At 44.1% G+C, this 69,145-nt stretch overlaps 3 protein-coding genes across 3 annotated transcripts in view; 2 read left to right on the forward strand and 1 right to left on the reverse strand.

Moving 5' to 3' along the window:
- The window catches only part of LOC118373520 (uncharacterized), a 57,294-nt gene extending 56,097 nt beyond the window's left edge, over positions 1-1,197 (reverse strand). Inside the window, exon 1 of the mRNA XM_035759670.1 lies at positions 1,077-1,197. Coding sequence (XP_035615563.1) covers positions 1,077-1,131 — 55 coding nt within the window. The 5' untranslated portion in view covers positions 1,132-1,197. The remainder of the gene's footprint in view (positions 1-1,076) is intronic.
- A 14,984-nt stretch (positions 1,198-16,181) lies between these two features.
- Positions 16,182-21,870, forward strand: LOC118373522 (uncharacterized). Its single transcript, XM_035759672.2, has 5 exons — positions 16,182-17,338; positions 17,569-17,626; positions 17,926-17,985; positions 18,140-18,403; positions 20,161-21,870. The coding sequence occupies exons 1-5, from the start codon at positions 16,817-16,819 to the stop codon at positions 20,715-20,717; spliced, it is 1,461 nt and encodes a 486-aa protein (XP_035615565.1). The 5' UTR covers positions 16,182-16,816; the 3' UTR covers positions 20,718-21,870.
- Positions 21,871-27,895: 6,025 nt separating this feature from the next.
- Positions 27,896-60,625, forward strand: LOC118373521 (chordin-like). The gene is made up of 22 exons (XM_052467883.1): positions 27,896-28,026; positions 28,191-28,418; positions 29,831-29,934; positions 30,419-30,545; positions 33,565-33,711; positions 34,291-34,408; positions 34,698-34,785; positions 38,133-38,274; positions 38,602-38,739; positions 39,969-40,051; positions 43,588-43,735; positions 47,174-47,280; positions 47,427-47,706; positions 53,697-53,938; positions 54,176-54,289; positions 56,731-56,922; positions 57,162-57,255; positions 57,563-57,619; positions 58,169-58,272; positions 58,432-58,689; positions 59,152-59,245; positions 59,379-60,625. Exons 2-22 carry the CDS (start codon positions 28,259-28,261, stop codon positions 59,441-59,443), a joined length of 2,862 nt encoding a protein of 953 aa, XP_052323843.1. The 5' UTR covers positions 27,896-28,026; positions 28,191-28,258; the 3' UTR covers positions 59,444-60,625.
- Positions 60,626-69,145: the final 8,520 nt, after the last annotated feature.

A 69,145-nucleotide genomic window follows, 5' to 3' on the forward strand; every position in this document is an offset into this window, starting at 1 on the left:
CAGAGAAACCTGGGCGTGGTTTGCACTCCAGTTTAGCGGGAAAGGAGAGTATAGCTCCAAGTCCTATGTTAGTCTACTGAAATTGTTTGCTAATCATTTATTGTTTTTTTGATCACCTGGCTAATGCGGCATCCCCCAGAGCAGGCTCAACTTGCCCGGCTGCCATGCCATAAATTGTCCATCACTTACTTAACAATGCGGATTAACCAGAAAGATCAGTTGTATGTTTACTGGAATTCTTTACAGTTATGTTGTTTTCAGTAATAAAAAAATCACCTGGGGCAACTTTAGAGCAAGCTCAACTTTCCAAATACCCAGTTTACTTGCCCCAGGCAATAGGACAACTCTTAAAGTCCCTGAAACAACCAGTAGTTTTACCTGCTTACCATCAGAAGGGAAAAAATCCCCACTCTGTAACCTGTGGTGCCATCTCTGCTCATGTCTCTTATTAAGCCATTTTGAGAAAACCAAATAAAAGAATAGCGAATTAATTAATCATCTACATTAATGTATACTATAATACATATACTATCGTCGCTGTCTGATGAAAACCTCGTATTTCCAAAACAGAAACTTTGTAGGATTCCCCCCCCCCTCCCATATTTTCCCAATAACAAACATGTCACTATTTTGAATAAATGTTCTTGGTCCTAGAGTCATGAAATGTTCAGAGTACATTGAGTTGAGTTACTTCAAATACATGTACAAAAAAAATGAATTGCAACAACGGAGTTCATCAGACAGCGACTATATAAATAAACCTTCACAAAAAATGTGTGATCACAATATGAGACATATTAGGATAATCCAAATAAAACGAAAAATAACAACAAATAAAAGTTCCCACTCCTTTTCTTATCGAATGTGATTCGATTGTCGATCAATGAACTATTATGAAGTCGTCAATAGTTGGTTATCCATGCTAGGTATTGTTTTATGATAAACTTCTCATAGCTCAATAAACTCAATAATATATCGCAATACATGACTACTTCTTTAGACGGCTTAAGGCTATAAAAAAAAGTATTGGAAATAGAAATGATCAGTCAGAAATCAAAATCTTCATCTGGACTTACCGCCGGAGATCCCGAGGATACCCACGGAGAAATGCAGCGACTCCAGCTCAGCCATCACCCGAGGATCTGATGCACGCGCCACGGAGCGCTGAGGTTATAAATACATTTCCGGTTTTCTTACGTCACTCGACCTGTTACAAGACACTGCTGGAGGATAGTCGGGAAAGTTACCTCATAAACAACAACACCGGGACAACAAGAGATCCTTTTTGTCAGAACTATTCAGGAAGTTCTGCCTCGTGAAATGAGTTATATTTTCCAATGCCGTACACTCATGGATATGCACATCGGTGAACGCCTATCTTGACATAAATTAAATAAACCGACATTTCAAAGCTAGACACATCCTTCTTATCTATGAAAATTATGAACATCTGAAGCTGCAGAAATTTACTCTAGACACCTTTTTTTAATATTGTCTTTTGAAGGGGCAATCTGCGATTGCTACATCCATTTTTAGACGTTTAAATTAATGATATATAGCCATTGATTCTTCAGGAATATAGGCTAATTTATACATGTTTTATACGTTTTAATTCAGCTGTAACCCCATCAAAACCAAAAATATATGCTTGTTTTTCTCTATTGTTTGTAAACAACCTGTTTTAAGAGTTCATTCCAAAACTCTATTTATACATTTTCAGAAATGTTGGTAAATTATCTTTTATTGTTTGAAGAAATTATTAAAGAGATTGGTGTGTTTTTAACATGATCTAATCATGGCATGGGGTTGTTCAATGACAGGCATATATTGTATTTGTTTAAAATATATCACTTGATGGTTTCATTTCAGAGAGACAAATAATCATGTTTTTTTTTTGCAAAAGGCGTCACTGCAGTCCCTGGTTCATATCCAGGCTGTATCACAACCGTCCGTGACCGTGAGTCCCATAGGGTGGCACACAATTTGCTCAGCATCGCCCGGGTTAGGGGAGGATTTGGCCGGGGGGGGGCTTTACTTGGCTCATTGCACTCCAGTGACTCCTTGTGGTGGGTCGGGCACCTGCAGGCTGACTTCAGTTGTCAATTGTTTCCTCCGACACATTGGAGCAGCTGGCTTCCGGGTTAAGTGGGCGAGTGTTAAGAAGCATTGTTAGGTGGTTCATGTTTCGGAGGACGCATGACTTGATCTTCACCTCCATAGCCCATTGGGGAGTTGCAGCAATGAGACAAGATAGAAATTAGTGGGTAAAAAAAAATATTCAATACATCTTCATGTAAAACATTTACATTCTACATTTGAGTCATTTTGCAGATGCAGAGCGATCTTAAGATAGCTAGGTGAGAAAACCACATATCACAGGACATCACAGGACATTAACATTCCATTCCATCTAAACCATGGATATTTAGCATTTTGCAAAAATGTTTACAAAACAAATCATACACATCTAAAATCTATGAATAATAAAGCAATATTTTAGCTAAACGATTGATGTTCTTCAGATCACTGTACCCACCTTCCGACCAAGACTCAGACTTTCCAAAAAGCAGGAAAGGCCAGCAATACAGGCGGCTTGATGGCTCCCTGTTAAGGTACCAGACCGAGGTAAAATTGGTTCTATATTCACACATGCGGACATTCAACAGACATTCATCAGACATTCGCCAAAAGCCATATAAAAATCAATAACTAATTAATAGTTTGTCACGGTATCATCAAACTAGGTAAGATTTATTCTATAAATGTCTAGCATACTTTTACAACGTTTTTTAGTACAAATTCCAGTTTTGACTTGATAGAAATACATAACATCTATAAAATACAATTTAAAGTGGTATAAGTCAATAACTAAATCACAGTTTGTCACAGAAACATAAACCTAAGTATGATTTATTCTATAAATGTCTTGCATACTTTTACAACCTTTGTTTTGAGGACAAATTCCAGTTTTGATTTTATAGAAATACACTTCAACAAGGCTGTCCCTATGCACTTTGATCTCTTTCTCTCTTAAACTGCTAGCACAAAGCCTACGTGAGAATTTGTTTCACAAAAGATCATGAAAAAAATATAAACTGGCCAAAATCACCATAATTCAGCAGGGAGGTGTGCAACTACCACACATTATGCCCATTATACCAGTGTAGAAACTACATCACCTACATAGGTATTACCAAATCCCTCTCAATTCACATTCCTTGCAGAAAGATCTATTTGCAAACCTTTTAAAACGTACAGAAAGACAGTGGTCTTAGAAAGGTGTTTATACTTTAAAATACATATATTATGTGAATGGATGTGGATGAAAGAATTCTGGCAGTGTTTTAATGTCCTAGTTTCATATGTACAGTGGGGCAAAAAAAGTATTTAGTCAGCCACCAATTGTGCAAGTTCTTCTACTTAAAAAGATGAGAGAGGCCTGTAATTTTCATCATAGGTACACAAAAAAAATCCACAAAATCACATTGTAGGATTTTTAATGAATTTATTTGCAAATTATGGTGGAAAATAAGTATTTGGTCACCTACAAACAAGCAAGACTCCTGGCTCTCATAGACCTGTAACTTCTTCTTTAAGAGGCTCCTCTGTCCTCCACTCGTTACCTGTATTAATGGCACCCGTTTGAACTTGTTATCAGTATAAAAGACACCTGTCCACAACCTCAAACAGTCACACTCCAAACTCCACTATGGCCAAGACCAAAGAGCTGTCAAATGACACCAGGCACCAGGCTGGGAAGACTGAATCTGCAATAGGTAAGCAGCTTGGTTTGAAAATATATATATCCAAGGACCTTGGGGATCAGACTTACCATTATACCCATTGATCAAATGTATAACAGACAGACACTGCTCAAAAGGAGTTGTTTGTGATATCTACACTTAGTTGCCACTTTATTAGGTTCACCATCTCATTCACAAAAATAAACTGCTCCTACATACACCAAGTCCAGTGGGCTTGGCTTGTAGAAACTAAAGAATGCTGAGAAGTATTCAGGTATTCTGTCACTGTTTGTTTGAAATTTAGAATGTGCAAAATGACAGCACAGTCTGTGATGGTAACTCAGAAAAGTTCCAAAACTGTTTTTTTAATCATTCCAACACTCAGCTTGTACTGACTGTAATAAACTCAAACTATACTTAAATAAGACTTAAACTAGACTTAAATACTTAAATACAGTCCATCTCCTTTCCCAGTTTCATCAACCTTTTTGAATTCACGCTGTTCCAGATGCAAGGGGGGTTGTACCTAATAAAGTGACCACTGAATCTATAGACTTTCCAGAAAGTGTTCTGGGAATACCTGGGGTATTAAACTTTTGGCTGTAAGTGTTGAACAGTTGAATCCATTACTTCAGGAATAAAGCATGAAAAAGGAAATACTGATACTGGAAAATACATTTTGGGAGGTTTAATGTACTTTGATGTAGGTTTGATGTACCTACTGTAGTTATTGTAATTCATGTTACATATATTTCTAAATCCCACATGGTGATCTTATCCTTGCTGTTTTTATGTCTTAGCCATTAGGAGGAGATGTTATTTTTATTCTGCATTAGGCTAACAGGAAATACAGAAAAAAGGAGGGAAATTCAGACAGTAGCTTACAGTAGCTTACAGTAGCTTACAGTAGCTTACAACAAGGTTGACTCTGTGTTTTCGAGGTAAACTTTTGGCTCCAATGGGTCGTGTACAGCAGAAAGACGAGCTTTTGGAAACCCTTTGCTACAGGGTGTGGGAAGGGGGTAAAGCACAGTGAGAGAACAATGTAGTATGCAACTGTGAGGGACAGATCTTATCTTTGAAGCACAACCTTTAGAACTATGGGTTCCAGAAAGAGTCTTTAAATGTGTCAACAATGCATAAAAATGTGGTCCTCTTTTTTTTCTTCCAGTCTTCAATGCGAAGCAAGACTGCTCAATATGTGCTTTGCATCCTCCAGAGAAAAATGATCATCATCTGACCAACTGGGTTTGTCTTTGTGTAATATAACAGTAGACTATGAAAACTCATGTAGTTTCATCCTTCAAGACATTTAGAAGTATGAAACTTTGTCTTGAAACATTTTTATCAGGGTTATTCTTGTGTTATTGCCAGGGTTGCACATTTTGGAGAATATTTAGAGTCGGAAATTTTCCATGGGAATAAACGGGAATATATGGGAATTAACGAGAATATATGGGAATTAATGTCAATATATGCAAATTAATATTAATACCATTTAAAGTAGATGTTTTTTGCATTGGAAATATTTGCCATATCAAATGGAGACAGAAACATAAACCTTTTACTGTATCATAATTAGACAAATTGCTAATTATTAAATCCTTCCAATAGAAAATAATTTAACTTTGATTAAATGAGTTGACTCTTCACATGGGATGATTTTACCGAACAACAAAAGAAAGGGAACATTGAATGATTCCCAATGATCCACCGCATCTTCCAAAAACGTTTTCAACATACATCTGTAAAATGATAGTCTAGCAACTAAAGCTTTGGTTGTCTTCCTCTCAGGCTTCCATGTCTTCTCCCTGGATCTCCTCAATGTCCACCTCTTGAACATCAGACTCTGAGGCCTCATCTTCACTGTCACTTCCAACCTTGTTGAGGAAGGCTCAACATCAGGCTCAATATCAGGCTCAAAAAGCCTCAACTTTGCCTGTATGGCCAATAATTTTTCAACCCTAGTATTGGTCCGCTTGTTGTGTTCTTTGTTGTGTGTGTTCCCAAACAAGGACCAGTCGCGCTCTGAGGCGGCTGACGTTGGTGGGATTTGGAGGATAATGGAGGTAATAGGGGAAAGAGCCTCAGATCCACAAAGTCCCTTCCACCGGGTGGCTGATGAGATATGTTGGAACGACTGCCATATTGCATCTCCATCCCAAAGCCCTTGCTTGGAAGTGTACTTTGCCAGACTGCCAAGAACCTTGCCCTCATCCAGGCCAGGGTGGCGAGACACTGTTGTGATGACACAATAGGCCTTGTTGATCTCCGCACCAGACAGGATCCTCTTGCCAGTATACTTGTATGCTGCAGTGTGTATGGGCTTCAGGCAGAAGTCTTCACGCTTTTTGATGTATTTCAGAACTGCAGTTTCCTCTGCTTGGCGCAACAGTGAAGTGGGCAGGACAGTACGGATTTCTTCTCTTACATCTGCAAGCAATTATCTCTGGCCCTGTGCCGTCGCTGGGTCGCGGCTGTGAAAGATTCAGCAGGCTCTTAACACTTCATATATGGCTTAATGACTATTACCACTCGATTGGCATAACTTTTCCTGATCATTTCATCACCTTTTGGAAACAAAAAATGCTCTACAGAGATGGACTCCACTCAAACCATCTAGACCAAGCCCCAATCAGGTAATAACTCCCATCCTTTCTAAGCGTTATCGTCAAACTGTTATCAATACTGCCAGAGGTGTTGTCAGTTGTAATCATGTATCCATTAGTTTGAACTCCATTATTAGATCTGCTATTGTTAGCTCAAAAGAGAAGCCAACCGAAGCCCAAAAGAGAAGCCCACCGTGGTCTGTTTTATTTCAATTTGTATTCCATAAACTTGAATACCCCTTCAGTTTTCAAATCATGTAGAGGGCCCATGTAAGTCAGTTTATAACATTCCATCATTGGTTAAAGTGGTGGCAGGTAGCCTCGTGGTTAGAGCGTTGGGCCAGTATCTGAAAGGTTGCTGGATCGAATCCCTGAGCTGACAAGGTAAAAAAAATGTTGTTCTGCCCCTGAACAAGGCAGTTAACCCACTGTTCCCTGGTAGGCCATCATTATAAGTAAGAATTTGTTCCGAACTGACTTGCCTAGTTAAATTTAAATTATTCTAACCTTGAAAAGTAATTCCAATTTCTACCCTTTCCTATATTACTAATAGGGATAGAACAAATGGTGCAGTTCTATGCAATCGTATAGCCATACATACCTCACACACATGGTTATGGGCGTAAGAAAAAGACACCTGCATCATGTCAGATATAGAGTTGAAATGTATTCAATTTATAATATGCATCCCAATATTACATGTTCTATACATCACCATTTGACATAGAAACACCGCATTTTCTGCGGGTTTAAAAAAAAGAACGCTGATTTATTACGGAATTGTGAAAAATATGAATAACATTCCACTCATGAAGCCACTAGGTCATTTGACTGCAGGAAAGGTCTAAACATTGTAAAATACTTTGGTTGCTGCATCTGAATATTAGTAGCTTACTTCCTAAACTGGATTACTGTGCCTTGCAAAAGTATTCACCTCCTTGGCTTTTTTCCTATTTTGTTGCACCTGTAATTTAAATAGATTTTTATTTGATTTTCATGTAATGGACATACACAAAATAGCCCAAATTGGTGAAGTGACATTTTTAAAAATGCTCAAAAATTTAAAAAACGGAAAAGTGGTGCGTGCATATATATTCACCCCCATTGCTATGAAGCACGTACATAGGATCTGGTGCAACCAATTACCTTCAGAAGTGACATAATTAGTTAAATTAAACCAAGTCCACCTGTGTGCAATCTAAGTGTCATCTGTCACATGATCTCAGTATGTATACACCTGTTCTGAAAGGCCCCAGAGTCTGCAAAACCACTAAGCAAGGGGCACCACCAAGCGGCGCCATGAAGACCAAGGAGCTCTCCAAACAGGTCAGGGACAAAGTTGTGGAGAAGTACAGATCAGGGTTGGGTTATAAAAAAATATTATAAACTTTGAACATCCCACAGAGCACCATTAAATCCATTATTAAAAAATGGAAAGAATATGGCACCACAATAAACCTGGCAAGGAGGGCATTAATCAGAGAGGCAACAAAGAGACCAAAGATAACCCTGAAGGAGCTGCAAAGCTCCACAGCAGAGATTGGAGTATCTGTCTATTGGACCACTTTAAGCCGTACACTCCACAGAGCTGGGCTTTATGGAAGAGTGGCCAGAAAAAAAGCCTTTGCTTAAAGAAAAAAATAAGCAAACATGTTTGGTGTTCGCAAAAGGCATGTGGGAGACTCCCCAAACATATGGAAGAAGGTACTCTGATTAAAATTGTGCTTTTTGGCCATCAAGGAAAACACTATGTCTGGCACAAACCCAACACCTCTCATCACACCGAGAACACCATTCCCACAGTGAAGTATGGTGATGGCAGCATCATGCTGTGGGGATGTTTTTCATCGGCAGGGACTGTGGAAACTGGTCAGAATTTAAGGGATGATGGATGCCGCTAAATACAGGGAAATTATTGAGGGAAACCTGTTTCAGTCTTCCAGAGATCTGAGACTGGGACGGAGATTCACCTTCCAGCAGGACAATGACCCTAAGCATACTGCTAAAGCAACACTCGAGTGGTTTAAGGGGAAACATTTAAATGTCTTGGAATGACCTAATCAAAGCCCAGACCTCAATCCAATTGAGAATCTGTGGTATGACTTAAAGATTGCTGTACACCAGCGCAACTCACTGTATATATAAACTCAGCAAAAAAGGAAATGTCCTCTCACTGTCAACTGCTTTTATTTTCGTGTGTAAATATTTGTATGAACATAACAAGATTCAACAACTGAGACATGAACTGAACAAGTTCCACAGACATGTGACTAACAGAAATTGAATAATGTGTCCCTGAACAAAGGGGGGGTCAAAATCAAAAGTAACAGTCCATATCTGCTGTGGCCACCAGCTGCATTAAGTACTGCAGTGCATCTCCTCCTCGTGGACTGCACCAGATTTGCAAGTTCTGAGATGTTACCCCATTCTTCCACCAAGGCACCTGCAAGTTCCCAGATATTTCTGGGGGGAATGGCCCTAGTGCTCATCCTCCGATCCAACAGGTCCCAGACGTGCTCAATGGGATTGAGATCCGGGCTCTTTGCTGGCCATGGCAGAACATTGACATTCCTGACTTGCAGGAATTCACACACAGAACAAGCAGTATGGCTGGTGGCATTGTTATGTTGCAGGGTCATGTCAGGATGAGCCTGCAGGAAGGGCACCACATGAGGAAGGAGGATTTCTTCCCTGTAATGCACAGCGTTGAGATTGCCTGCTATGACAACAAGCTCAGGCCGATGATGCTGTGACACACCGCCCCAGACCATGACGGACCCTCCACCTCCAAAACGATCCCGCTCCAAAGTACAGGCGTAGCGATCATTCCTTCGACGATAAACGCAAATCAGACCATCACCCCTGGTGAGACAAAACCGTGACCCGTCAGTGAACACTGGTCCAACGACGATGGGTTTGTGCCCATAGGCGTCGTTGTTGCCAGTGATGTCTGGTGAGGACCTGCCTTACAACAGGCCTACAAGCACTCAGTCCAGCCTCTCTCAACCTATTGCAGACAGTCTGAGCACTGATGGAGGGATTGTGTGTTCCTGGAGTAACTCAGGCAGTTGTTGTTGCCATCCTGTACTTGTTACACGTGGTCTACCACTGCGAGTACGATCAGCTGTCCATCCTGTCTCCCTGTAGCGCTGTTTTAGACGTCTCACAGTACGGACAATGCAATGTATTGCCCTGGCCACACCTGCAGTCCTCATGCCTCCTTGCAGCATGCCTAACCACGTTCACGCAAATGAGATGGGACCCTGGGCATCTTTCTTTTGGTGTTTTTCAGAGTGAGTAGAAAGGCTTCTTTTGTGTCCTATGTTTTCATAACTGTGACCTTAATTGCCTACCGTCTATAAGCTGGTAGTCTCTTAATGACCGTTCCACAGGTGCATGTTCATTATTTGTTCATGGTTCATTGAACAAGCATCTGAAACAGTGTTTAAACCCTTTACAATGAAGATCTGTGAAGCTATTTGGATTTTTACGAATTATCTTTGAAAGACAGTGTCCTGAAAAAGGGGTTTATGTTTTTGCTGACTTTATATATATAATATATATATATATTGTATTTATATATATAATATAATATTGTGTATATTTATGCTCTATCATACTGGGCACATTTGAAAAGAGACCTAGGTCTCAATATGTCTTCCCTGTTAAAGTAAAGGTTAAATCAAATCTGCAACCCATGAGTTGTTGCATCTTTAGATCTCCCCTCTTTCTAAATTTCAAACAGATATTTCCATCTCTGTCCATGAAACCATTCAGGTGTGGTGCACATTTTAGAATGGTGTTTTCCCACAAATTGGAACATTTGCAAGTAGGCCTACTGCCGTGTGCACAGTGCTGCAGTGAAAATGTGAAGAAATAATAGTTTAAACTAAACCTTCTTATCACTTCCATCAGCCTTAGTTGATACAGAGTATACCTCCACTACACTACTTTGATACGCATCGTAAGGATTAAGAAGTTTATATATGCAATTCCCACCAAAAAAGTGGGTATATACCCCCCACTACACCACTGATTACCGCCAGCTACTGTACTGGAGTGCCCCCACCTCCTGACTGTGTAGCGGAGTCTTAGCTTAAAAATGTACCAATAGAGGTATAAAGAGGGGTTCCTGCAGATGCAAGAATGCCCAATGCAGCAACGCCCCGAATTGCTGGCCGCAATTGCACTCTTCTCAAACCTACTGATTTGAAGGTACTGTGTGGATTGTATTTTCAACCAGCAACTATCAGGAAATAATACTGATTATGTTTTTTCACACTTTTACAGCGTTAGTTTCATCATCTGTTGTACATTATGACACAAAACACAAGAAAAACGATTACTGCACTGGGCCTTTAATGGAATGCACTTTATCAATGATTTCATTTTGTTATAAAACTTCATAATATAGACCATATCGTGCACATTTAAAATTTTAAACAAATACAGAAATATGAGCAAATATTGTTCCAAAATAAAATATCAGTGTTTTGTTGACATGGGCACTTTAATATCAATCATATACATCATATTCACACCATGTCATGCTGTATATCACCAGAAGAGGGCTCTGTAACTCCATCAATAAATCCAGGTGGCAGCAAAACACTGCCATGTTGTACAGACAGCTTCCACCAGAGAGTGCTAGTGCAGTCTTCTGGTCACCCTTCAGTTCAGCATTGATAAAAGATAGTAGAAATCCCAGGTTATCCTCTCTGGTCCACATAGCTGTCTCTGAGGTCCATTGAGAGCCACTCTAGCTTCCCCCGGAGCACCCTGCCATACAGCTGCGGCACTTGGGTCAGACTCTGGCTCTGCTGGCTGGGACAGCCTGGGTCTGGATCTGAGTCTGTCAAGTCATCCTGTGGACCAACAGACACACAGTCAAGTATTTGTGAGGGGAGAATAGGAGAGAGGACGAGGGAGAGGGCTGGCAAGAATTAATGTGTGTGTGTGTGTGTGCGTGCGTGCGTGCTCCATCTCACCGTGATGTCCAGGTTGGTGACTATGTGCAGGTAGTTTGTGATTCCATGCTCTAGTCTCTCCAGCAAAGATAACTGACAGCTGAGTTTGGTCTGTGTCCTCATTCTCCCCACACTGTCCAAAATACCCCCAGAGCCCCTCTCACCTCAGCACGCTTCTGCTGTAGCTAGGGACGCACACGCACGCATACACACACACAAAGACTGAGACAAACGTGCAATCAATTTAGAACTTTGAATTTATCAATTAGATTTTGGGATTTCTGATCCCAGGATGCCTTTAGAATTCTGACACAGGGTAGCTGAAGGGAGGAGTGGAGTTGGTCTGTACCACTACAGGGAATCTGGATGGATCAAAGAAATGGTAAAGATACACTGAACCAAAATATAAATGCAACATGTTTCATAAGCTGAAATAAAAGATCCCATAAAAGTTCCATACACACAAAAAGCTGATTTCTCTCCAATTTTGTGCATGCTGACCGCAAGAATGTCCACCAGAGCTATTACCAGATAATTTAATGTTAATTTCTCTACCATAAGCCACCTCCAACATCGTTTGGCAGTACGTCCAACCGGCCTCACAACCGCAAATCATGTGTATGGCATGTGGGCGAGCGGTTTGCTGATGTCAACATTGTGAACAGGGTAGCCCCATGGTGACAGTGGGGTTATGGTATGGGCAGGCATATGCTACGACAACGAACACAGTTGCATTTTATTGATGGCAATTTGAATGCACAAAAATACTGTGACGAGATCCTGAGGCCAATTGTGAGGCCTATATTTTTAAGTCACAGTATCTGTGACCAACAGATTTACATTACATTTACATGCATATCTGTATTCCCAGTCAAGTGAAATCTATAGATTAGGGCCTAATGAATTGAATTCAATTGACTGATTTTCCCATATGAACCACATCTCTGTAAAATCTTTGAAATTGTTGCATGTTGCATTTATATTTGTGTTCAGTATATATAAAACAGATAAGATATACAGAATGTGTAAGTCTGTCTCTCACCATGGCAACTTCCAGGTCCTTCATGTTGTTCATGTTTCTCCAGTCGTGTGTGTCTCACTCAAAGTTGATTGATCTCGTCTGGATGTTGGGTACCTTAGAAGAAACCACAAGCAACAGCAGGAGTAGAAGTCCTAAAGGAGTGAAAAGCAGAGATTATTTAGGTTTAGGATTACAATGGTGAATGTGTCCCAGACTAAAACCAAGATGGCCTCTGTTTCTCCACCAGTTCAGTGGCTCTAAAAGAGGTAGATTTGACCACATTCACAAAATATGTTTCCGCCTAATGTCTCTTACACAGGGTGGTTCTTTGGGACTTTTTTGCAACTCTTTTAACACAGGAGCCAAGCCAAGTGTTATCTTCTTGAGAAAAGGCATCGTTTTATTACTGTCCATAGATTACCCAACACTCTTCTGGTGAACTGAGCTGCTTTAACAAGTTCTGCTCAATAACAAAAAGAATGCCAAGTTCCATTCTCTGAATTCCCTGTGGTCCAACAAAAGACCATAACAGATATCTTATCTTCCATATATAAAATCAAAGTTCAAAATTCTATTGGGCAAGTCTAAACATGATATTTCTACGTATGATCTTAAAAGGATAGGTCCAATAGAATATTTACTATTAAACTGATGTGTATATTTCTCCTTAAAAATGTTTATTGTTTTGCACAAACGAAAGATCATCAGTCAGATGCCTAAAAGATGTATTGGGGTACATTTTAAAAGACACACAATATAGATACAAAAGTATGTGGGCGCCCCTTCAAATTAGTAGATTCGGCTATTTCAGCCACACTCGTTTCTGACAGGTTTATAAAATCAAGCACGCAGCCATGCGATCTCCATAGACAAACATTGTCAGTAGATAGGCCTTACTGAATAGCTCAATGGCTTTCTACATGGCACAGTCATAGGATGCTACCTTTCCCACAAATCTGTTTGTCAAATTTCTGCCTCGCTAGAGCTGCCCTGGTCAACTGTAAGTGCTGTTATTGTTAAGTGGAAATGTCCAGGAGCTACCTGTTCAGCTGTTAAGTGATAGGCCATCCAAGCCCACAGAACTGAACCAATGAGTGCTGAAGCGAGTAAGGCGTAAAATCGTCTGTCTTCGGTTGCAACACTGACTACCGAGTTCCAAACTGCCTCTGAAAGCAACGTCAACACAAGAACTGTTCATCAGGAGCTTTATTAAATGGGTTTCCATGGCCGAACAGCCGCACACAAGCCTAAGATCACCATTCGCAATGCCAAGCGTCAGCTGGAGAGGTGTAAAGCTTTCCGCCATTGGACTCTGGAGCAGAGGAAACATTCCCTGGAGTGATGAATCACGCTTCACCATCTGGCAGTCCTTAGGATGAATCTGGGTATGGCGGATGCCAGGAGAACGCTATCTGCCCGAATGCATAGTGCCAACTGTAAAGATTGGTGGAGGAAGAATAATGGTCTGGGGCTGTTGTTCATGGTTCGGGCTAGGCCCCTTAGTTCCAGTGAATGGAAATCTTAACGCTAACTCCATATTAATGCCCATGATTTTGGAATGAGATGTTTGACCAGCAAGTGTCCACATACTTTTGCTAATGTAGTGTATTCCAATAACATCTTAAAGAAATGCATGTCAATGAATAATGCACACAATTCCCCTTTGTGTGTCACATGTTATGTTAGTGTGTCACATTTTCAGTAAAGCATACATATTTTCACCATGCATATACTTATTCTACTAATATATCATCACTTGAGGGGTCAAATAAACCACACTGATAACAAGAACATAAATGATTCACATTGCATGTGTATTAGTATCTTATGATGATAGGCCTATTGCAAAGCGCAGTTGGATACCCACTGCTTAAATCCATAACTCGCTCCTGTGCGCATGACACCCCTCAATAGCAGCCTTTTCTTCCATGGTGCTCGTCCCCATGTTCCATTTAATCCAGGAGGGGAATCATAGGCGTTTGCGACACTGTCTACAGTGGGAACATAAGAGAAACAATTGTCCCCCTGAGAACTCTCCCAGAAGTGGTATGAAACGGGATACATTGGGTATCCAACTGTATTCAAGATCCTTAATGGCCTGGCTCCCCCTCCACTCAATATTTTTGTTAAACAGAAAACCCAGACATATGGCAGCAGATCCACAAGGTCTGCCATGAGAGGTGACTGTATAGTTCCCCTAAGGAAAAGCACCTTTAGTAAATCTGCATTCTCTGTGAGAGCTTCCCATATCTGGAATACACTGCCATCAGACACACATAACTGCACCACATATCACACTTTCACAAAATGCTTGAAGACATGGCTAAAGGTCAATCAGATTTGTGAACATGGTCCCTAGCTGTGTGTTGCCGCTTTCCATGTTGTCTGTTGTCTGTAGCTTGTGAGGTGTGGAAACACTTTGTTGCTTTTATGAATTTTGTCTTGCTGCTTTTTGTTCTATGTTGCTCTGTCTGTATGCTGTGTCTTGCTTGTCCTATGTTGCTATGTTGCTATGTCTATGGTGCTATTGTCTATATTGTAATTGTTTTTAATAACCTGCCCAGGGACTGCGGTTGAAAATTAGCCGGCTGGCTAAAACCGGCACTTTTACTGAAACGTTGATTAATGTGCACTGTCCCTGTAAAAATAAAATAAAATAAACTAAACATGCACAGGAAAACAAATCTGAATAGAACAAGACAAACCGGTTGTCTTTTAGCTCAAAGAAGATAAAATAATATGAGTATCGTTTGATAATCTCTTATTTTCTACATTGTCATTATGCCTGTGAGTAGGCCTAGGCAAACTCAATTTCCTTTCATGGGTTAATAGATCATCTAATCCCTAGGATATTAATAATGTATCTGGATGTATAGAGGCTATTGCCTAATCTACCACACTGGATTTTGCTTGCTAAGAAATGGCCTTTGGACATGCATACTCCGTGCAGGTTTGGTCAGCACTGAGCACTCTCATGTCGTTTACATTATCCACTCCAACTCCTGCCACACACACTGTGAATTATGCTGATATCAAGATTGGATTAAAAGCCATGCTTGGTGTTTAGAGTGAAAGACACTAGAAATAGTTCAGTGGAGAGATAAGTCCCCTACCTCTCTGCCCAGCTGCAGTAGTCCTCCTATAATATACAGTATATATAATAATATATACCATTTTGCAAACACTTTTATCCAAATAGGGGCATATATTTTTACTTACAGGTGGTCCCGGAAATCAAATCCACTATGCTGGTGTTGCAAGCGCCATGCTATACCAACTGAGCTCCCTCTTTATCCTCCTGCTTCCCCTCTTTTCTCCTCCTACTTCCTACCCCTCCTCCGTCCTGCACCCTTTCGCCCCAGAAGCCCACTTTTAGCTGACCACAACCTGGCCCTGGTGTTGTAGAGTGGTCCGGGGAACAATGGCCCCACCAACCCATATGGAGACAGACAGAAAGTGTAACCACAGTGATAGAGCTGGGGCAGATCTTTAAATTCACATCATGTAGCGAAAACCCTTTCAGATAATCCACGTAGTACAGGAGGAGACACGGAGAGAGGGAAACAGAAAGGAAAAGGTTTGCATGACAAATTAGTGTCTACGAGTGTCTGCGTGTGACCATTACATTAATCACTAGTGTGTGTGTGTGTGTGTGTGTGTGTGTGTGTGTGTGTGTGTGTGTGTGTGTGTGTGTGTGTGTGTGTGTGTGTGTGTGTGTGTGTGTGTGTGTGTGTGTGTGTGTGTGTGTGTCTTCATTCAGTGGGCCGGCTTTACTGACGTCTTTATGGAAGGCCATCACCATGGCAACGGCAAGCAATGAGTGTCTAATAAAAGGCTGCTCTCTTCTCTGGCTGTTGCTCTCTCTCTCTCTTTCTCCTATTTGCCTTCCTCTTTCTCTGTTTCATTTATTTTATTTTCCTCTGTCTGTCTTGCCAACCTACGTAGCACAGCAGGCTCAACATCAGCATAGGGAGATAGATGGAACAGCAAAAGTGAGGCAGAAGAAAAGGACAGAAATATGTCTAGCTCTAACATCTCACTCCGTGTGAATGCAGCCTACTGTGTCATCCATCATCCATCTGTGTGGGGGACATCTTTGATCTGTCAAAGAAGAGGATCTTTGATTTACCAGAGTTGGATATCTTTGTGACCTGTTGAGGAAAAATCTCTTTTGAAATCTACTAGAAAAGGATATCTTTGTACAGTGGGGGATCTCTCCTCATTGTGTATTTCTAAGGAGGATAGGAGAGCATGTGTCCTTTGTGTTGGCCAAGGAAGGGCTCTCGGAATACTGTAATGGTTAAAGACTTGATTCAGGGATGGCCCCCTTACTACTGAATTGTCGACAGTACATGTCGACTGTAGAGACAGGTTCACTATGCTGACCTTTGCTTTGGTGAAGGCAAAATAAATTTGACAAATGTGATATGATATTGAGCTATAAATGCATTCAACTCAACTTTTCATCTGCCAATAATGCGTAGGACACCACCCCGTCTTGACGGAACACAACAAAAGATTGACAATCCGCAGGGTGAGGAAGAAGAGGAGGGAAAAGAGGCAGAACAAGAAGAGGAAGAGAAGGGAGAAGAGGAGGGTCATCATGATTTGGCTAAATCTTCTCTATGCCCGTCCTGTAGGCGTGGTTTTGACGTTGCCCTTCTCCTACCATGCTCCCATACCCTGTGTGGGCGCTGTGTAGGAGGTGGAGAGGGGGCAGGGCGATGTGGAGAGGGGGCAGGGCAATGTGTACTGGATGAGGAAGGGGATGGTGTGTCCCATGCTTCCTGTGGTGGCACCCATTCTGCCCACCACCGCTCTACCAGTACGCCTGTGTGTGCCGTGCTGTGCCCTTGCTGTCGCCACCCTGTGGAGCTGCCATGCTGGGAGTGGGCTTCTGCCACCTGTTGCCTGCCCCCCGACCCCACCCTGACCCCTGGGTGGACAGCCAGCAGTGCTGGGGACCAGGCGGAAGAAGGGATGAAGGCCTTCTCACAGGTAACTAAGCTTGTTCTTTTCTTTTCATGTTGGATAGGTAGGCTTATTTCATCTTTGTTTTAGACAAGTGAGAGGCACACCAGCCTTATGGATGCACAATCTTCTCCCATTGCCCTATTCAATCTTTGGATGGATACAGGTCACATCTTCCAAGTGACCCCAGTGACTTAAGCCTCCCTAACACATCTTCCCATTCATTCCCACCCCACCTCCACTAATCCCACATGCAGAGGAATCCATTCGGCAGAGACAAAGAGGATGTCACGGACCAGATCACTGCTTCATATGGTGAGTGAAATGGCACCTTGGCAGTTAGTCTAGGTTAGACACATTTTGTGAGCTCAAGGTTAAAACTGGGAGACATGCCAGGCAGTTGTTATTGTTGTTGCTGTTACTCTTCACGGTGTTGGGCCTCTAGTTCCTCTGAATACCGTCAGGCCTCATGGGAAAGGGAGAATGAAGTGGGTTAAGGAGAATCTGGCAGGCTTACTTCCCTACATGCTTTACTGAGTAAGGCTTTATATGGCGCCAACTGTGTTGTGTCTGTTTGAACGGTCTCTTTTCTCTCTGCGTATCCATGGATGCAGGCTCACCACTGGAGGGAACTATAGATCTACGAGAGGAGGAGATGGAACAGTCTGTCTCAGGTCAGTGAGTCCAATGCAAGACTCTTTATCCAATGATGTCTTGTTATACTGTGTAGAAGAAGAGTAAAAAATACAAATGTTATTAATTGCAATGTCCCTGGTTAGAGGAAATCAGGTTTCACCTGCTCTTTCATCTTCATCTCTCCCTTCCCAGGTCTGACGTTCACCCTGGACCCCTCTGCTGCTGCTCCATCCCTCCATCTCTCCACCTCTTCTCTCATTGTGACGTTCCACGGACCAAGCCCTCCGCCACTACCCTCTCGCCATCATGGAAACAGGGTCACAGGGTCAGTAACAAGCACTGAATCCCAGGAGTCTGCCCCCCATCCCCTCCCTCAGGTGTGTGGGGACGTGGTCATCATCAGGGGTCAGTTCTACTGGGAGGTGGACGTATGCAACAGTACCCTCTACAGGATAGGTGAGGAAGTGCACTCTAATCCACCTGGCCATGATTTACTGGTAGTGGCAGAACAAGTACAAATCCCTGCTTTGATTATAATACTCTTAGCTTCTGGCATGCTGATAAATTCCTACTGATTGAGATAAATATGAATTTCCATGGGCTACATTTCTTACACAATCATGTTGTAGCCTACAAATACATACAGACAGTCTTGTGCAAATGCTCCCGCACACAGGACACAGGCTGTCTGTCCTACATAAAGTTCATTCACATCCTTCAACTCTGCTCTGTGGTGCCACCGAGTGGTGAACAGGATGTCAGCAGGGATATCCCAGCGCTTGGCTGAACCACTAAACAATTGCATTTTTTATTGAACAATTACATTTTGGCTTACAAGGCATATTGACATCTGCTCTCTGTAAACAACAGAAAACTGCATTAAATATGACAGAAATGTGCAGCTTCATCATTAACTGGAGGGAGTCAGGCCAAATACCTATTAGTGGTTGTTGACCATGATGACTGGCACTGTCGACAGAGCTGTACTTAGGGAATAGAGATACTTAGCGAGGTAATATGGGATGGGAACCGCATTGATATTTCACATATTATTGCTCACTCATGCCTATCTCACATGAAAAAATACTACAGTTTACTATAGAATACTACGGTACTTTCTAAAGAATTCAGTAGTAAACTGTACTATACTGTAGAATAGTATACTACACACTGTAGTATATCTCTATGTGTAGTACTTACTATAGAATGGTGTAGTATACTGTAAAATACTATAGTAAATACTACAGTATACTACAGACCACAAACACTACAGTAAATACTAGTCACATCCACAAAAACACTACTGTCTGCAAAAACATTACGGTAATTACTATAGTGTATATACTACAATATTTAATTTGCATATACCCTGTCCATTACCCTCCCCCATATCCTAATATGTCCCACCCATAAGTGAGAAACCTACATGCCAATTATAGACCATGTATTGTGTTCCTTACAGAAGCCCTAAATTGTCTGTTCAGACCTTAGTCCTACCTACAGGTTATGGTAAATGGGAAAATGTGCTCTTTGAGTATTTTGTCCTTTAGATTTCCTTAAGGACAAAGCCACCACTGCTATGTCAAAGATAATAAACCAAAAACTGAGTTTTATTACAATACTGTCTGCAAAAACACTACAATATTTTTTACATGTTTTTTATTTAACCTTTATTTAAACAGAGAATCACATTGAGTTGAGAAATCTATTTTACTAGAGAGCCCTGTATACATTACAATAAAAACAGAATAATCAAACATAGACATACACTACTGTTCAAAAGTTTGGGGTCACTTAGAAATGTCCTTGTTTTTGAAATAAAAGAGAGAAAAAATGGTCAAAAAATGTGTTTTTCTTTCAAAAACAAGGAAATTTCTAAGAACCCCAAACTTTTGAAGGGTATAACGATATGAAAAATGTAAAAAATTGTGGCGGCCACGCACCGCCGCTGATAAATACATATGGGGGAAACACTGTGGGTGTGTGGGTGCCAGTTTGTTTCTACTCCAATAACAGGTTTTAATTCAGGCCAAATGAGGCAACAAATTCCTGCTACAGTGGCGTTGTTGAGTGCATAAACAGTCAGGCATACAGACTATCCTATTTCATGGTGACATTGAAAAGTTTATTGGCACAATATTTGAAGACATCATTTCCCATTATGTCTTTTTTTGTGACACAGAAAGCAACCATCTTTCCTATTTTCCATACAGGAGTGAGCTCATTGGACGATGCTTGCGGCTGGTGGCTGGAAAGGCGGGGCTTGTCCTTCTCCACTGTGTATGATAGCCGTCGGGAGCCCTTATGTGCTGTGCCACCCCAGATCAAGACCCTAGGGCTGTTCCTCAACATGGGTGGAGGGACGTTAAGCTTCCACAACCCTCTGACCCAGGAGCACCTGGCCACCCTACCCACTCGCTTCAGCCATGCTGGGGTACGTCCCGCTCTGGGGCTGGGCCAGGGCAGGCTGAGGCTCCGCTGTGGCCTACCCCCTCCACCCCACGTCTTTCTCAGCCGAGCATCCGACTATAGAGGGCCTACTGGAGCTGGTGGGGGTCGCTGGCGCAGAGACATGCCCTTCCGGTCTGTACGGATGGTCATCCAGAAGTTTGAGGAGCTGGCGGTGTCAGATTCTGACTCAGGGCTGGTGTCCAGTTTTGGGTCATCCTGCTCCACTCTGGCCGAACCAGGCCCAAGCCTCAGCTTCAGCCTCAGCCCAGGAGCAGCTCTCCATTCTGGGAAAGAGGGAAAGGAGGCGGGGGCAGAGTGACATATGGAGGACAGAGTATAGTACCTTGTACAATGAAGGGCCTCTACCCTGCTGGTGATAGGAGCAAACTGCTACCACATCATGCTGGCACATCGTCACATTGCAAATAGGTTGTCACAAGGTTGGTCATGACAATGTGACAAATTTGGGATAAACTTGTGAGATGGAAGGACCATTCTTCTGCTGTATGATGGGAGAAAAGTGAATAACACACCAACTCTTTGGGATGAGTTTGATCTTTGGATGACCATTTCCATGTCTAATTTCCCATCTCTGAAGAACTCTCTGTGACTTCTCGCCAGGATGCTGGACTTCCTCTCAGCTACACAACCCCTGGAGGTTTGGGGCTGGGCCAGCGCTGTCTGTGGGAGTGTTAGGAGGATGTCTCACTGGGGGTCCCACACTCTGGTGTGGGGGTTGATTGTAGGACAGTAGGGTTGATTCGGATGGTGGTGGTGGTGTGTGTGTGTGAGATTGTGAGGCGTGGGAGTCAGTGGCGGTAACACTACCAGTGTTGACTCAGGGTCACAAAGACAGGTGGTAACGTACGTTTATCCCGCAGGACGTGTGTGTGTGTGTGTGTGTGTGTGTGTGTGTGTGTGTGTGTGTGTGTGTGTGTGTGTGTGTGTGTGTGTGTGTGTGTGTGTGTGTGTGTGTGTGTGTGTGTGTGTGTGTGTGTGTGTGTGTGTGTGTGTGTGTGTGTGTGTGTGGCGTGCATGAATGGGCTGGGCCCAGAAGACCTCTGATGACCACAGGACCCTAACGACTTCAAAAGACAGGCAGGGAAAGAGGGAAGGACAAAGATAAAGGGAAGGAGTAGGCCTTTATAGAAATGTAGCAGGTGGAGAGATGGTTGGAGCAGGAATAAGTCAGAAATGTTAGATTGTTTGTCCAATTGATTGTGATATTCAATCCTACTGCAACATTATTTGTCTGGTCATCTGAACCAGGAGGTAGTATTAAAGAGGGATTTCCCTCTGTCCCATCCTGTCTCTCTATGATCTCTCTTTTCTCTTTTTCTGATGTTTGCATGTTCTGGAACAGACACTGGTATCATTTGGTCAGACCACCCAGATTGTAAATCAGCTGTAAATCACATTGTAAAAAATAAAATAACAATTACCGCAAGAATAAAAATGTGCAACCAACAAAATGTGTATACTGCCAACAAAATGTGTATACTGCCAACAAAATGTGTATACTGCCAACAAAATGTGTATACTGCCAACAAAATGTGTATACTGCCAACAAAATGTGTATACTGTGGGCAGTTATCACTGGGTCCTCGGCTCTTGACAACTATCAACTTTCTAAAGCCGCTTAAAATAAAGTGCGGAAGTAATTTCACTCTTATAAACAAAATTAGATGCGGATGATGCAGAATTCAAAGGCGCTCAGTAATGGTGTTTCTGCCGGATTGGGGGGTGGGGGTGATTCAAGCCTGGTGTTTGCTTATCGAGGGGGGAACAGATCTGTAAGCAACATGGGAAAAGCTGTAGAAAAGAACAACCACATAGACTTTTACTCTACACTTTTAGCGCCAAAGTGTAGGCCGAGGTATAGTGGTATAACGGACACACCGGTCTGGTAACATTAAATAATGAAGCCTGCTACAGTGGCGGCTGCGACAGAAGGCTGCTACAGAAGGCTGCTACAGTGGCGGCTGCGAAAGAAGGCTGCTACAGAAGGCTGCTACAGTGGCAGCTGCTACAGAAGGCTGCTACAGTGGCGGCTGCGACAGAAGGCTGCTACAGAGGTGGCTGCTACAGAAGGCTGCTACAGAAGGCTGCTACAGTGGTGGCTGCTACAGAAGGCTGCTACAGAAGGCTGCTACAGAAGGCTGCTACAGTGGTGGCTGCTACAGTGGCGGCTGCGACAGAAGGCTGCTACAGAAGGCTGCTACAGTGGCGGCTGCGAAAGAAGGCTGCTACAGAAGGCTGCTACAGTGGTGGCTGCTACAGAGGTGGCTGCTACAGAAGGCTGCTACAGAAGGCTGCTACAGTGGTGGCTGCTACAGAAGGCTGCTACAGAAGGCTGCTACAGAAGGCTGCTACAGAAGGCTGCTGCAGTGGTGGCTGCTACAGTGGCGGCTGCGACAGAAGGCTGCTACAGAAGGCTGCTACAGTGGCGGCTGCGAAAGAAGGCTGCTACAGAAGGCTGCTACAGTGGCAGCTGCTACAGAAGGCTGCTACAGTGGCGGCTGCGACAGAAGGCTGCTACAGAGGTGGCTGCTACAGAAGGCTGCTACAGAAGGCTGCTACAGTGGTGGCTGCTACAGAAGGCTGCTACAGAAGGCTGCTACAGAAGGCTGCTACAGTGGTGGCTGCTACAGTGGTGGCTGCTGCAGAAGGCTGCTACAGAAGGCTGCTACAGAAGGCTGCTACAGTGATGGCTGCTACAGAAGGCTGCTACAGAAGACTGCTACAGAAGGCTGCTACAGAAGGCTGCTACAGAAGGCTGCTACAGTGGTGGCTGCTACAGAAGGCTGCTACAGTGGTGACTTGGAGTCAGGCAATTCTACAAGCATGCAGTGAGAGAAATCCCAGGTGGATCCGAGGGGTCAAAGACAAGCTTTGTTGTTGCCCCCTCCTCACCTTACCACGTTTCCAGGCCTACTGTGTTTGGAGGTGGCTTCTGGTCGCTAATTGCATGGAGGGCGATAATTAGACTCACACAATCTCTATCTAAGGAACCCTTGGAAATGGATTGTGAGAAGAATACAACAAGAGCAACAATTCAATTCGCATATCCCCTGTCCGCTTTCATTTCGCTGTTTCGGCAGTGTCTGCAAATTGATTATTCATTACATGAATAAACATGAATTCTCACCAGATCGGCATTTACATTTTGAGTGGGTGTTCTCTACTTTCCATTGCTAGGAGTAACACAAGAATTAGCCTGACAACACCATCATTATCTACATCAGCATAACAGTAGCTATAAAGACATCAGCCCTTATCTTTTTGTAGTTCTGTCAGTTGCCATTATTAAGAACCAAATTGGAGGCAGTAAAGGTTCTTCCTCCAGACACATCCTGGTTTTAATTGACCTCATAATGAATCAATGTAGAGGATTAGTTCTGACCGATTAGTTCTGACTTACTTTATATGTTATAATTTAAACAACGCTTAATTTATAAACACTGGCATGGTTATTTAATCACTAGCATGTTATTTTTTTCCATCATTAGGCTAAATAATATACACCACCTCCAGGAGTCGTATTATAGGTTTTATCAAGGGTCAAATAAAATGAGTCATCATTTTTTCTGACGACTCTCCATAAAAGCAAACTGACTAACCAGTGAGCAACTTTATATTTCTCTGATCTATTCTTGAGGGGAAAAAAAATCCGTCTCTATGTCTGGATTTGATAACGCGAGCAGTGGTCCAATGAGAGCGCGAGGGAGACAGGATTTCCATACTACATTCAGCGCATTTGTTCTGGTTTGTTTCAAGAGATTTACACTCGAGTCAGAAATGTAGGTTGAAATGAGATACATCACGAAAAAGCTCAATCTCTCAGGTGCCACAGGGGGTTAAATGTGCGTGCATTAAAGTAGGACAGAAATTGTAGTGACCTCGTTGTCAACCTCTGCAATGTGATCATTGTACATAAAACGGTGATGGGGAACAGGTGGTGTCGGGGGGCGCCCTGTAACCGGTTGGTACACATCTGCTAGGCTATCATGAGTCCCCTGCTCCCCCTCCTCGCTGTATATTCACACCTCCAGTATAATCCAGCCAGCAAACAGGATGCGGTCCCGAATGTGTGCCAGTCAGACAGAAAGAGGAGGGAGGGACGAGGTTTCTGGGGTAGTACGCAAAGGAAACAACATGCGCTGCTGCGTTTATGCACTTTCGGATGTCTGTATTCGACACCAACAGCAAATACACAGAGAAGAGACATGATTGCGTAATCAAAGCACCAACATGTTCTCACATAGGCGTATGATTATTCTTTAACTATAAAAAAAGAGACATGGTGTCTGGTTTATATTAGGTTTTGTCTGATCAGAATTGTAAGTTCACTCGCTCATCGAACACTGGTCACGGTTAATCGATTTTATTAGAGCGCAGTCAATGTTTTTTGACACATTAGAAATGATTTCAGACGCGTGCACTCTCTTTCCTTCTCCCGTTTAACATTTTCTCTCTCTTTCCCCTCTTCTTTACACGAAAGCACACGTCATGGTTTATGGGAACGACTGTAAACTCCAAGCTAGGCTAATTTCATTCTCGAAATGAGCGCAAGAGAGATACTTTTTTTTAAAATCTACAGACAAGGGCAAACTCTACACAATCTACCGAGATGGGCTAACTACACTTTTCAACCCTCAACCCTGAATCCTTCTGTTTTAGATATCAAATAATATGAGGTTTACAGTAGACCTGATAATATAGCAACATTAAAGAATGTCCACATCCACATTTATCCTTTTGAGAGTTCAGAAAAGTGCACCTATAGCAAGCCATGCGTGTAGGGCAATACACAAAAGCTCCCCTCATTACTCTGTGAGACTTGTAGAATATAAATAAATGTGTTGTGTTAGCTCCCAATAGACAATTTGATACCCAATGTAATGAATCGGTCGATCCAACATTAAATAAAAGCGGCGGTTATCACTCAGTGATGAAGTGCAAATAGACCATCATCGAATCCATTCACGGGTGCGCGTCGTGCACGGAGTAGAGGGGAACCCGGGTGTGAATTAATTCACCTCAGTGGAAGTCTCTCACAGCCACATAATGTGACATTCACCTTGTCCTCACACATACAATACACTTTTGCAGATGTTATCGCAGGTGCAGCGAAATGCTTATGTTTCTAGCTCCAAAAGTGCAGTAATATCTAACAATACAAAATGATACACACAAATCCCAAAATAAATAAAAAGAAGGAAATGAAGAGATATCAGAACATGCAATGTCAGGGTCCGGAATAAAACATTAAAAAATATATAATAATACAAGTGTGTGTGTGTGTGTGTGTGTGTGTGTGTGTGTGTGTGTGTGTGTGTGTGTGTGTGTGTGTGTGTGTGTGTGTGTGTGTGTGTGTGTGTGTGTGTGTGTGTGTGTGTGTGTGTGTGTGTGTGTACATATATATATATATATATGTATATATATATAATGTGTAAATGTGTGTGTAAACTTTTTATGTACTTTCAACAGAAACTGGCATGTCATTTGAAGAACAGATGTGTACTTTTTCAAAAATATTTATTTACTCTTCAATTCCGGCTCCAATGTCTCTCTATAGCCTATACACAAGGGGACAATATACATTATTTTATATTCCAATACATTGATAGATATTTAGGGGTTCCCACATTCACTTCTATCTCCACCTACACTGGCTATGGGGAACTAGCCAAACTGATGCAGAAAATAGGATGCAATTTTATTAAAGTAGCCTAAGACTAGTGCTGGCACAATTATCATTTAATCATGTAACCGACAATTATGGACAATAACCGTGAACAAATATATATATATCGACATTATTGTCTTAATATATTCATTTTAGGAGAAGGGGATTCAACTTCATATGCAAGTAGATATAGTTTACCCAATATCAGTTTTTGATTTTTACATGATGGCACGGTTGGGAGGAAAAACTTTATTTCCAAAAGTTGCAAGCAGTCAAAACCATTTGTTTTTGAGACAGGGGTGTCACAAAATCTGTGTTGTATGCATTAGGTATGATGTCACATTTTCAAAGATGCATTATGATGCATTAGGCCTTACAAAAAAAATCTACAAAAATTGCAAAAAAACTTTACCCAAAATACCATAATGTCACAGCACTACCTAAGACTTTAGAAAACTTAATTTTGGATATAAGCCTATATGCTTCGAGACATGGTCTTGTTGTTCCTTCCTTTTCATAGTCCTTGTTTATAGCCCTTGTTAGAGCTAGGGTCACTCGGGCAGAATGGGAGACGTGCTGGTTTCTTGTTGAATGGGTTAGGTTATCGCCATTGAGCATATCGTCATGTTTAGCATGTGGATGGATTGGGGAGGGGTTGGAGGCGAGAGCCAGGCGCAGTTTCCGGAGCGCGACAGACAAAGCTACAATCAGTGATAGATATATGGTTCTTCTCTAAACAGCTCGCCTGATTCACAGCCTGGCCCCCAAGCCCCCTTAAATGAGGGATACTTTATTTTGGTTGTTTTATTATTCGTCGGGGTAGTTTGGGACTTTGGGAAAGAAACGCACACAATGTTCAGTCGGTGATCCTTTAGGCTACAATAAGCAAAGGAATAAGTCAAGATTTAAATGAGCTATTATGTGCCATTATTGTTATTATTATTATTATTATCATTACTGTATTATCATCCTATTCTGTCTAATGGTGGTGGTTGTCCTTTATTTGCACTCACTGAGGGATGATTACTGTTCCACATACTGACTGATTGGCGAGACCCTTGTTGTGAACTTCCTCAAATAAATCTCCTTGCGCACTTCACTACAGTAATATACATTTGACCAGCAGAGCGCTAGTGATGCCTCCCTATGGACCAAGACTGAAGCCTCTTGAAAGGATTCTCCAACACATTCTCGCGCCAATGGAACATGGAATGTGAAGCATATTGCTCAATTTACAACAAACCTAAATAAAATGTTGTATATAATTTTATCTTTGATAACAACAAGATAACGTTTTTATAAACAAAATAGTAAATAATGAGTCAATATTGTCGATGACTTCAGACATTCTTATTCATTGTGAATCCTACACTATCCAAAACAGGATTATATTGAGTTGTAACTTTATAACGACATAGGAGTCCAATCGAACCGTTGGCTTACAAATAGGCCACACAAACGCATGACTGTTCAGGTCGGAATGGTAGGTAATTGAAGCTGAAGTTAATATGGCACAAAATAAATAAATAGCTAAATAAAAAAAGGCCATTATGTGATAGAGGACCAGCATACATTGAAACACGTCGCATTAACTATTCAAACTATGCTATGTTCATTTGTTTATGTTAAGTCACTTAGGTCTGAACTCCAGACGCAGTTGTATAAATAGAGAAAATGCTGCACACAGACACACAGAAACACATTCCTCCCTCGCCTACTGTAGGCTAAAGCCTTGAAGATTCCCCTTTCTTTCACTAGGTGTTCTGACACACTTTCCATGGCATTAGGATAGCGGTATAGGCTATAGGTATAGGACGTTCATCTAACCCCAACCACTCCTTTATTTCTCACCCCTCCCTGCCGGTGCCTGCTCCAAGTGTCAGGGAAAGTATAAAGTGGGAAGGGACCCGCACGGACGGGACATACGCTTCTGGGCTGGGTACAGTCATTGCCTCAGAAAACCTCCAAACTCTTTCGTCACTGTCTCTGCTTTTCTCTCTCGCATAACTTGGGAAACGTTATTTCTGAATAGGAATAACTTCAATACCATCAACGAATAGGCTATCTGGTGACGTGAATGCTAACATATTCATTCTCATTTAGGGAAGGTGTATTACTGGAGTGACAACTTACCTACACGTGAAAGCTTCAAGAACAAAAAAGGAAAAGAGATGCTGCCCCTCTCCAGTATGCAGACTCGCGGAGCGCTGAGTTCCTTGATGTGCGTGATGAGTTGCGCGTTGCTGCACTCTGGACTGGCCTCACGGCTGAAGTCTCCCATTCTGCCCATCCAGTCGGAGAGGGAGCCTTTCACATCCAAGGGCATGTCAGGTGAGCCAAGATGCCTCTTCTATTTCAGTCAAAGTAATTTATTTTCAGGCTGAATTTCTGAATTCAAAGAATTGCCTATAATGACGCCTGCTGCGTTTTGAATTCTGGCAGGGGCAGCTCAGCTCTATAGGCTGGCCTATTTCTCGTTTGCTAATCTGCCAAATATACGTTTAAATGTATAGCCTGATATGTCTATAGCTTTTTAAGACCGTCATTACAGTATCATTTTGTATATCAAAGTGGCTGACTGCACAGCATCAAACCTCTTCTCCTTATTATCGTCCCAATCGTTTCTTTCTTGCATCTTCCTCAACCTGCCCACTGTTATGGTTACTTCATGAACAAACTTGCAGAAAACATATTAGTCATAACCACTGAGAATGCCATCTGGTTCACGTGCAGGGCTTTAAACTGCTTGTTAGGCCTACTGAGACCATGGGAGTGAGAAGTCAAGGCGTTACTGCAGTGTATTAACAACTGCCACTAATAACGTTTATCCAATCATGGAAACTGTAATCAATCGACATTCCATTCCATTACTGCAGTTCTTTAGTGTCCTACTCTGGCTGTGCCAAGCAGTGATTTATATTGCAGTGAGTTGTGCGGGAAAGCTTGGTGATCTGTCTAACTCTAACCCGATTCGATTGTTTAAAGTGTAGTCACTTAATGAAAGAATAATGCGAACCAGGTTGTTAGCAGCTACGGCAACCGCACAATATCAAATGAACAGTAGTGAACTTGGAACCCGGGAGCTTCACCTCCAGGCTGCGGTGGTGGGCCTGAGGGGCTTAGGTGACCGCGGTCTACAGCGACTTTTGAAACGGAGGAGGAATACACCCATATGGAGCTCGGCAGGGGAGGGTTGTGGCCAAACACGTGTCCCTGGGGCTATTTTCAACAAAGCTTTTATAATGCAATACTTTTATTAATACCACTTTTCCAATCATTTGAAATACTCGAAACCAAACACGTCAATTCGTTTCCATTACATAGCCCTTGGTAGGCTACCAAAAGCGCATTCCTTGTATTTCTCTATCCAAATGGCTTGGTGTTTGTTGTGTGAATGGTATTTTTATATTAATTTAAGGGCCCCCTGCACCGTTTAAATGAAACAGGATGCGCCTGTGAGCTCTGGAACACAATAGGTATCCAGTCAATCCACTCAACCAGCGAAATGAATTATCTATCAAACATCCAGTCTGGCTGCACAGAATACTATTTTTGTCGTTCTGTCTGACAACATTGTGGGAATATGCAGTCTTTCACTTTGCAGCGAACTGCCCAGTACACATCCCATTGTCTAGTGCATAGGCCTGGCTACCACATTTACTCGCCAGTTTTACATTTAGATGTGGACTGTAGCACCTGTCAGTGTATTGTTGTCTAAATGGGTTCTTCTGGTCTGATTGCAGGATGTTCATTCGGAGGAAGATTTTATTCGCTGGAGGACACTTGGCACCCTGACCTCGGGGAGCCGTTTGGGGTCATGCACTGTGTCAAATGTTACTGTGAGACAGTAAGTAACGCCCTTCATAACAAGTAGAGTACATTTCAATCTTGGATAGTGGATCCATTATGTAGGCCTACGCAGTGGTGTAAAGTACTTAAGAATAAATACTTTAAAATACTACTTAAGTAGTTTTGGGGGTATCTGTATTTTACTATTTATATTTCTTACAACTTTTTTTAAATATTGTACTGGGTGAATTTTACTTTTACTTTTACTTTTACTTGAGTCATTTTCTATTAAGGTATCTTTACTTTTACTCAAGTATGACAGTTGGGTACTTTTCCACAACTGGGCCGAGGAACTATCAACGGACAGAAATAGGACATCAAATAATTAACAAATTAATTATAAACAAATCAATTACCAAAATCATCTCCTTATCTTAGTGCCCCCAAAATGACCCCAGTTAACAAATATCATCAGACCTGTTTGATACAGAGTTGAGGTCAGTGTGGATGAAGAGTTGTTGTTTTCTATCTATTCTTTTCAGCAAAGGGGTCGTAAGGGTAAGATGTTGGGAAAGGTGAGCTGTAAGAACGTCAAGCGGGACTGTCCTGAGCCTAGCTGTGATGCCCCAGTGTTGCTACCTGGACAATGCTGCAAGACCTGCCCCAAAGGTAACCCCTACTAGCCTACTAACTCTCTCTCTCTCTCTCTCTCTCTCTCTCTCTCTCTCTCTCTCTCTCTCTCTCTCTCTCTCTCTCTCTCTCTCTCTCCCTCCCTCTCTCTCTCTCTCTCTCTCTCTCTCTCTCTCTCTCTCTCTCTCTCTCTCTCTTTCTCCATCTTTACATACACTATATATATAAAAGTATGTGGACACCCCTTCTAGGTCAGTTAGTTGTATTATGTTGTTCTCTAGAGAGGCTGATTGGTGATCAGTAGCAGGTCTGGGCCTGGTTGTCTTGCCTACTCTCAACATTTTCATGAATGTGTGTGTCATGGTGGTGATTTGGGGAAAACGTGGGAGTGTGTTGTGGTTGTGTCTTTAGCAAAAGTATGAGTGTGTTTGTCTAAATGTTAAAAAGATTTGAGTTTGTTTGTCTATGTCTATTTGCACGTTTGTGTGTGTGTGTGTGTGTGTGTGTGTGTGTGTGTGTGTGTGTGTGTGTGTGTGTGTGTGTGTGTGTGTGTGTGTGTGTGTGTGTGTGCGTGCGTGCGTGCGTGCGTGCGTGCGTGTGTGTGTGTGTGTGTATTCTCTGGTGCACCTGAGGATACAGTATAGTGGAATGCAGGGAGGTGAGACTGACACTACACAAAATCCTTAGAGCATGCCCTATGGAGGGAGAGAGAGGACTGGGGAAATAAGGCCATGAAAGAGAGATGAAAGAGCCAGAAAGAGAGAAAGAAAGAGAGGACATGAGAGGGACAAAGAGAAGTAAAGGAAATAGTCAAGGAGTAAAGTGGATGGTCTTGAAGAAATATGTCTGGACACTTTGATGATGATGTGTGTGTGACTAATAGCCTGTCTCTGTCTCATAGTGTGTGTGTGTGTTTCTCAGTATGCTTTTCAGTGTGTCTGTACTTCAGTGTGTGTGAGTTGTCTGTCAGATTGTGTGTTAGTGTGTGAGGCGCTGAAATGTGCTCGTGACATCAGGACACATGGTGGTGTGGAAGAGCAGGTCATTGTTGGGATTGCATGTTAGTGTCACTGCCAACCCTCCTCCGCTCCTCGGACTAAGAAACAAACCTTGTTACCGTGGCACCCAGAAGAGCCAGCAGTGCCTCCAACGAGTGATTGGAGTAGACACCTGGAGAGAAGAAGATGGAGGGATAAATGAGAGACGGAGAGAATTAGGAATGACTGAAAGAACACTTGTCTGAATTTTGGATCAGCATTTTAGAATTATTCCTCTCCTCTCTTTCACTCTGTAACTCTCACTCTTTCACTCTAACTATCACTCTTTCACTCTGTAACTATCACTTTTTCACTCTGTAACTCTCACTCTTTCACTCTGTAACTCTCACTCTTTCACTCTGTAACTATCACTCTTTCACTCTGTAACTCTCATTCTTTCACTCTGTAACTCTCACTCTTTCACTCTGTAACTCTCACTCTTTCACTCTGTAACTCTCAGTCTCTCACTCTGTAACTCTCACTCTTTCACTCTGTAACTCTCACTATTTCACTCTGTAACTATCACTCTTTTACTCTGTAACTCTCACTCTTTCACTCTGTAACTCTCACTCTTTCACTCTGTAACTCTCACTCTGTAACTATCACTCTTTCACTCTGTAACTCTCAGTCTCTGACTCTGTAACTCTCACTCTTTCACTCTGTAACTCTCACTCTTTCACTCTGTAACTATCACTCTTTCACTCTGTAACTCTCAGTCTCTCACTCTGTAGCTCTCACTCTTTCACTCTGTAACTCTCACTCTTTCACTCTAACTATCACTCTTTCACTCTGTCACTATCACTTTTTCACTCTGTAACTCTCACTCTTTCACTCTGTAACTCTCACTCTTTCACTCTGTAACTATCACTCTTTCACTCTGTAACTCTCACTCTTTCACTCTGTAACTCTCACTCTTTCACTCTGCAACTCTCACTCTTTCACTCTGTAACTCTCACTCTTTCACTCTGTAACTCTCACTCTTTCACTCTGTAACTCTCACTCTTTCACTCTGTAACTCTCAGTCTCTCACTCTGTAACCCTCACTCTTTCACTCTGTAACTCTCACTCTTTCACTCTGTAACTATCACTCTTTTACTCTGTAACTCTCACTCTTTCACTCTGTAACTCTCACTCTTTCACTCTGTAACTCTCACTCTTTCACTCTGTAACTCTCACTCTTTCACTCTGTAACTATCACTCTTTCACTCTGTAACTCTCAGTCTCTGACTCTGTAGCTCTCACTCTTTCACTCTGTAACTCTCACTCTTTCTCACTCTGTAACTATCACTCTTTCACTCTGTAACTCTCAGTCTCTCACTCTGTAGCTCTCACTCTTTCACTCTGTAACTCTCACTCTTTCACTCTGTAACTCTCACTCTTTCACTCTGTAACTCTCACTCTTTCACTCTTTAACTCTCACTCTTTCACTCTGTAACTATCACTCTTTCACTCTGTAACTCTCAGTCTCTCACTCTGTAGCTCTCACTCTTTCACTCTGTAACTCTCACTCTTTCACTCTGTAACTCTCACTCTTTCACTCTGTAACTCTCACTCTTTCACTCTTTAACTCTCACTCTTTCACTCTGTAACTATCACTCTTTCACTCTGTAACTCTCAGTCTCTCACTCTGTAGCTCTCACTCTTTCACTCTGTAACTATCACTCTTTCACTCTGTAACTCTCACTCTTTCACTCTTTAACTCTCCTCTCTTTCACTCTTTAACTCTCCTCTCTTTCACTCTTTCACTCTCCTCTCTTTCACTCTGTAACTCTCAGTCTCTCACTCTGTAACTCTCACTCTTTCACTCTGTAACTCTCACTCTTTCACTCTTTCACTCTGTAACTCTCACTCTGTAACTCTCACTCTTTCACTCTGTAACTCTCACTCTTTCTAGCTGTTTCACTCATTCAACATTTTCTGTTATTCTCTTTACTTCATGTTAAAGTAATGTCAACCTGTAGGTGTTGTTTAAATATCCCCCCGCCTCACACATTGTGTCCCTGGGTGTTGTGCTTGTCCAGGCGATGTGGACAGGAAGCAAGTGGAGGCAATGTTTGATGGCTTCGAGTACTTCCAGGAGAAGGAGAAAGAGGATGACCTGCACAAGACCTACAATGACCGCTCATACCTCAGCTCCGAGGACATTTCCCCTGGGGAGAGCCGTACTGGTGAGCATGCACACTCACCCGCACGACCCAACGCATACAAACACCAATATTGTACATTCATGCATGGACTTACATCATTGACATTTAGCCATTTAGCAGAGAGAAGTGCCTTGCTCAACGGCACATCGACAGATTTGGTCACCTTGTCGGCTCAGGGATTCAAACCAGCAACCTTTCGGTTACTGGTCTATTGCTTTAGGCTACCTGCAATAGAAATACACACACACATATTATACATGCAGTACATGGATATACAGTACATTGATATACAGCACATGGATATACAGTACATGGATATACAGCACATGGATATACAGTACATTGATATACAGCACATGGATATACAGTACATGGATATACAGTACATGGATATACAGTACATTGATATACAGCACATGGATATACAGTACATTGATATACTGTTCCTAGGCAGTCATTGAAAATAAGAATTTGTTCTTTAACTGACTTGCCTAGTTAAATAAATAAATACACTCTCACTGCCCTCGTAACAAGAAAATCGTTCCTCCATTCAGTCTTTCTGATTTACATCTTTACTTTACTGTGTGTGTGTGTGCCCAGACTTTGTAGCAGTGTTGACGGGAGTGACAGACTCCTGGTTACCCAGCTCCAGTGGTGTGGCCCGGGCACGATTCTCTCTCACCAGAACCAGCCTGACCTTCTCCATCACCTACCAGAGGTAACACACACACACACACACACACACACACACACACACACACACACACACACACACACACACACACACACACACACACACACACACACACACACACACACACACACACACACTAAATATTTCTTTATACATTCTACTGCCTTTCCTGCTCTTAATATATTACTGTCCTACAGACAAAAAAATAAACGATAAGTGTGTAATAATCATTAGTAATAACTAGTCTCTAAAATTGTATCTATCCCTCTCTCTCCCTCTCTCCTGTCCTCACTCTCCCTCTCTCCTATCCTAGGATCGGGAGACCAAGCAGGGTTGTCTTCCTTGATTCTGATGGAAACACTGCATTTGAGTACAAGACCCCTAAGGGAGACTCAGACATGGTAAGAGACTGGAACTCTCTCTGTTCCTAGGTAGACATTTCCGCTATTTATTTTTTTGTTGTGTGTGTGTGTGTGTGTGTGTGTGTGTGTGTGTGTGTGTGTGTGTGTGTGTGTGTGTGTGTGTGTGTGTGTGTGTGTGTGTGTGTGTGTGTGTGTGTGTGTGTGTGTGTGTGTGTGTGTGTGTGTGTGTGTGTGTGTGTGTGTGTGTGTGAATGTGAGAAAGACAGGGAGAGTTTGTCTGTGAATGTGTGTGAGTGCGGGTCTCAGCGTGCAAGTGTGTGTATTTGTGTGTAGAGAGAAAGATTAAGTAGCTCCACGATAAACACTCTCTCTCTGTGACTCTCCGGTCAAACTCTCACTGGCCTGACATAATTCACCCTGCAATAATAAACATACACGCACACACTCACAGCATTGTCTTATCGTTCTCAGAACATTGCTTGGGTAATCAGGTCTTAATTACTGTAATAAATAAATAAATAATAAATAATGCATGGGGCCGTTCTCACAAACAACTTTCACACAGAAAAAAACACTCATGATTGCGCTCACTTACACACTCACACACACAAGCCAAATTACACACGTGACATCATCACATTTTGTAACAACTTAAATCAGGACCACTAAATATAGGCCTAGAAAAATGTACCCATTATTTTTTGGACAAATGCCCCTATCAAGTGTCAAGTGAAACCACCGCCCTGAGACGGCCGGGGGAGGGGTTGCTGGCACAGATCATCTCGGGGGAGGAGGGGGTGGGGGGTTAGTGTGTGACATCACCCGTGTGAAGGAGACGGAGCACATTTATAATTATAAGAGGGGATTATCCTGGACTGTGAGTTATGAGGTGTGTGTCCGTCGACACATTTCTTCCCCCTCTAGGGCAAATGTTTTTTTCCGGAGGGTTCGTTGTTTGTGGCCTGGGGCTGAGATAGAGTCCAGAGTCTCAACGGGCTGATCTTTTCCACAGATGGAACTGTCTGTGTGTGTGTGTGTGTGTGTGTGTGTGTGTGTGTGTGTGTGTGTGTGTGTGTGTGTGTGTGTGTGTGTGTGTGTGTGTGTGTGTGTGTGTGTGTGTGTGTGTGTGTGTGTGTTTGTGTGTGTGTGTGTCTGTGTGTGTGTGTGTTTGTTGAAGGGAAATAAAAAGCACATGCAGGCTGTTTTGAGTCAGTTGTAACTATGGCAGCGCACACACACACACACTCAAACCCCAGCCTTGGATAAGAACACTCAACACTCCCCAGCCTTGGATAAGAAAACACTCACACCCCAGCCTTGGATAAGAACACCACACACTCCAGCCTTGGATAAGAACCCCACACACACTCACACCCCAACCTTGGATAAGAACACCACACACACTCACACCCCAGCCTTGGATAAGAACACCACACACACTCAAACCCCAGCCTTGGATAAGAACCCCACACACACTCAAACCCCAACCTTGGATAAGAACACCACACACACTCAAACCCCAACCTTGGATAAGAACACCACACACACTCACACCCCAACCTTGGATAAGAACACCACACACCACACACACACTCAAACCCCAGCCTTGGATAAGAACACCACACACACTCACACCCAGCCTTGGATAAGAACCCCACACACACTCAAACCCCAACCTTGGATAAGAACACCACACACACTCACACCCCAGCCTTGGATAAGAACCCCACACACACTCAAACCCCAACCTTGGATAAGAACACCACACACACTCAAACCCCAGCCTTGGATAAGAACACCACACACACGCACACCCCAGCCTTGGATAAGAACACCACACACACTCAAACCCCAACCTTGGATAAGAACCCCACACACACTCACACCCCAGCCTTGGATAAGAACCCCACACACACTCAAACCCCAACCTTGGATAAGAACCCCACACACACTCACACCCCAGCCTTGGATAAGAACCCCACACACACTCAAACCCCAACCTTGGATAAGAACCCCACACACACTCACACCCCAGCCCTGGATAAGAACCCCACACACACTCAAACCTCAGCCTTGGATAAGAACCCCACACACACTCACACCCCAGCGTTGGATAAGAACCCCACACACACTCAAACCCCAGCCTTGGATAAGAACCCCACACACACTCACACCCCAAACTTGGATAAGAACCCCACACACACTCACACCCCAGCCTTGGATAAGAACCCCACACACACTCAAACCCCAACCTTGGATAAGAAACCCACACACACTCACACCCCAGCCTTGGATAAGAACACCACACACACTCAAACCCCAGCCTTGGATAAGAACCCCACACACACTCACACCCCAACCTTGGATAAGAACCCCACACACACTCACACCCCAGCCTTGGATAAGAACACCACACACACTCAAACCCCAACCTTGGATAAGAACCCCACACACACTCAAACCCCAGCCTTGGATAAGAACACCACACACACTCACACCCCAACCTTGGATAAGAACCCCACACACACTCAAACCCCAGCCTTGGATAAGAACCCCACACACACACTCACACCCCAGCCTTGGATAAGAACCCCACACACACTCACACCCCAGCCTTGGATAAGAACCCCACACACACTCACACCCCAGCCTTGGATAAGAACCACACACACACTCACACCCCAGCCTTGGATAAGAACCCCACACACACTCACACCCCAGCCTTGGATAAGAACCCCACACACACTCACACCCCAGCCTTGGATAAGAACCACACACACACTCAAACCCCAGCCTTGGATAAGAACACCACACACACTCACACCCAGCCTTGGATAAGAACACCACACACACTCAAACCCCAGCCTTGGATAAGAACACCACACACACTCAAACTCCAGCCTTGGATAAGAACACCACACACACTCACACCCCAGCCTTGGATAAGAACACCACACACACTCACACCCCAGCCTTGGATAAGAACACCACACACACTCACACCCCAGCCTTGGATAAGAACACCACACACACTCACACCCCAGCCTTGGATAAGAACACCACACACACTCACACCCCAACCTTGGATAAGAACACCACACACACTCACACCCCAGCCTTGGATAAGAACACCACACACACTCACACCCCAGCCTTGGATAAGAACACCACACACACTCACACCCCAGCCTTGGATAAGAACACCACACACACTCACACCCCAGCCTTGGATAAGAACCCCACACACACTCACACCCCAACCTTGGATAAGAACACCACACACACTCACACCCCAGCCTTGGATAAGAACCCCACACACACTCAAACCCCCAGCCTTGGCTAAGAACATGTGACTGTGGTCACCTGTGTGTGTATATGTGTTTCAGATCTGTGGAGTGTGGAAGAATCTTCCCCAATCCCACGTGCGACAGCTACAGGCAGAACAACTTCGGGTTACTATGACAACAGCCACCGGTAGACGGGAGGTGATCGAAGGAAAGATCATCAAACACAGAGCACTGTTTGCAGGTGAGTGAATGTGTGTTTGTGTGTGTGTGGGGGGGTATTTGTGGGTGCATGAAAGTGTGTTTGTGTATCTGTTTAAATGTGGGTAGAAGTAGTCTCAATATTTCCATGAGGTAGGATGTATGTGAATATGTGTACAAGTAACTGCCAAAATAAACTCACCCACTTGAGTAAAGGAGGGATACAAAGTACAATACATTTGTGTACATTTCAACAAGGACAAACGTTCAGTAACCGACTGCAGTGAAAAGAAGGTGGTGTGTATATATACATGTGTATATACATTATGTGTGTTTATAATGCGAGTGTGATATCTGTGTGACCCCGCAGAGACGTTCAGCTCCACTCTGACCTCAGAAGAGGAGCATTCTGGGATGGGAGGCATCGCCATGCTGACTCTGAGTGACACAGAGAATAACCTTCACTTTGTTCTCATACTGCGGGGACTGATACAACATAGAGAGAGAGGTGAGAGAGGGAGAGAGAGAAGGAAAGAGAGAAGGAGAGAGAGGGAGGGAGGACTGATATAACATAGTGAGAGAGGGAGAGAGAAGGAGAGAGAAGGAGAGAGAGGGAGGGGGGACTGATACAACATAGAGAGAGAGGTGAGAGAGGGAGGGATGGAAGGAGGGAGGACTTATACAACACAGAGAGGTGAGAGAGGGGGAGGGATGACTGATACAACACAGACAGAGAAGTAAGAGAGGGAGGGAGAGGGGAGGGAGGACTGATACAACAGAGAGAAAGAGAGAGAGAGAGAGAGAGGGGGACAGAGGAGATACAACATAGATAGGGAGGAAGAGAGGGAGGTGTAGGGGAGCAACTCATCACTTGAACTTTTTAGGGCGGCAGGTAGCCTAGTGGTTAGAGCATTAGGCCAGTAACCAAAAGGTTGCTGGATCAAATCAAATTCTGCCCCTGAACAAGGTACTGTTCCCCAGTAGGCTGTCATTGTAAATAAGAATTTGTTCTTAACTGACTTGCCTTGTTAATTATATATAGTTTTATCCTCCTTTCAGTTTAATGGTGCTTCTGCTATATTGCCTCTATCTTGTTCCTTTGCTGGGAGTAACTTAGGGGCAAAGAGAAGAGACGAGACGTTGTTTTGGGACTTGTGACCAAGGAGTAATTTAGGGCCTAGAGAAGAGACTAGAGATTGTTTTGGGACTGGGGTCTAGGGAGTAACTTCGGGGCAATGAGACTAGAGGTTGTTTTGGGACTGGGGAGTAGGGAGTCATTTAGGGGCTAAAATAAGAGACTAGAGGCTGTTTTGGGACTTGTGACCAAGGAGTAATTTAGGGGCTACGAGACGAGACTAGAGGTTGTTTTGGGACTGGGGACTAGGGCGTAATTTAGGGGCTAAGAGATGAGATTAGAGGCTGTTTTGGGACTTGTGACCAAGGAGTAATTTAGGGGCTAAGAGAAGAGACTAGAGGTTGTTTTGGGACTGGGGACTAGGGTGTAATTTAGGGGCTAAGAGATGAGATTAGAGGCTGTTTTGGGACTTGTGACCAAGGAGTAATTTAGGAGCTAAGAGAAGAGACTAGAGGTTGTTTTGGGACTGGGGACTAGGGAGTAACTTAGGGGCTAAGAGAAGAGACTAGAGGTTGTTTTGGGACTGGGGACTAGGGAGTGCTGTGAGGCAGTGTGACGTGGTTCTAAGTTTGTTCTGTGCTCTCTCTCTCTCGGCCCTGTAGACGCCCCCCTGGTGCCCATCCAGGTACGACTGCAGTACCGCCAACACGTCCTGAGAGAGATCCATGCCAATGTCACCGCCTATGTATGTTATATAAACTACACACACACACACACACGCACGCACGCACACACGCACGCACGAACGCACGCGCGCAGGCAGGCAGACAGACAGACAGACAGACAGACAGACAGACAGACAGACAGGATCAGCTTGTCCTCACCAAACACATTAGGGACAAGACAAGCCAAGAGGAAAGGGTGGATAAACACATTAGGGACAAGCCAAGAGGCGGGAGGAAAGGGGGGAAACACACAGTAGGGACAAGCCAAGAGGCGGGAGGAAAGGGGGGAAACACACATTAGGGACAAGCCAAGAAGCAAGAGGAAAGGGTGGATAAACACATTAGGGACAAGCCAAGAGGCGAGAGGAAAGGGGGGAAACACACATTAGGGACAAGCCAAGAGGCGGGAGGAAAGGGGGGAAACACACAGTAGGGACAAGCCAAGAGGCGGGAGGAAAGGGGGGAAACAAACATTAGGGACAAGCCAAGAGGCGAGAGGAAAGGGGGGAAACACACATTAGGGACAAGCCAAGAGGCGGGAGGAAAGGGGGGAAACACACATTAGGGACAAGCCAAGAGGCGAGAGGAAAGGGGGGAAACACACAGTAGGGACAAGCCAAGAGGTGAGAGGAAAGGGGGGAAACACACATTAGGGACAAGCCAAGAGGCGGGAGGAAAGGGGGGAAACACACAGTAGGGACAAGCCAAGAGGCGAGAGGAAAGGGGGGAAACACACATTAGGGACAAGCCAAGAGGCGGGAGGAACGGTTGGAAAACACACAGTAGGGACAAGCCAAGAGGTGGGAGGAAAGGGGGGGAAACACACATTAGGGACAAGCCAAGAGGCGAGAGGAAAGGGGGGAAACACACATTAGGGACAAGCCAAGAGGCGAGAGGAAAGGGGGGAAACACACAGTAGGGACAAGCCAAGAGGCGGGAGGAAAGGGGGGAAACACACATTAGGGACAAGCCAAGAGGCGAGAGGAAAGGGGGGAAACACACATTAGGGACAAGCCAAGAGGCGAGAGGAAAGGGGGGAAACACACAGTAGGGACAAGCCAAGAGGCGGGAGGAAAGGGGGGAAACACACATTAGGGACAAGCCAAGAGGCGAGAGGAAAGGGGGGAAACACACATTAGGGACAAGCCAAGAGGCGAGAGGAAAGGGGGGAAACACACAGTAGGGACAAGCCAAGAGGCGAGAGGAAAGGGGGGAAACACACAGTCGGGACAAGCCAAGAGGCGAGAGGAAAGGGGGGAAACACACAGTAGGGACAAGCCAAGAGGCGGGAGGAAAGGGGGGAAACACACAGTAGGGACAAGCCAAGAGGCGGGAGGAAAGGGGGGAAACACACAGTAGGGACAAGCCAAGAGGCAGGAGGAAAGGGGGGGAAACAGATGACATGGTGACACACTGTCCCGCTGAGATGGATGTGGTTCCTTCCCCACATCCTACTGCTGTTGTCAGTACTGAAGATCACTGTTAAACCTCCATAGACACATGGGATGGACAGAGAAAAAGAAAGAGAGAGAGTGGAGAGGGGTCGTAAGAGACATGTAGTGAGGAAGAGATGGAGGGATGAGAGACACAAAGGAGAAAGTGAGAGAGGGTGAAAAGACATGCACACTCCTCACACATGTTAGTTGTTAGTTGTCTGTGGGATCAGAAAGGGGGAGGGGGGGGGAGAGGAAGGGGTGGAGGGAGGAGGAGGGATGAAAGAGGAGTCTGTTTTTAATCTGGTGGGAATTATGTGAATCTGAGAGTTGATGTGCCCCTCTTTCTGTTTTACACACACACACACACACACACACACACACACACACACACACACACACACACACACACACACACACACACACACACACACACACACACACACACACACACACACACACACACACACACACACACACACACACACACACACACACACACACACTAAATATTTCTTTATACATTCTACTGCCTTTCCTGCTCTTAATATATTACTGTCCTTTTAACTTTCCTTTCATTTAAGTATGCTTTTTAATCAGCGGACGCTTTTATCCAAAGCGACTTACAGTCATGTGTGCATACATTTACGTATGGGTGGTCCCGGAATTGAACCCACTACCCTTTTTACAGAAGGACCACAATCATGCTTTTTACTCTACACATTTCTCAATTACTCCTTCCTCTATCCTTTCTTTCCTTCCTTGTCTCCCTTCATCCCTCATTCCCTCTCTCCCTTCATCCCTCCATCCCTCTCTCCCTCTCCCTTCATCCCTCCATCCCTCTCTCCCTTCATCCCTTCATCCCTCTATCCCTCTCTCCCTTCATCCCTCTCTACCTTCATCCCTTCATCCCTCCATCCCTCTCTCCCTTCATCCCTTCATCCCTCCATCCCTCTCTCCCTTCATCCCTTCATCCCTCTCTCCCTTCATCCCTCCATCCCTCTCTCCCTTCATCTGTCTATCCATCTCAAACTCTGTCTATCTATCTCAAACTGTCTATCTATCTCAAACTCTGTCTATCTATCTCAAACTCTGTCTATCCAACTCAAACTCTGTCTATCCATCTCAAACTCTGTCTATCCATCTCAAACTCTGTCTATCTATCTCAAACTCTGTCTATCCATCTCAAACTCTCTCTATCTATCTCAAACTGTCTATCCATCTCAAACTCTGTCTATCTATCTCAAACTCTGTCTATCCAACTCAAACTCTGTCTATCCATCTCAAACTCTGTCTATCCATCTCAAACTCTGTCTATCTATCTCAAACTCTGTCTATCCATCTCAAACTCTGTCTATCTATCTCAAACTCTGTCTATCCATCTCAAACTCTGTCTATCTATCTCAAACTGTCTATCCATCTCAAACTCTGTCTATCTATCTCAAACTCTGTCTATCCATCTCAAACTCTGTATATCTATCTCAAGCTCTGTCTATCCATCTCAAACTCTGTCTATCTATCTCAAACTCTGTCTATCCATCTCAAACTCTGTCTATCTATCTCAAGCTCTGTCTATCCATCTCAAACTCTGTCTATCCATCTCAAACTCTGTCTATCCATCTGTCTATCCATCTCAAACTCTGTCTATCTATCTCAAGCTCTGTCTATCCATCTCAAGCTCTGTCTATCTATCTCAAGCTCTGTCTATCCATCTCAAACTCTGTCTATCTATCTCAAACTCTGTCTATCCATCTCAAACTCTGTCTATATATCTCAAGCTCTGTCTATCTATCTCAAGCTCTGTCTATCCATCTCAAGCTCTGTCTATCTATCTCAAGCTCTGTCTATCTATCTCAAACTCTGGCGGTTGAAAGGATATGAAAGGATATGAAAATGGATGCAATGTGTGAGATATTAACCCCAATGCTGTTGAGAGAGACAGAGAGAGTGTGTTGTAGTGACATACTTTGTGTGTTTTGGTGTCTGTATGTGTGTTTGTGAGTGTATCTATTATCTGTTATCTATTAGCACCTTTCTGTGTTTGTTTGTGATAAGTCTAGTAAGAGATTTGGGTTTGGTTGTTCTGACGTTGTATCACCATTTCTCCAACTCTCTACCTTTAGGACACAGACTTTGCTGAGGTGCTGACAGACCTGAACAGTCGAGAGCTCTTCTGGTTGTCAAGGGGCCAGCTGGTGATCACCGTGGAAACTGAGGTCCAGGACCCCCGACACATCTCCGGCTTCATCACTGGCAGGAAGTCATGTGACAGTAAGCTCCACCGCCCTTTATGTAGAACAATCAGACAATCAGTGAACAGTCAGCCACTCAGACAGGTGATGGGTTGAATCGATTTATTTGGAAGTTACTCGAGTCACTCAACATCACACAAACAACCTTCATTTCTATTTTTCTGAGTTCTATCCATCATTCTGTCATGCTGTCACACCTGAACCGAGGCCAGTCAGAGACCTACTGTAGGAGGAATGTGTTTTGTTCTCCTTCTTTTCCTCCATGGTTGTTTTAGCGATTCTCTCCCTTCTAGAAATACTCCCTCCTTCCTTCCATCTCTTCATTCTTTCAAGTCTTATCACTGGAGTAAAACCATGTTTATAGCTCTGCTTTTTGACTTGGTGGTCCACCAAGATGGGGAGCGCTGGTGTGTGTCTTAGACAAAGTCTGAGACATTTCAGCACGCACATGTTCCATTCAAGCGACTCTAACACAAACATACTTATATACTTAGATCACACTCACACACACGTTGTCTTTTTCATACGCACACACACTTGGTGTCCACACACGAACACACAAACACACACACCCTGGGCGCTGCCAAGGTCACATTCTGCTGGACTTCACTCTCCATACTGGTGTTCCAGCTCCATGATTAACAGCTTGACGTTATGTGTGAAGAATTCAACCCAACACACTTGTTTCACTCTCTCCTTATACATCTCTCTCTCTCTTTCTCTACATGCTTCTCAACATCTCTTATCTGTCTAGCTCTCTCTCTGCCTGTCTCTCCATCTTGTTCTGTTCTTTCTCTGTCTAGCTCTCTCTGCCTGTCTCTCCATCTTGTTCTGTTCTTTCTCTGTCTAGCACTCTCTCTGCCTGGCTCTCCATCTTGTTCTGTTCTTTCTCTGTCTAGCTCTCTCTCTGCCTGTCTCTCCATCTTGTTCTGTTCTTTCTCTGTCTAGCTCTCTCTGCCTGTCTCTCCATCTTGTTCTGTTCTTTCTCTGTCTAGCTCTCTCTCTGCCTGTCTCTCCATCTTGTTCTGTTCTTTCTCTGTCTAGCTCTCTGCCTGGCTCTCCATCTTGTTCTGTTCTTTCTCTGTCTAGCTCTCTCTCTGCCTGGCTCTCCATCTTGTTCTGTTCTTTCTCTGTCTAGCTCTCTCTCTCCCTGTCTCTCCATCTTGTTCTGTTCTTTCTCTGTCTAGCTCTCTCTCTGCCTGTCTCTCCATCTTGTTCTGTTCTTTCTCTCTCTAGCTCTCTCTCTGCCTGTCGCTCCATCTTGTTCTGTTCTTTCTCTGTCTAGCTCTCTCTCTCCCTGTCTCTCCATCTTGTTCTGTTCTTTCTCTGTCTAGCTCTCTCTCTGCCTGTCTCTCCATCTTGTTCTGTTCTTTCTCTGTCTAGCTCTCTCTCTGCCTGTCTCTCTCCATCTTGTTCTGTTCTTTCTCTGTCTAGCTCTCTCTGCCTGTCTCTCCATCTTGTTCTGTTCTTTCTCTGTCTAGCTCTCTCTCTGCCTGGCTCTCCATCTTGTTCTGTTCTTTCTCTGTCTAGCTCTCTCTCTGCCTGTCTCTCCATCTTGTTCTGTTCTTTCTCTGTCTAGCTCTCTCTGCCTGTCTCTCCATCTTGTTCTGTTCTTTCTCTGTCTAGCTCTCTCTCTGCCTGTCTCTCCATCTTGTTCTGTTCTTTCTCTGTCTAGCTCTCTGCCTGGCTCTCCATCTTGTTCTGTTCTTTCTCTGTCTAGCTCTCTCTCTGCCTGGCTCTCCATCTTGTTCTGTTCTTTCTCTGTCTAGCTCTCTCTCTCCCTGTCTCTCCATCTTGTTCTGTTCTTTCTCTGTCTAGCTCTCTCTCTGCCTGTCTCTCCATCTTGTTCTGTTCTTTCTCTCTCTAGCTCTCTCTCTGCCTGTCGCTCCATCTTGTTCTGTTCTTTCTCTGTCTAGTTCTCTCTCTCCCTGTCTCTCCATCTTGTTCTGTTCTTTCTCTGTCTAGCTCTCTCTCTGCCTGTCTCTCCATCTTGTTCTGTTCTTTCTCTGTCTAGCTCTCTCTCTGCCTGTCTCTCCATCTTGTTCTGTTCTTTCTCTGTCTAGCTCTCTCTCTGCCTGTCTCTCCATCTTGTTCTGTTCTTTCTCTGTCTAGCTCTCTCTCTGCCTGTCTCTCCATCTTGTTCTGTTCTTTCTCTGTCTAGCTCTCTCTCTGCCTGTCTCTCCATCTTGTTCTGTTCTTTCTCTGTCTAGCTCTCTCTGCCTGTCTCTCCATCTTGTTCTGTTCTTTCTCTGTCTAGCTCTCTCTCTGCCTGGCTCTCCATCTTGTTCTGTTCTTTCTCTGTCTAGCTCTCTCTCTGCCTGTCTCTCCATCTTGTTCTGTTCTTTCTCTGTCTAGCTCTCTCTCTGCCTGTCTCTCCATCTTGTTCTGTTCTTTCTCTGTCTAGCTCTCTCTCTGCCTGTCTCTCCATCTTGTTCTGTTCTTTCTCTGTCTAGCTCTCTCTCTGCCTGTCTCTCCATCTTGTTCTGTTCTTTCTCTGTCTAGCTCTCTCTCTGCCTGTCTCTCCATCTTGTTCTGTTCTTTCTCTGTCTAGCTCTCTCTCTGCCTGTCTCTCCATCTTGTTCTGTTCTTTCTCTGTCTAGCTCTCTCTGCCTGTCTCTCCATCTTGTTCTGTTCTTTCTCTGTCTAGCTCTCTCTCTGCCTGTCTCTCCATCTTGTTCTGTTCTTTCTCTGTCTTCAACTGCATCCCGCTGTATCACTCCCATTCTGCCTTTCTTTTATTTTCCTTCTCTATTTGTCTTTCCCTGTCTGTCTTCTAAACCACTCCGTGTTCAACAAGGGTTACCTCATCCCAAGGTTATGGGTTAGCAGGTGGGGGTACACCATTTAAGCTACAATTCTCTCTTTTGAGATGACAAACACATACCCTCACCCTAAAGTTCTGTGTGGATGAGCTGTGCTGTATTCATTCCCCATGATTGTCCCCACTTGGTGGAGGGATGACATGGTGTGTGTGTGTGTGTGTGTGTGTGTGTGTGTGTGTGTGTGTGTGTGCGTGCGTGCGTGCGTGCGTGCGTGCGTGCGTGTGTGTGTGTGCGCACACGTCTTTCTACAGCGGAGACGTGAGACAATGTGTTCTGGCCCTCTCTCGGCTCCCCCTGTCTGGCTCTCCAGACTAACATGGTGAATTATAACACGACAGAGAGCATTGCCTCATGTCGCATGCAAGAGCTGCCTCATCATCACATTCAGATTGTAGTCATCTGGGTGTGAAATGGAAAGGGAACAATGTTTTGAGGTCAGAGTCAGGGAGACTCTACTCATCATCCTTCCTCGTTTCACCTTCAATTTACTTATTGGAAACATGAAAAGGTCCAAGTGTGGCACTGCTTGTTTATCTGTTATGTAATAGCAAGGATTTAAGAAAATATTTTCTAAAACATTTTCCCTCTCTCATGTGTCTCTTTCCCTCCTCTACTCCCTCTCTTTCTCTCTCCAGCCATCCAGAGTGTCATGTCCAGTGGTGATGCATTGACACCAGGGAAGACAGGTGGTGTGGGATCAGCATTCTTTCATCTCCATGACAACGGCACCCTGGACTACCAGGTATGGATCTGAACTGAATTTAATTGATTTGAACTTCAAATAACTGAATCTAATGTAATTGTACTGCCACTATTTACATAACTGAACCAAACCAAACCACACTGAACTGAACCACCAAACCAACCCATATCCTGCTCCATCCACAGGTTCAGCTAGTAGGGGTATCAAGTGAGGTGATGGGTTTGACCATCGAGCTAAAGCCTCGGCGGCGCAGTAAGCGCTCCGTGCTGTATGACCTAACTCCAGAGTTCGACAGGCCCAGCGGGCGGGCGGCTGGCAGCTGGAGTCGCGTAGAGGCTCGTCACATCCACATGCTGTTGCAGAATGAACTGTTCATCAACGTGGCTACGGCACACAGCCAGGAGGGGGAGCTCCGTGGACAGATCAAAGGCCTGCTCTACAGCGGCCTGGAGGCACCCAGACACGGTGAGACACTGACCTCAGACCAGAGCACTAGGGCTGAATCCTAAAGCACCCACTGCCCCTCCAGTTGTGGATTCACACGCGCCTCCACCATATGCACAAAGCTGGCGGAGTCCAAATGATGGAAGGTGTAGGTACTAATTAGCCTCCGAAAGACAGCTACGCTGACACCACATTATTTTGGAGTTTGCGGAATTTCACACAACTGAATGGATAGGCGCGCATAAATATTAGCCACCTGTCTTATATTGGGAGGTATTTCATACGTTACATGTGTCAAGCCTCCAAATGAATGTTTAACAGTTACTGGGGTTTATATCTTGTAAAACGAAAGGAACAGTTTTATCATTTGAATTTCATGCTGTTTTATTATTTAAATGTATTACATGAACCGCATCATTCAAGTCATATGTGTCCCAAAATGGATGGTTTTATTGATCCCCTCGCTAGTCTGAAAGTCACCCTCAGTGACACGGGACAACGGGGGTCCCTCTGAGTTTCCTCAGTAACACGTGACAATGGAGGGCCCTCTGAGTTTCCTCAGTAACACGGGACAATGGAGGGCCCTCTGAGTTTCCTCAGTAACACGTGACAATGGAGGGCCCTCTGAGTTTCCTCAGTAACACGTGACAATGGAGGGCCCTCTGAGTTTCCTCAGTAACACGTGACAATGGAGGGCCCTCTGAGTTTCCTCAGTAACACGTGACAATGGAGGGCCCTCTGAGTTTCCTCAGTAACACGTGACAATGGAGGGCCCTCTGAGTTTCCTCAGTAACACGTGACAATGGAGGGCCCTCTGAGTTTCCTCAGTAACACGTGACAATGGAGGGCCCTCTGAGTTTCCTCAGTAACACGTGACAATGGAGGGCCCTCTGAGTTTCCTCAGTAACACGTGACAATGGAGGGCCCTCTGAGTTTCCTCAGTAACACGTGACAATGGAGGGCCCTCTGAGTTTCCTCAGTAACACGTGACAATGGAGGGCCCTCTGAGTTTCCTCAGTAACACGTGACAATGGAGGGCCCTCTGAGTTTCCTAAGTAACACGGGACAACTGAGGGCCCTCTGAGTTTCCTCAGTAACACGGGACAACTGAGGGCCCTCTGAGTTTCCTCAGTAACACGGGACAACGGGGGTCCCTCTGAGTTTCCTCAGTAACACGTGACAATGGAGGGCCCTCTGAGTTTCCTCAGTAACACGTGACAATGGAGGGCCCTCTGAGTTTCCTCAGTAACACGTGACAATGGAGGGCCCTCTGAGTTTCCTCAGTAACACGGGACAACTGAGGGCCCTCTGAGTTTCCTCAGTAACACGGGACAACTGAGGGCCCTCTGAGTTTCCTCAGTAACACGGGACAACGGAGGGATCTCTGAGTTTCCTCAGTAACACGTGACAACGGAGTGCCCTCTGAGAACGACGGTACGGGTGAGGGAATGGTTTGGCTTTCACTGTAGCATAACTCAAACAGGTTGAGTAAATGCAAAGGTCAGGGGTGGCGAACTCCAGTCCTCTAGAGTCACAGTGTCCACAGAATCTTCTTCATAAAGTATCTGAGAGACAACTCCACTCCTCTAGAGTAGAGTCACAGTGTCCTCAGAATCTTCTTCATAAAGTATCTGAAAGACAACTCCAGTCCTCTAGAGTCACAGTGTCCACAGAATATTCTTTATAAAGTATCTGATAGACAACTCCAGTCCTCTAGAGTCACAGTGTCCACAGAATCTTCTTTATAAAGTATCTGAAAGACAACTCCAGTCCTCTAGTCACAGTGTCCACAGAATCTTCTTTATAAAGTATCTGAAAGACAACTCCAGTCCTCTAGAGTCACAGTGTCCACAGAATCTTCTTTATAAAGTATCTGAAAGACAACTCCAGTCCTCTAGAGTCACAGTGTCCACAGAATCTTCTTTATAAAGTATCTGAAAGACAACTCCAGTCCTCTAGTCACAGTGTCCACAGAATCTTCTTTATAAAGTATCTGAAAGACAACTCCAGTCCTCTAGAGTCACAGTGTCCACAGAATCTTCTTTATAAAGTATCTGAAAGACAACTCCAGTCCTCTAGTCACAGTGTCCACAGAATCTTCTTTATAAAGTATCTGAAAGACAACTCCAGTCCTCTAGTCACAGTGTCCACAGAATCTTCTTTATAAAGTATCTGAAAGACAACTCCAGTCCTCTAGAGTAGAGTCACAGTGTCCTCAGAATCTTCTTTATAAAGTATCTGATAGACAACTCCAGTCCTCTACTCACAGTGTCCACAGAATCTTCTTTATAAAGTATCTGAAAGACAACTCCAGTCCTCTAGAGTCACAGTGTCCACAGAATCTTCTTTATAAAGTATCTGATAGACAACTCCAGTCCTCTAGAGTAGAGTCATAGTGTCCTCAGAATCTTCTTTATAAAGTATCTGATAGACAACTCCAGTCCTCTAGAGTCACAGTGTCCACAGAATCTTCTTCATAAAGTATCTGAGAGACAACTCCAGTCCTCTAGAGTAGAGTCACAGTGTCCTCAGAATCTTCTTTATAAAGTATCTGAAAGACAACTCCAGTCCTCTAGAGTCACAGTGTCCACAGAATCTTCTTTATAAAGTATCTGAAAGACAACTCCAGTCCTCTAGAGTCACAGTGTCCACAGAATCTTCTTTATAAAGTATCTGAAAGACAACTCCAGTCCTCTAGAGTCACAGTGTCCACAGAATCTTCTTTATAAAGTATCTGAAAGACAACTCCAGTCCTCTAGAGTAGAGTCACAGTGTCCTCAGAATCTTCTTTATAAAGTATCTGAAAGACAACTCCAGTCCTCTAGAGTAGAGTCACAGTGTCCACAGAATCTTCTTTATAAAGTATCTGAAAGACAACTCCAGTCCTCTAGAGTCACAGTGTCCACAGAATCTTCTTTATAAAGTATCTGAAAGACAACTCCAGTCCTCTAGAGTAGAGTCACAGTGTCCACAGAATCTTCTTTATAAAGTATCTGAAAGACAACTCCAGTCCTCTAGAGTCACAGTGTCCACAGAATCTTCTTTATAAAGTATCTGAAAGACAACTCCAGTCCTCTAAAGTCACAGTGTCCACAGAATCTTCTTTATAAAGTATCTGATAGACAACTCCAGTCCTCTACTCACAGTGTCCACAGAATCTTCTTTATAAAGTATCTGAAAGAAAACTCCAGTCCTCTAGAGTCACAGTGTCCACAGAATCTTCTTCATAAAGTATCTGAGAGACAACTCCAGTCCTCTAGAGTCACAGTGTCCACAGAATCTTCTTTATAAAGTATCTGAAAGACAACTCCAGTCCTCTAGAGTAGAGTCACAGTGTCCTCAGAATCTTCTTTATAAAGTATCTGATAGACAACTCCAGTCCTCTAGAGTCACATTGTCCACAGAATATTCTTTATAAAATATCTGATAGACAACTCCAGTCCTCTAGAGTCACAGTGTCCACAGAATATTCTTTATAAAGTATCTGATAGACAACTCCAGTCCTCTAGAGTAGAGTCACAGTGTCCTCAGAATCTTCTTTATAAAGTATCTGATAGACAACTCCAGTCCTCTAGAGTCACAGTGTCCACAGAATATTCTTTATAAAATATCTGATAGACAACTCCAGTCCTCTAGAGTCACAGTGTCGACAGAATATTCTTTATAAAGTATCTGATAGACAACTCCAGTCCTCTAGAGTCACAGTGTCCACAGAATCTTCTTTATAAAGTATCTGATAGACAACTCCAGTCCTCTAGAGTCACAGTGTCCACAGAATATTCTTTATAAAGTATCTGAAAGACAACTCCAGTCCTCTAGAGTCACAGTGTCCACAGAATCTTCTTTATAAAGTATCTGAAAGACAACTCCAGTCCTCTAGAGTAGAGTCACAGTGTCCTCAGAATCTTCTTTATAAAATATCTGATAGACAACTCCAGTCCTCTAGAGTCACAGTGTCCACAGAATATTCTTTATAAAATATCTGATAGACAACTCCAGTCCTCTAGAGTCACAGTGTCCACAGAATATTCTTTATAAAGTATCTGATAGACAACTCCAGTCCTCTAGAGTCACAGTGTCCACAGAATATTCTTTATAAAGTATCTGATAGACAACTCCAGTCCTCTAGAGTCACAGTGTCCACAGAATATTCTTTATAAAGTATCTGAGAGACAACTCCAGTCCTCTAGAGTCACAGTGTCCACAGAATATTCTTTATAAAATATCTGATAGACAACTCCAGTCCTCTAGAGTCACAGTGTCCACAGAATATTCTTTATAAAGTATCTGATAGACAACTCCAGTCCTCTAGAGTCACAGTGTCCACAGAATATTCTTTATAAAGTATCTGATAGACAACTCCAGTCCCCTAGAGTCACAGTGTCCTCAGAATCTTCTTTATAAAGTATCTGATAGACAACTCCAGTCCTCTACTCACAGTGTCCACAGAATCTTCTTTATAAAGTATCTGAAAGACAACTCCAGTCCTCTAGAGTCACAGTGTCCACAGAATCTTCTTTATAAAGTATCTGATAGACAACTCCAGTCCTCTAGAGTAGAGTCACAGTGTCCACAGAATCTTCTTCATAAAGTATCTGAGAGACAACTCCAGTCCTCTAGTCACAGTGTCAACAGAATCTTCTTTATAAAGTATCTGAAAGAAAACTCCAGTCCTCTAGAGTCACAGTGTCCACAGAATCTTCTTCATAAAGTATCTGAGAGACAACTCCAGTCCTCTAGAGTAGAGTCACAGTGTCCACAGAATCTTCTTCATAAAGTATCTGATAGACAACTCCAGTCCTCTAGAGTCACAGTGTCCTCAGAATCTTCTTTATAAAGTATCTGAAAGACAACTCCAGTCCTCTAGAGTCACAGTGTCCACAGAATATTCTTTATAAAGTATCTGATAGACAACTCCAGTCCTCTAGAGTCACAGTGTCCACAGAATCTTCTTTATAAAGTATCTGAAAGACAACTCCAGTCCTCTAGAGTCACAGTGTCCACAGAATCTTCTTTATAAAGTATCTGAAAGACAACTCCAGTCCTCTAGTCACAGTGTCCACATAATCTTCTTTATAAAGTATCTGAAAGACAACTCCAGTCCTCTAGAGTAGAGTCACAGTGTCCTCAGAATCTTCTTTATAAAGTATCTGATAGACAACTCCAGTCCTCTACTCACAGTGTCCACAGAATATTCTTTATAAAGTATCTGAAAGACAACTCCAGTCCTCTAGAGTCACAGTGTCCACAGAATCTTCTTCATAAACTATCTGAGAGACAACTCCAGTCCTCTAGAGTAGAGTCACAGTGTCCTCAGAATCTTCTTTATAAAGTATCTGATAGACAACTCCAGTCCTCTAGAGTCACAGTGTCCACAGAATCTTCTTTATAAAGTATCTGATAGACAACTCCAGTCCTCTAGAGTAGAGTCACAGTGTCCTCAGAATCTTCTTTATAAAGTATCTGAGAGACAACTCCAGTCCTCTAGAGTAGAGTCACAGTGTCCTCAGAATCTTCTTTATAAAGTATCTGATAGACAACTCCAGTCCTCTAGAGTCACAGTGTCCACATAATCTTCTTTATAAAGTATCTGATAGACAACTCCAGTCCTCTAGAGTCACAGTGTCCACAGAATATTCTTTATAAAGTATCTGATAGACAACTCCAGTCCTCTAGAGTCACAGTGTCCACAGAATATTCTTTATAAAGTATCTGATAGACAACTCCAGTCCTCTAGAGTCTCAGTGTCCACAGAATCTTCTTTATAAAGTATCTGATAGACAACTCCAGTCCTCTAGAGTCACAGTGTCCACAGAATCTTCTATATAAAATATCTGAAAGACAACTCCAGTCCTCTAGAGTATAGTGACAGTGTCCTCAGAATCTTCTTTATAACGTATCTGAATGACCACTCCAGTCCATGTTTGGGTGAAAAACATCAATCCCAATTTGACATTATTCTCTTTAACTCTAGTCTTTTGCTTTTAATATTTAACCCTCTCCTTCGCCAGAGATTCCTGTCCCTCTGGCAGGCCAGTTTGTGGCTCCTCCAGTCCTGACCAGTGCTGGGGGCCATGCCTGGGTGTCTGTGGACGAGCGCTGTCACCTCCATTATGAGATCGTGGTGGCAGGCCTCAGCAAAGCTGATGACCTCACAGTCAACGCCCACCTCCACGGATTGGCTGAAATCGGAGAACTTGACGAACGCAGCACCAATCACAAGAGACTGCTGACAGGGTTCTACGGTTCTCAGGTAGGCAGAGGAAGACATGAATAATCACAAACAAACACACATGAACAACTTTGTCATGACAGTATGATATAGAGAATGTCTATAACAGACTCTTATTCCATTCACTCTCTCTCTCTCTCTCTCTCTCTCTCTCTCTCTCTCTCTCTCTCTCTCTCTCTCTCTCTCTCTCTCTCTCTGTATATCTGTCTCGCTCTCTGTCTGTCTTTCTGTCTCTCTCTCTCGGTGTCTCTCTCTCAGGCCCAGGGTGTGTTGAAGGACATCAGTGTAGAGTTGTTGCGTCACCTGGACAGAGGGACCGCCTTCATCCAGGTCAGCACCAAGGTCAACATCAGAGGAGAGATACGTGGACGGGTGAGTAGGACCACAGCCATAACACAATCCCTCCACAGCCATAACTCAACCACTCTAAACCATACCTCACTCTTAATGTCAACCCACACCATTCAGGTTGATCATGCATTATTGGAATATATTGAGGATTATAGAGATGGAGCGATGACAGGTGGAAGAGAGTAGGAAGGGAGGGAGGTGAGGCCCCTCAGGGCCCTAGCCAGCTGAGTGTTTATATATGTGTGTGTGTGTGTGTGTGTGTGTGTGTGTGTGTGTGTGTGTGTGTGTGTGTGTGTGTGTGTGTGTGTGTGTGTGTGTGTGTGTGTGTGTGTGTGTGTGTGTGTGTGTGTGTGTGTGTGTGTGTGTGTGTGTGTGTGTCTGTGTGTGTTGATTGCTCACTTAGCCAGTGTGAGGCCACACAGACACGCACTCTCACTGGCAGGTGGTCTTGTGTTTTCAGCCTTTTCACCCTCAAACAAACACATCGTTACAGGAGGTCTGGTTGATGATTTTGTCTTAGCTGCCAGTGATTAGAATGAAAGAAAGAAATTAACACACAAACCCAGTAAGGTCCGGCAGTTTTAATAGCAAACAGGTCTGACACAAACAGCAATCTGCCGTGGAGCCGTAGGGCCATGGGCAGAAAGTCGGCTGACAAGTACACTTTACAACAAGCCACAAGGCAGATGTGTCCAACCAATCATTAGCATCCTAACCTCTGTCTTCCCCCTCTCTCCCACCTTCCTTCCTCCTCATTGCTCTCTTTCTCTCTGTCCCTCCTCTCATTCTCCCTTTTTTATGCTCACCCTTTTCTGCCCCTCTCTCTCAAGTCAATTTCAATTTAAGGGGCTTTAGTGGCATGGGAAACATATGTTTGCATTGCCAAAGCAACTGAAATAGGTAATAAACAAAAATGAAATAAACTATTAATTACAGCAAACATTACACTCACAAAAGTTCAAAAAGAATAAAGACTTATCAAATGTCATATTATGTGCAAATAGTTTAAGTACAAAAGGGAAAATAAATAAGCATAAATATGGGTTGTATTTACAATGGTGTTTTTTCTTCCATGGTTGCCCTTTTCTTGTGGCAACAGGTCACAAATCTTGATGCTGTGATGGCACACTGTGGTATTTCACCCAATAGATATGGGAGTTTATCAAAATTGGATTTGTTTTTGAATTCTTTGTGGATCTGTGTAATCTGAGAGAAATGTGTGTCTTTAATATGGTCATACATTTGGCAGGAGGTATTAGGATATTAGGTATTAGGTTAGGAAGTGCAGCTCAGTTTCCACCTCATTTTGTGGGCAGTGTGCACATTGTCTGTCTTCTCTTGGGAGTCAGGTTTGCCTACGGCGGCCTTTCTCAATAGCAAGGCTATGCTCACTGAGTCTGTACATAGTCAAAGCTTTCCTTAAGTTTGGGTCAGTCACAGTGGTCAGGTATTCTGTGTACTCTCTGTTTAGGGCCAGATAGCGCTCTAGTTTGCTCTGTTGTTTTGTTTATTTATATTTTTGTTTTCTCATGATTTGGTTGGGTCTAATTGTGTTGCTGTCCTGGGGCTCTGTAGGGTCTGTGTGTATTTGTGAACAGAGTCCCAGGACCAGCTTGCTTAGGGAACTCTTCTCCAGGCTCATCTCTCTGTATGTGATGGATTTGTTATGGAAGGTTTGGGGATCGCTTCCATTTAGGTGGTTGTAGAATTTAACGGCTCTTTTCTGGATTTTAATATTTTGTGGGTATTGGCCTAATTCTGCTCTGCATGCATTATTTGTTTTTTTACGATGTACACTGAGGATATATTCTACATGCAGAGTCTCAATTTGGTGTTTATCCCATTTTGTGAATTCTTGGTTGCTTAGCAGACCCCAGACCTCACAACCATAAAGGGCAATGGGTTCTAATAACTGATACAATTTTAAGCCAGACCCTAATTGGTATGTCGATTCACTCTCTCATGCTCACCCTGTCTTTCTCCTCCCTGCTTCTCTCCCTCCCTCCTTCTGTCTTTCTCCTCCCTGCTTCTCTCCCTCCCTCCTTCTTTCTTTCTCCTCCCTACTTCTCTCCCTCCCTCCTGTCTTTCTCCTCCATGCTTCTCCCCCCCTCCTTCTGTCTTTCTCCTCCCTGCTTCTCTCCCTCCCTCCTTCTGTCTTTCTCCTCCCTGCTTCTCTCCCTCCCTCCTTCTTTCTTTCTCCTCTCTGCTTCTCTCACTCCCTCCTGTCTTTCTCCTCCCCGCTTCTCTCTCTCCCTCCCTCCTTTCTTTCTCTTCCCTGCTTCTCTCCCTCCCTCCTTCTGTCTTTCTCCTCCCTGCTTCTCTCCCTCCCTCCTTCTGTCTTTCTCCTCCCTGCTTCTCTCCCTCCCTCCTTCTGTCTTTCTCCTCCCTGCTTCTCTCCCTCCCTCCTGTCTTTCTCCTCCCTGCTTCTCTCCCTCCCTCCTTCTTTCTTTCTCTCCCTACAGGTTCATGTGCCTAATAACTGTGAGTTTCGGACAAAGGGTGAGGTGGAGTTGGCGGAGTTTGATGACCTGTTTGTGCGTGATCCTGAGGAACTAAAGAAAGACCCCCACACCTGTTTCTTCGAGACTCAACACCACGCCCACGGCTCACTCTGGACCCCCAACTACAACCACTGTTTCACCTGCAGCTGTCAGGTAGGACTGTTCCAACTACAACCAACTACACACGTTACACATTAAATTAGTGCTCGTTTCCCAGACACAAATTATGTCTAGTCCTCGACTAAGAAGCCCTTTTGATGGAGAATCTAGAAGTCTTGAGAATCTAGAAGTAAAGTTTCTACTTCTATATTTAATGACTTTGTGTCTAACCACCTCTTCTTCTGTACATTTTTCTCCTTCCTCATCCCTCCATCTCTCTGTCCTCCCTGTAGAAGCGCACAGTGATCTGTGACCCGGTCATCTGTCCAGTCCTCACCTGCTCTCGCACCATCCAGCCTGACGACAAGTGCTGCCCCATGTGTGTTGGTGAGTGTGTGTGTGTGTGTGTGTGTGTGTGTGTGTGTGTGTGTGTGTGTGTGTGTGTGTGTGTGTGTGTGTGTGTGTGTGTGTGTGTGTGTGTGTGTGTGTGTGTGTGTGTGTGTGTGTGTGTGTGTGTGTGTGTGTGTGTGTGTGTGTGTGTGTGTGTGTGTGTGTTACTATGTTTGAATAGGATTATGTGCTTGACTGTGTTTTTCTTATTCTTGAAAGGACTTATTCTTGACAGGGCACCCCATTACGGTCGCAAAGTTGTGAAATAATACTTCCCTGTGTCTGTTTCCCATCTGTCCTTTAGAGAGGAAAAACCCCAAGGAAATGAAGACGCCAGAGAGGCTAGACGAGAATCCAGAAGGTTCTGAACCATCTCTCTGTCTGACTGTCACTCCTCCTCTTTCTCGCTTTCTCCATCTGTCTGGTCCTGTCTCTCCCTCCCAGCAGGCACTCATTCTGTCTCTCTCCACCACCCTCCCTCCTCTCCATCTCAGGTACTCTGTCTCTCCCTCCCTGCAGGCACTCATTCTGTCTCTCTCTGTCACCCTCCCTCCTCTCCATCTCAGGTCCTCTGTCTCTCCCTCCCAGCAGGCACTCATTCTGTCTCTCTCTGTCTCCCTCCCTCCTGTCCATCTGTCTGGTCCTCTGTCTCTCCCTCCCAGTAGGCACTCATTCTGTCTCTCTCTGTCTCCCTCCCTCCTCTCCATCTCAGGTCCTCTGTCTCTCCCTCCCAGCAGGCACTCATTCTGTCTCTCTCTGTCACCCTCCCTCATCTCCATCTGTCTGGTACCCTCTGTGTCTTTGTGCCAACAGATACTTTTTACCTCTGAGATTGATATGCATTTCCAATGCTAAGAGTGTCCTCTATTTCTCTCATCCCTCTGCCCCCCTCTCTTTCTCTCTCTCTCAGGTTGTTACTTTGAGGGGGACCAGAAGATGCATGCTCCTGGGTCTACCTGGCATCCATTCGTCCCTCCGTTTGGCTACATCAAGTGTGCCCTCTGCACCTGCAAGGTAGGCCTCTAGGTTATGCCTTCACAGCTAGCATGATGTTAGTCGATAAGTGATGCTAACATTATTAGAAACATGACTATTAATCTTTCTTCAGTTTCCTAGAATGTCATGTAAATTCTGCTAATTTCCCATTGTGTCCTGCCTCCTCCACTCCTGTAGGGAGCCACAGGCGAGGTGCACTGTGAGAAGGTGACGTGTCCAGCCCTGACCTGCAGTCGTCCGGTACGCCGTAGCCCCTCCGACTGCTGTAAGGAATGTCCGGAGGAAGACAACCCCCCCCTGGGGCACGCTGACATGATGCAGGCAGACGGGACGAGTCACTGCAAGTTTGGGAAGAACTTCTACCAGAATAGTGACAACTGGCACCCCCGTGTGCCCCTGATGGGAGAGATGAAGTGCATTACCTGCTGGTGTGACGTGAGTATTACAGAGAGTCAGGTACCAGTCAGGAACAAGTCTCTTACATAATACAGCCACTTGGAGTGGGATTGGACCTGTTGCCAAGCAACACAATTCAAGACAAAAAAAAGATTCAGACTGTTGGGCCTAAACCCCAAAGAGCAAAAGAGAAAAACATCACTGGAGAACTCCCTATGTTTCAGTAAACCTTTTTTCCATGCCACAGTGATACATGTTTTTTCAGAAAGAGTAGGGATGTTTCAGACGTGGTTGAGCTTCAAAGCTGTAGGGATGGGGGTACTTGGGTAGCCCTTAAAATTCCAATGTCGGGGGGGTAGGGGGTAAATCTGCGATTTGGAGTTGAGAAGCATGGAGCATTTTCTGGTTTCTCAGCATTGTGAGGTGTTTTCCAAATGTACCTCCCTCTCTCTCTCTCCCCCTCCTTCCTCTCTCTCTCTTTCTTTCTCCCCCTCTCTCCAGCATGGTGTGACTAAGTGTCAGAGGAAGCAGTGTCCAGTCCTGACCTGTAGTAACATCACCCGCCGGGAGGGCATGTGCTGTCCTGAGTGCCAAGGTGACAAGCACACACACACATACATACACACACACACACCATGCTCCCTAGCCAGAGCATCTGAGGACACATGCTTGATGATTCATGTAGTAATCATAGATTGAATTCATATTGGATTGTCCCTCTTGTTTAGATTCCAAAGAGGAAGAGGAGGAGCTGATGAAAGTTCCGGAAAAGAAGAACAGCTGGAGACACTGAGCTGAGACCGCCTCTCCACCCCACACACTCTCTACCTACCCCCTCATGGGGAGACCTAGACCTGCACACTGGGTCAGCTAACACCCCCTAAAGCCAAGCCCCCTATGATCCTCCTACCCCGTCCCACAACCCCCCTGTCCACTCCCACCCCTTAGTCAACCTCTGGATTGTAACGACAGAAGGAAAGACAAGCAGAGAAAAAGAAGGAGAACGAGGAGCACCAAGGAGTCATGGAAGGGACTGAGGACGTACAGTCCACAGAAGCTAACTGAAAGAATGGAAAGAAAGGACCAAAAAGAGATATGAAATGGACCAACATAACTGCTGCAGATGTGTCTTTTGACTGGTATCTCCTTTGAAATGTGACTTTTGTTGTCGTTTTTGTTTCTAGTTGTTTTTCTTCCTTCCTTGATGAATATTACCCTTTCAAAAATCACCCTTCATATTGGAATACCGGTACACAAGGTGACACTGTTTGTTGTTTAGTTGTTCAAATGGATGTATTGGTAGTCTTGATTAGGAATGATTTCTGAAGTTCAGCCCTAAGTTGTGTTTGTGCATACTCACTTTTGAGTGTGTGTGTGTGTGTGTGTGTGTGTGTGTGTGTGTGTGTGTGTGTGTGTGTGTGTGTGTGTGTGTGTGTGTGTGTGTGTGTGTGTGTGTGTGTGTGTGTGTGTGTGTGTGTGTGTGTGTGTGTGTGTGTGTGTGTGTGTGTGTGTGTGTGTGTGTGTGTGTGTGTTTACCAGTGGTAAAAAGGCTTGCTAAACTGCCACAAACATACGAGGCAGTAAACTTACTGGGTGGCTAGATGGAAACACACACACAAAACAGACTGAGCATCACTGACGATCTCATAAATCAGCACCACACATATGTTCTCTTATCCCATCCAGTCAGCACCAATAGAACACTTCCTTTGGAAAAGCATAACAAGAATCTAATCTAATTGCTTACTGAAGAGATTAGAATATACAGTAAGTTTACATGAACATCTGTTTTAGATTTATTTGCAGCTCTGACCTGTATTGCACCTCTTCATGTGCTCGTCCATGATATCAGTTTCTCATTTCAGTAATATGTGTAATTATTTTATAATGCTTTGTATTAGTGTTGTTATTTTTATGAATCTTGCTTGTATTTATTGACCGTGTGAAGGAAAAAATAAAAGTTGTTGGTAATAAATTGTCTTTTGACAATTTAGTTGAAATCCATAACTTTTTCCCTAATCCTCCTCTCTTCTCTCTTCATCTTAATCTCTCTCTCTTTCATTTCTTCTCTTCTCTTCCATTTCCTGTATCAACTGGTTCCACTTTCTTTTCCCTAACTTTATTTGACTCCTCTCTGTCTCTCTACTTTTCAATGCATCCTCTCTCTCTCTCTCTCTCTCTCTCTCTCTCTCTCTCTCTCTCTCTCTCTCTCTCTCTCTCTCTCTCTCTCTCTCTCTCTCTCTCTCTCTCTCTCTCTCTCTCTCTCTCTCTCTCTCTCTCTCTCTCTCTCTCTCTCTACATACATGTATAACCACTTACCTATGGAGATGACAGGCCATTTTGACCTGACTTGCTCTCTCTGTCCTCTCTCCCTTTTCTTGCTCTCTTCCCCTCTGATCTGTCTGTTTTCCTTCCTTCTCCCTCTCTCCTCCTCCCTTGTTCTGTCCAGCTGGATTTGAGGAATGAGGAAATGTGACAAACAGACGAAGCTCCCCTACTCTCTCTCCCCTCTCTCTCTCTCCCTCTCCACCCTTCATCAGATGGCACTCTCTCTTTCTTTTCCTCTCCTTCGTTTCATAGACACACAGCACATGTGTTCTATAGCACCCGCAATGCACTCTGTCCCTGAAGGAACACTCTCTCTCACACATACAGACAGATACAAATGCACGCACACACACAATCACAATGACTCAGCCAAAGGACAGACAGACTGGAACATAAACACACATGCACAGATGTACACAGGTACACACTCTGCCCCTGAAGAATGAACACACACATGCACGTAGGTTAGCGTTTTTCCATCATGAATCTTGTTCTGAAGGCAGCTCTGCATTGTTGTCCCTAGCTGGCACAGCCACAAAGTCTTAAAATCTGTTTTTAAACGTAACCTTAACCACACTGCAAATCCATCTGCCACACCCTAACCTTAAATTAAGAACGAAAAGCTCATTTTTGTTTTCAGTACTTTTTACAATATAGCCAATTTTTACTTTGCAGCTGGCCTATTTAAGGGGAAATTGCTTAGTTCTGCCTCCAGGACAAGACTCATGACAACAAAAGTCAACCTGCCACATGCACACTGATTCAGCCAAAGGACACAGACTGAACATCTACCGCTCCCCCTATGGGCAGGTAAATAGTACTGACATAAATCACCTCCTATGGTAGAGCCAGCTGGTTGTGAGCATGCCCAGTTGCACCTGCTGACCTTCCCTTAGCAGAGAGAGAAGCCATGTTGTAAAGCCGCCAGCCGTCTAACCAGTCAGCAGCCACACAGCTGGAGGCTAGGGTCAAAGGTCAACAATGCTGAGCTATGGCTCTGTTCCGACAGCTTGGATCAGAGGCATGTCTACTGACTGGCTGGGGGAGGGAGGGACGGAAGTATGTGGGTCTGCATCTGCATGCCATAGTGTGGGTGCATTTTCATGGCACATTCCTGTCTCTCTGTGGGTAAGTGTTCACTCCTTCTCTCTTTCCCCCCTCTCTTCCTTTTTCTCCCTCCATCTCTCCTCCTGTCTCTCCCTCTCTCTCTCTTGCTAAGTGGCTTCGTGGGTCACAGGGCCTTTGAAAAGCCTCTTAAATCTCTGGGCCTGAGCTGAGCCACGGGCAGGCAGCACAGGGCTCAGCTCCACAATAACCCCCTATAGCAGACAGCACACCCAGGGACACAGCCCCACCCAGACTGGGCTAGCAGAAAGTTACAGGGGAACTCTGTCTGAAAAGACGAGACGCAGTGCTTTAGAAGTCTATACCTCTTCATTGTAGGGTGAAGAAATGATAAAGGACAGGAGTTGAATGAGGAGAGAAGAAAACAGTAGTTGGAGAGAGTGTGGGGTTATAAAAAGAGGAGCAAATGGAAGATAAAAGAAGATGGGAACAGAGAGCAGATAGAGAGAGTGTGGAGCTAGAGATAGAGGAAAGAACAGGAGGAGGAGGAGAGACCTGCTGTTGTCCTAGTGTGGCCCAGGGCTGTTTAACTTTCTCCAGGAGTAGTTACACAAAGGGGGAGACGGGTAAACAAGGCTCCTGCATCATCAAACCCAGAGAGAAAGAGAGAGAGAGGGGAGGTAGAGTTAAAGAATCAAATAGGAAGAGGGGTAGAGAGACACAGAGAGTAAGGGTTTTCCACTGGACTAACACTGTACCCCCTCTCTTATAACGACAACAGCAGGATAGCAATATAAACTGCTCAAATGACCAGGAATTAGCGACTCTGCAAAGCGACTCTGCAAACAAACGCGCACACACACACACACACACACACACACTACGTTAATTAATTCAGTCCTTTCTGTTGTTCCCCTACAGAGATCTACTGTGACCTCTAGTGGTCGCTGGCGGAAACTGCAGTGAATTCTTGAAAACATTAGATTTAGGACTGTGGAAACTTGACATCCAGGCATCAGTTTGTCTATGGATGCCACAGTTCCTGGGACATGAGAAAGCCAAGGGCCATTCCTGTAGAGTAACGAGGATAAGGAGACCATTTCCGAGCAGTCACTCAGATTATATATTTATTATTGTTTTAATATTGTTTTTAAAGTATTGTTTTATTATTGTTATAATATTATTGTTTTATTATTGTTATAATATTATTGTTTTATTATTGTTATAATATTATTGTTTTATTATTGTTATAATATTATTGTTTTATTATTGTTTTATTATTGTTGTAACATTATTGTTATAATATTATTTTTTGAATATTGTTTTAATATTATTGTTTTATTGCCATCTGCTGGACTGAGTGAGTATTACAGGAGACTGGAGCAAAAACAAGAGCGCAGACTGGCTGATATTTGATTAAACATGACCAGGGTATGACATACATAAAATGTTTGATCTGTCATTGTTGAATAGATCCTCTGTATGCTGGGGCTCACATAGTGATTTGCTTGCCTTGGACATGACACTTCAAGCAGGGCTGGGGCAAGGAGTGGGGTTTAAGGGCTGTATAGAGGGAGGGAAGGAGAGAAATGAATGGGGAGAGGAGAGGATGGGGAGTGGAGAGGAGAAGATTTAGAGGACTGGATAGAGAGACAGGGAGAGGAAGGAGGGAGGGAGATGAGAGCGTTTAGAGAGCTGTATAGAGAAAGATGAGAGGAAGAAAGGAATGAAGGGAGAGGAGAGCAGAGGAGATGAGACTTTAAGTGGGACTTTGTGCTCTTTACAGGTACAGTAATCACTCTAAACTAAGGAATATGTTTAACAGAGTAACCAACCAATAGAAATCCCAAGAGCACTTCAAGTCCAGAGCTTCCATGTGTATTGGATTCTTCTGCATTCCATTACCGTGATTAATCTTCCATTCCCAAACTTGTCCCAGTAGCCTAGTTCCAATGTAGGATGAATACAAGGTGGTATCCAGGCTTTGAGCCTGTCCGGTCACGCACTAGTTCAAAGACAGCATGAGGGCAACAACAATAGGTTTGGAGAATCAAATTACATTATTGAATTTGGCGTCCCCACGCGCTCTCATCTCCACACTGCGTTGGCTAACGAAATACAGAGCCACGGAGTGTAATTGAACAATGCAGTAGGGCAAAACGATGTCCCAAAACAATTAACGTCGAGATTAATGTGCCAGGTAGGGCATATTTGAGTCTAATTTGGTTATTTTCTCTCAGTTTTAAACCCAAAATATTTTTTTTATCTGCTTTATTGTCGACAAGGGGGTTCTGTATGTCCCTGTCAGGTGACTTATGGCCATAATTAATGGGCCTATATTTTGTTTCGTTCATTAATTAACTATCAGTCTATGAGGGAAAAACCTGGAGGATTCCTTCCCGGTCCGAAATCAATAATGGTTCCGGAGCTGAGACACTGAGACAGCCATAGCCACTTTACCTCCAGAATCCAAATCCATCTTCAGACCCGGCGTTTTCCAAACCGAGATGGATATGGCAGCGTCGGCACGTTACTGTTTTACTGTGCTGTGTAGACTACTAGGCTACTGTGTCGGACTGGGCTGGGCTGGAAAATACGATAGCCTAGACATAAGGCTGAAGACATGAATGGTGAACCGAACGCTTTCCCGTCAGACGCCATGGGTTTGCGCATTACCACAGCTCCCCAAGGCTCGAGAAACAGAAGAGCCTAGTCAACCCAGCATAGACGCATCATGAATAAACATGCATCTCACGCAGTACTTTTCACTTTCAAAGCCTCTGTGTTTTAATTGCCGTTTGTCTGGCAGAGCTCATCTAAAAAAAATAACCTAAGTTAACTGCACTCGTGTGCGTCAGGGTAGCACAGAAAGAACGAGTCAGCGACACATTCAAATCAAAGGGGGTATTCATGATTTTACTCATATTTGAATTAAACCCTGTGGTGTCATTTTGAATTAGTCTATCGGCATGAATTTATTATAGGCTTCTTAGGAAACTGATACGCGAAGCCTATCAATCCCTATCATACTCTGATCAACACCACATGTGGAGGTGCGAGTGGAGCAGAAAGAGCTGGGCAGTAACAGTTGCTGCGGCAGCACCCGCATTGCAACACAGAATCGATGTTCCGCTGTACCAGCATGGGCAAGACAAGCTGTTGCATGCATGGGTTTCGTTTCTATCACCCCTCCAAAATATCGAGACAGATCCCGTTGACGTCACGTCCTCTGATACCTATAGCTATCTGTATGTGTATTTCCTCGCAACTTGATAGGTTGAACAGGGAATGCGGCTTGAGAAATTCCGGTTGGAAGTTGGGCTGAACAGCACGGTTTCTCATCATCAGCGAAGCGACAAGCCTGGCAGCCGGCGTGGCAGTTTTGAAGGAGGCTATGAAGCAACAGGAATATGGATTAGAATTCCTGGACATCGGTTGTAGCCTGTAGCCCACTATAGCAGCAAACCAACCATCTCCAGCCTGTAGCCCACTATAGCAGCAAACCAACCATCTCCAGTGCCAGATAGTGATGAAAAAAACAAATCTTAACTTTCCTTAAGAAGACCACCTTCTCTTGTGGTCGAATTTTGCCATCTTGCCTCCACTCTTTCCCCACCCTTCCAACCCAATGCTCAGGGGAGATGGAGTATCACAGGTGACTGGAGCCCAACAGGGACATTTTAGGATTGTGAACTGGAGATATCGCATTGAGGAAAGGATGGTGAGTATGGGGAAATGTTCATCCTGCTCTCATCTCCCATTAACCAGCTATTTCCCCCATTCCCTCACCTCACCATCACCTTGTCTCTCAGACTCACGGTTCCATTCAGACAGAAGTCCCGCGGTGCTGACATGGTCACATTCAACCGTGAAGATCACCCTCATCATCACAAGTGATGCCCGCTGACCCAGAGGCGACAGACTGACACACAAGCACACACACACACACAGTGCAGCAAACAGATGACAGATGAAAATGATGTTTGCTGGTATATTCTCTACTGGCATGCCCTACCATTAAACCTGTTGACTGATGAGAGTTGTTACTCTATCCTAACAGCCTATAATATTTAGTGCTGGTTCAGCTATTCTGGTTGGCCTATAAATGTAGACTTTTTATGGTTACTTGCAATACAACTTTATAAAGTGATGGAGGTGACACATGTGACACTGACGCATCAAGTGAGAGTGAGTGACGCACCAGATGACTTTCATTTCAGATATTGATCTTCAATATTGCAATCTTCTTTCCCTCTTGTGGTTTAAGAGTGAGAAGGCTAAGTAAGTGTGATCAAATGGATTAAGTGTGAATTACAAAATGTCAAAAATAAGGAATGGAGGACAATAAACGGAGAAGATGCTCTAGGGAAGTGGTTCCCAGACTTTTTATAGTCCCGTACCCCTTCAAACATTCAACCTCTAGCTGCGTACCCCCTCTAGCACCAGGGTCAGCACACTCTCAAATGTTGTTATTTGCCATCATTGTAAGCCTGCCACACAAATACTATACCATACATTTATTAAACATAAGAATGAGTGTGAGTTTTTGTCACAACCCAGCTCGTGGGAAGTGACAAAGAGCTCTTTTAGGATCAGGGCACAAATAATAATATTATAATAATCAATCATTTTTCTCTTTATTTGACAATCTTACAGATAAAACCTTATTTGTTCATCGCAAAATGTGAATAACTCACCACAGGTTAATGATAAGGGTGTGCTTGAAACGATGCACATAACTCTGCAATGTTGGGTTGTGTTGGAGAGAGTCTCCGTCTTAAATAATTTTGCACACACAGTCTATGCCTGTATATAGTTTTCATGCTAGTGAGGGCCGAGAATACACTCTCACATAGGTACGTGGTTGCAAAGGATATCAGTGTCTTATTAGTGCGATTTGCCAAGGCAGGATACTCTGAGCGCAGCCCAATCCAGAAATCTGTCAGTGGCTTCTGATTAAATTACATTTTCACAGAACCGCTTGTTGCAATTTTGAGGCTCTCTTGTTCAGATATCGGTAAGTGGACTGGAGGCAGGGCATGAAAGGGAAAACGAATACAGTTGTTTGTGTCATCCGTTTCGGGAAAGTACCTCCGTAATTGCTCACCCAACTCACTCAGGTGCTTTGCTATATCACATTTGACATTGTCCGTAAGCTTGAGTTCATTTGCACACAAAAAATCATACAATGATGGAAAGACCTGTGTGTTGTCCTTGTTAATTAATGCAGACAGAGAAGAGCTCCAACTTCTGAATCACAGCCTCAATTTTGTCCCACACATTGAATACAGTTGCAGAAAGTCCCTGTAATCCTAGATTCAGATCATTCAGGTGAGAATCAACATCCCCCAGATAGGCCAGTAGTGTGAGAAACAACATCCCCCAGATAGGCCAGTAGTGTGAGAAACAACATCCCCCAGATAGGCCAGTAGTGTGAGAAACAACATCCCCCAGATAGGCCAGTAGTGTAAAAACAACATCCCCCAGATAGGCCAGTAGTGTGAGAAACAACATCCCCAGATAGGCCAGTAGTGTGAGAAACAACATCCCCCAGATAGGCCAGTAGTGTGAGAAACAACATCCCCCAGATAGGCCAGTAGTGTGAGAAACAACATCCCCCAGATAGGCCAGTAGTGTGAGAAACAACATCCCCCCAGATAGGCCAGTAGTGTGAGAAACAACATCCCCCAGATAGGCCAGTAGTGTGAGAAACAACATCCTCCAGATAGGCCAGATAGGCCAGATAGTAGTGTGAGAAACAACATCCCCCAGATAGGCCAGTAGTGTGAGAAACAAATCCCCCCAGATAGGCCCATCCAGATAGGCCAGTAGTGTGAGAAACAACATCCCCAGATAGGCCAGTAGTGTGAGAAAAACAACAGGCCAGTAGTGTGAGAAAACAACATCCCCCAGATAGGCCAGTAGTGTGAGAAACAACATCCCCCAGATAGGCCAGTGAGAAACAACATCCCCCAGATAGGCCAGAGAAACAACATCCCCCCAGATAGGCCAGTAGTGTGAGAAACAACATCCCCCCAGATAGGCCAGTAGTGTGAGAAACAACATCCCCCAGATAGGCCAGTAGTGTGAGAAACAACATCCCCCAGATAGGCCAGTAGTGTGAGAAACAACATCCCCCCAGATAGGCCAGTAGTGTGAGAAACAATCCCCCCAGATAGGCCAGTAGTGTGAGAAACCATCCCCAGATAGGCCAGTAGTGTGAGAAACAACATCCCCCAGATAGGCCAGTAGTGTGAGAAACAACATCCCCCAGATAGGCCAGTAGTGTGAGAAACAACATCCCCCAGATAGGCCAGTAGTGTGAGAAACAACATCCCCCAGATAGGCCAGTAGTGTGAGAAACAACATCCCCCAGATAGGCCAGTAGTGTGAGAAACAACATCCCCCAGATAGGCCAGTAGTGTGAGAAACAACATCCCCCAGATAGGCCAGTAGTGTGAGAAACAACATCCCCCAGATAGGCCAGTAGTGTGAGAAACAACATCCCCAGATAGGCCAGTAGAGAAACAACATCCCCCAGATAGGCCAGTAGTGTGAGAAACAACATCCCCCAGATAGGCCAGTAGTGTGAGAAACAACATCCCCCAGATAGGCCAGATAGGCCAGATAGGCCAGTAGTGTGAGAAACAACATCCCCCAGATAGGCCAGTAGTGTGAGAAACAACATCCCCCAGATAGAAACAACATCCCCCAGATAGGACAGTAGCCAGTGTGAGAAACAACATCCCCCAGATAGGCCAGTAGTGTGAGAAACAACACAGATAGGCCAGTAGTGTGAGAAACAACCCCCCAGATAGGCCAGTAGTGTGAGAAACAACATCCCCCCAGATAGGCCAGTAGTGTGAGAAACAACATCCTCCAGATAGGCCAGTAGTGTGAGAAACAACATCCCCCAGATAGGCCAGTAGTGTGAGAAACAACATCCCCAGATAGGCCAGTAGTGTGAGAAACAACATCCCCTGAGAAACAACATCCCCCAGATAGGCCAGTAGGAAACAACATCCCCCAGATAGGCCAGTAGTGTGAGAAACAACATCCCCCCAGATAGGCCAGTAGAAACAACATCCCCCAGATAGGCCAG

The sequence above is a fragment of the Oncorhynchus keta genome, chromosome 18 (genome assembly GCF_023373465.1).
Source record: "Oncorhynchus keta strain PuntledgeMale-10-30-2019 chromosome 18, Oket_V2, whole genome shotgun sequence".
Lineage (NCBI taxonomy): Eukaryota > Metazoa > Chordata > Actinopteri > Salmoniformes > Salmonidae > Oncorhynchus > Oncorhynchus keta.

Bases quoted from the DNA above. Each gene is read 5' to 3' on its own strand.
- LOC118373522 (XM_035759672.2), top strand. From the start codon at position 16,817: ATGCGTAGGACACCACCCCGTCTTGACGGAACACAACAAAAGATTGAC. The intron at 17,339-17,568 runs GTAACTAAGCTT...TCCCACATGCAG, and splicing joins GGATGAAGGCCTTCTCACAG to AGGAATCCATTCGGCAGAGA. The intron at 17,627-17,925 runs GTGAGTGAAATG...CCATGGATGCAG, and splicing joins CCAGATCACTGCTTCATATG to GCTCACCACTGGAGGGAACT.
- LOC118373521 (XM_052467883.1), top strand. From the start codon at position 28,259: ATGCTGCCCCTCTCCAGTATGCAGACTCGCGGAGCGCTGAGTTCCTTG. The intron at 43,736-47,173 runs GTAAGCTCCACC...TTCTCTCTCCAG, and splicing joins TGGCAGGAAGTCATGTGACA to CCATCCAGAGTGTCATGTCC. The intron at 59,246-59,378 runs GTGACAAGCACA...CCTCTTGTTTAG, and splicing joins GTGCTGTCCTGAGTGCCAAG to ATTCCAAAGAGGAAGAGGAG.